The sequence below is a fragment of the Canis lupus genome, chromosome 1 (genome assembly GCF_003254725.2).
Source record: "Canis lupus dingo isolate Sandy chromosome 1, ASM325472v2, whole genome shotgun sequence".
In the NCBI taxonomy this organism is placed as follows: Eukaryota; Metazoa; Chordata; class Mammalia; order Carnivora; family Canidae; genus Canis; species Canis lupus.
In genome coordinates this window covers 44,455,133-44,527,221 of record NC_064243.1, presented here as the reverse complement: position 1 = coordinate 44,527,221, position 72,089 = coordinate 44,455,133, and the positions used below count along the sequence as shown (strand labels likewise).

Below are 72,089 nucleotides of genomic sequence, written 5' to 3'. Positions count from 1 at the left end.
TCTCTCAGTGAAATAGGAAGCTGTGTGGAGTGAGGATTTGGAAGGCAGTGTAAGAGGAGAAGGGGACTATGGTATTAAGGACAGAAAGCATTAAGGGACTATTCAAGGGTAGTCACTGAATTCTAAGTGAGAACCAGCAACATGATTGTGCTTCTTTCCCTAGCCAATTCAGCCATATGGGTAGAGGCACAGTAGAAACAAGAGCTGGACTTACTTGTGCTGTGATTTTTAACCAAGCAGGAATGACAAAGAAAGAGAAGGACAAGGCAGTTGAGGATGATATATTTGGGGATGATGATAGTGCCTATGAATTTCAGCTGGATATGGAGAGAAATGAGGGCAGAAGAGGGCTGGTTGCACCTACAGCTTCCATAAAACATGCAGAAGTCACTTGACTCTGTAAAGGATGAAATGTCTATATCTTGAGTATATCAAAAGAAATAAACGTAAAAGTAGTAACAAAAAAGTTAATATTTAGCAAAAAAGATAAACATTTAACATTTCTTTTAAAAAAAAGATTTTATTTATTTATTCATGAAAGACACACAGAGAGAGGCAGAGACATAGGCAGAGGGAGAAGCAATGTGGGACTCAGTCCCAGGACCCTGGGATTATGACCTGAGCTGAAGGCAGTCAACCACTGAATCACCCAGGTGCCCCACATTTAACATTTCTTGTGGAATGTCTCCTTGGGTCTTTTAAACTTGAATACCAGAATTATTTTCTAAAATTTATATAAAACCAGCTTTTTAGAGATTATTCCTCAAACTATCAATCAGTAAAGAAACCACTTAATTATTTTAATTAATTAAAAGAAACTAATTACTAGTATTCTTACAAACCTGAACATTTTTATATCCCTAGAAGTTATCAGGGATACTGAATGCCATGAATGCAGCAATGGTTAAAGACTCTCATTAAATTTCAACATCAATCATAAAAGAAGTTCAACCCTTGTAGAATTCATGTAATTCTTGATAATCTATGATATTAAAGACAGGAATGGCATGAATAATTTAAATTCACAGAAAATGGAGAAAGTTTAGCTAATAGCTAAGATAATTGTTCTATCAGAAGCCCAAGCCTCTTTGGTTTTTGTTATCCCAGAATAGCAAATCTGATTAATCACCATTTATATTCTCTTTCTTCCCTTGCAAAGGATATAAGAAGTAGAATGGTATGCTACAGGACATATCCTAGGCCTTGCTGAAATCAAAGCCACAATTTGCAGAGCACAGATTAATTCTCTGGTAATAACAAGTTGGCTTTTTTTTTTAGTTTATAACTTAATAAAGCATCAAACCCATATTTCCTTCCTCTTCACTCATATTTCATAAAATCTCAAGGTTGAAAGGAATATAAGCATATGCCAATGCTTATATTGACAAGGGGTCAGTTAGTTTTCTGCTTTTTGGGGTGCCAGTGACAGGGAAGTGCAATTTATCATTCAATTTATTTCAGCTCTGTTTGCCATTAAGTTCCATCTCAAAATGAGCCCTAATCTGTTTCTCTATTACTTTTGCCTGCTTATCCCAGTCCTGTAGCCCAGAGTCACTCCGTGTAGGTTTGGCTTCTCTTCCACAGTATAATCTTTCAAAGAACATTTTAAAAAAATGGTCATATATTTTTCTCAACATAAACAACCATATGTTTCTCCACTTCTTTTAGTTTTCCTTCCTATGATCATCTCACCAGCTAAACCACTCTCTTCAGATCTGCTTCACAGGAAAATTTTCCTCCTAAATAGTGGTGCCCCAAACTGAATATAAACCTACAAATAAAGACTGCCTGATGCATAGAGGACCAGACCTATGAAGAGCACAATTCTGTGTCTATTTGGATGACTTAAAATTCCATTTGCTATTTTTAACATCTATATCACATCACATTTGTGCTCATAAACTGTGCTCCTGTGTGGTTGGTTTCTTGGACAAAGTTCTGGATGTTACACTTGCCCATATTAATCTTTGTTCTTTTAGATTAAATCTATCATTCCGACCTACCACCTTTTAAAAAATTTTGTTTCTGGGGCACCTGGGTGACTCAGTCGGTGAAGCATCTGCCTTCAGCTTAGGTTATGATCTCCGGTCGAGGGATCAAGCCCTGTATCAGGCTTCCTGCTCAGCAGAGAGTCTGCTTCTCTCTCTCTCCCTCTCTTTTTCTCTCTCTCTCTCCCTCTGCCCCTCCCCACTGCTTGTTCTCTCTCTCTCAAATAAATAAAGTCTTAAAAAATTTCTGTTTCTGTCAAATCTGTTAGTCTTCTAGGTTTACCTCATTTGAAGAGGTAAAATTTGTCATTATATAAATTCTTATAAAAACAGTCTAATTACTAAGGACTCTGTTCTTCACCTGTAAAGCCCTCTCCCAGCTTAAATCAAACAGCACTATTTCAATCTTTTCTGATTACTCTATTGAATACAAATCCACCCCTGTCACATCATGCAATGCTTATACATTCCTTCGAAATGCTAGTATTCTTGTGAATCATCTTTAAGTGTGACTCTATGGTGGTATCACGGCTTTAAGACTGCAGCTAAAGATGCCCCCTTTATGATTTAAATATAGCACCACAAAATATCTTAAAGGCTTCTGGCACAAGATAATGGACCAAGTATATAGATTCACTTCATGTCCTTTCCAAGACTCCACTGATAGGACACTATGGAAATGTACAAAGTTATATAAACAGTCTAAGAGGGAAGATAAGGGGACTTCTCAGCAGGTAGAAGAGTTCAAACAAATTCTGGAAAATAAACTAGGTGACATGGAGCTCAAACTATAGTTCTGTGGAGTGGCAGTATAGTTGGGAGACCAGCAGAACCTACAAATCAGAAGGTGTGACATGCAAAGTAGAACTAAACATAAAGAAAAGCTATGCCAGTCGACTCCCTACTTTCCTATCTCACCCATCAGACAGGCTGCATCACAAAAAAGAAAAAAAAAATCTGATTCCTAAGGAAGATATTCAAAGATGTAAGTTTTCCAAGGGGAATCCTGAATTTGACTCCTTGGCAAATGATGAAGTACAGCATGCTCCTTAACATGTCCTATACAATGACTTCCCATTTAAGGAAAAAGGCCTATTGTTAATTTTTTTCTAAGAATTTATTTGTTTGTTTATTTATTTATTTGTTTATTTTAGAGAGTGTGGGCAGGGGGGATGGGCAGACGAAGCAGGAGAGAGAATCCTGAGCAGACAACACACTGACTGCGGACCCGCACTGGGGGTTGGGGGTTGGTGGTGGTGGCTGCTGGATCCCATGGCCCTGAGATCACAACCTGAGCAGAAACCAAGAGTCTTACACTCGTCCGACTGAGCCACCCAGGTGCTCCAGCTTATCATTCTTATGCAGCTGAAGGAGAAACCCATAGCAAATACATGAAATAAAACATCATATCTTTTTTCTTAAATATAAAGAAACTATCGAGGATCAACAGATGTATAAGGGAAAAAAACATGAAAGAGCTAGACCAGGATACCAGTCCTCCAAAAAAAAAAAAAAAAAAAAAAGACAAAACAAAACAAAAAACCCCAGAGAAAACAGATAATTCATGAAACACAAAACAGCTTAAAATAAAACTAATTTCAAGAAAATATTATATGCATAAAACAGAATAAAATACCTTGAAAAGGGAATGGTATCAGAAAGGGCTACCAGAAACAAAAAAATATATAAATGTCACAGCTAAAATATTTCAATAGAAATGGAGGGTAACAGTGGAAAAAAACAATCCCACAATACCTCTCAAATTTAAATGTGCATAAGAAACACCTGGGGATGTCATTAAAACGCAGAAAATAATTCAATGGTTTCGAGGTGAGACCTGAAGTTCTATATTTCTTTCTCTCTCTCTCTTTTTTTTTTTTGTATATTTTTTATTGGAGTTCGATTTGCCAACATATAGTATAACACCCAGTGCTCATCCTGTCAGGTGTCCCCTTCAGTGCCCATCACCCAGTCACCCCATTCCCCCCACCTCCCCTTCCACTACCCTTGTTCCTTTCCCAGAGTTAGGAGTCTCTCATGTTTTCTCACTCTCTCTGATTTTTCCCACTCATTTTCTCTCCTTTCCCCTATAATCCCTTTCACTATTTCTTATATTCCCCATATGAGTGAAACCATATAATGATTGTCCTTCTACGATTGACTTACTTCACTCAGCATAATACCCTCCAGTTCCGTCCATGTCAAAGCAAATGGTGGGTATTCATTTTTTCTAATGGCTGAGTAATATTCCATTGTATATATAGACCACATCTTCTTTATCCATTCATCTTTTGATGGACACCGAGGCTCCTTCCACAGTTTCACTATTGTGGACATTGCTGCTATAAAAGTTCTACATTTCTAATGAGCTCCCAGGTGAGGCCAGTGCTGCCAGGCCATGCACACACTTTGAGAGAAAAACCAGAGAAAAAGAAGGAAAAAAGAGAATCTAAAATTATAAAACAAAAAATAGGAGAGAAAGACAATCAAGGAGAGCTAAAGTATGCAAACTAATTGGATTCTCAATAAGAGAAAATATTGCTAAAGAAATAATAGAAGAAAACTTCTAGAATTAGAAAGGGATTATTTAAGTCTTTGGATTATAAGTGCTCACTGAGTGCTGAGTAGGAAGAATTTTATAAAGACCTACTCCTTGGGGCACTTGAATGGCTCGGTTGGTTAGGCATCCAACTCTTGACCTCCGTCTGCTCAGGTCTTGATCTCAGAGACCTGCATTGGGTTCCATGTTGAGCATGGAGCCTACTTAAAAAAAAAAAAAAAAGATCCGCTCCTAGGCTCATTCACACATAATTTCAGAACATTATACTAGAAATAAATATAAAGTTCCTAAAAGCTCAGCGAATAGTAATTAGAACTACAAAGAAACTTGGAAGAGACAGGTATAAAACTTGTCTTAGATGCATTGGATGCCAGCAGGCAATGCCTTTGACATTCTAAGCATAAAAACTTGGGATTTGAATTTTTTTAGATCCAGTTGCTCTTGATCATTTGAGTTAGGGCAGAATAATGATATAACCAAGACATGGTAGATACTAAAGGTTGGCTGACCCAATTCCATTCCCAACATCGTTCTTTCCTGCCTGCCTCTCCAATGGAGGCTAGTAAATCCCAATAATTGTTTACAAGCTTTGTGCAGCTGGCAGTGGCCATGAGGCACAGGTCTGGAGAGCAAGAGGCAGGCAAAAGTCTGCAGAGGGTGTTTTGGGGATTTTTTCTCCAGGTTTCATGTATCCTTCAAAAAGATTTTTTTTTTTTTTTGGTGGTTACATGGCTATTTATGTGAATTTATTAATCATGTTACTTACTGCACCTGTAATTCACTGTTTCTAGTATGCTTTATCAATAAATTTGTGACTGTCTTTTAAAAGCTGCATTTATCCACTTACCCATGTGATCTTTCTGGAATTCTACTAGTTGCGGTTTCTCTCTCTTAAGACATTAGAAATCGTATCTTGATTACTTTGTTAGTCTTAATGCTCCATTTTCCTTTAGCGTTGAAGGCAAAAAATATTATCAGTGTGGCCAAGCACATGGCTACTTGCCCTCAGAACTCTGAGGAAAATCAAAGCACAAAAAGGCAAATAAATCTTTCTCCCTCCTATCTTCAGTTATATAATAAAGGTGTTTGTTGTTCAAAAAAATATTATATTTTGTCATATTAAAATTCATCTCCTGGCTTTATTTTGTTCTATTAGTGTCTAATATATATCTGTATCCATCCTGTTATTGGCAAACATTTTGCATATTTTTTCTTATAGACAGTTATTTTTTTTGTATTTTGCTTTTTTATCCAGTTTTAGGAATCTTTTTGCTTTTTGAATTTATTTACATTAATTAAATGTAATAACATATGAGGACTTTATGCCTTTCCATTTATACTTTTTCCATTTTCTGTTGAATAGATCTGGATTTTGAGAGGGGATGTCAGGCTGAAAGACACATATGATAGTCTAATTTTTTAGGTGGTTACTACTAAATTGTTAAGATCAATACTTGTTTATTTTTCTCTATCAATTTCTTTTTCTTTAAGGATATTTTTTAAAATTCAAGTAACTGCAAATAGGAAACCAGATTTAGCAGGGGCAGGCTGAGACAAATAATGGTGGCCTCCTCCCCAGTGAAATAGGGGAAGAAGGTGGACCCCACAACCTCCATGGTCAATACAGGCCCCCTCCTCCACTATGTGGGCAGAACAGGAGGAGGCAATGAGGAGAACATTTGGCCTGATCACAGCACCAGTGACAGACATCTAAGAATGGAAACACTGAACAAAATCAACACAACTGTCCAGAGATAGTTTGTAACAGAGAAAAAGATGGAACTAGAACCTTGGGGCATGAGGAGGACCAGGAGTGTGGGAGTGGGCAAGGCTAGCTCCTTGTTATCAGCACCCTATGTGAGAAAAGGGGAAATTGAGGCATACGGTGGAAGCCCATGGGGTTGGGCAGTGGCTCCAGCCCACCTTAGGTGGTGGCCACAGGGAAACCTGGCCTTCTGAACCTCACCTGGATAAAGGCAGGACTGCATGTTCATGACTGCAATAGATTTGGAGGGGTTGGGGGAGAAGGGAAGTTGGCGGGATGTGGGCTGGAGCCCATTTAGAGAGGGTAGTGTGCTGCAACCCCTGCTGCTTTCCTTCCTGTGCCCTAAAGGCAGCTGTCCAATCTAGAGCAAGGTCTAGGCCAGGTGAGAAGGAAGAAAAGAGGGTGTGAGCCGCATCAGGTGAGCCACAGGCTGGTTGCGGGCACCTTGGGGCCGACCTCCCTCCCGGTTGGCCTCACACCTGCTGCTGCCAGTGCTGTGGAGTGAGTGGGGGCAGTTCAGAATGAGATGGGGCTTGGGTCCCTTGTAAGGCGGAGGAGCCCCCCAAAACCCCTTAGTGGGAAGCCAGAGGGAAGAGTGGGGAAGCAGAAGGGACCCCCAAACCCAGTTGGCTATGTCCCCACCGCTGAGTGTGGCGAGGCGGGAAGCCAGCATTGTCTGGGAGGGCAGGCACGTGTGGGAGAGGGGTCGCTGGAAGCCCAGACCAAAGGAAAACTGCTCCCCACTCGGCCTCAGGGCCCTGCAGCAGTGGGTGGCGGTGGGCCTGGGGGAAGGCACGTGGCGGCGGAGGCCCCCAGGAGCTGTGCAGTCACCTCTCCCCACCTCTCGGTGCCTGGACTTCCAGGTCGGCCAGCTCATCCTCCCTTCTCCCCGGAGCCGGTGGGGGAGCGATGGCTGGGAGGCGGGAGCTGGGCCGCAGGGGCTGGGAGCAACACGGGCGCCGGAATAGCCGGGCTCCGGCTCCCAGCTGGAGGACTCTGTCCATTTCCTGGACTTACCAACATCTCTGTCTTCTAGCATACTTTCACCTCTTTTTTCATCACCCCCCTTCTTCCCACATCATGCCGCTCCCTGCCCTCACCACTTTGATATTGACAATTTATAATTTGGATTATTATAGATGCACTTTTTTGTTCCTCTCTTAGACCACCGAAGATGTCACTAAGTCACTTCCATATATCCTATGTTATTCTCCGTACTTATTTTTTTTTCTTACTGAAATATTTCCACCAAGAGTGCTTTCAGAGAGACCTTCTACATCCCATACATACTTATATATCCATGAGTGTTTTAACTGAATGTAAAATTCTGTTTGAAATTCATCTCCTCTGATACTTTCAAAATGTTTGACCATCATCTTTTCTTCCTTCCTTCCTTCCTTCCTTCCTTCCTTCCTTCCTTCCTTCCTTCCTTTCTTTTCTTTCTTTCTTTCTTTCTTTCTTTCTTTCTTTCTTTCTTTCTTCTTCCTTCCTTCTTCCTTCCTTCCTTCCTTCCTTCCTTCCTTCCTTTCTTCTTTCTTTCTTTCTTTCTTTCTTTCTTTCCTTTCTTTCTTTTCTTCTTTCTTTCTTTCTTTCTTTCTTTCTTTCTTTCTTTCTTTCTTCTTTCTTTCTTTCTTTCTTTCTTTCTTTCTTTCTTTCTTTCTTTCTTTCTTTCTTTTCTTTCTTTCTCATCATCTTTTCTATACCCAATGTTGTTTTTGAGAAGTTTCATATTAATCTGATGCTTGTTCTCTTGTGGGTATTTTGCTCTCTTTCTGTGTACTTTATTATTTCCTCTCATGCTTAAAATAAACATGTCATCCTGTTTGACAGTTTGGAACCCTTCTGATCTTAGATTTTTCAACTTTCATTCTGGAAACTTTCTCAGTTATTAGTTCTTTATAATTAGAGAATTGCAATCTCTATTATACAAATGCTGACAGTTTTACTTGATAATGCTTAAAAAGAATTTCTAACTTTTATTTCTACCTGAAGTCTAAAAGATTTCTTGTCTTCTAGATAGGGGGCCAAGTCCTAGTTGGCTCAGGTCTTTTTGTTTTTAGTACTGACATTGAAACTCTTCAATGCTAAAAAAAAAAAAAAAAGAAAAAAGAAAAAATTAAACTCTTCAATGCTTGGCAAAACAGGATGGTCAGTCACTCTGCTTCCAGATAAGATGGGCTGAACCCATTTTTGTGACTTACTGACGCATATTGAGTTCCTTTTTTTCAATGATTGTTTTTCATGTCCTATATTTCTATTTGGTTCTTCCTTAATACTGTTTTCACTTCATGTTGCTAAAATCCTTTGTTCTTTCTTTGAGAGACGCTTAGTTTGAAATAGTAATCTATATATTCCATGAATTCTACTTTATGTGATAATGTTTCCTTAAATTGCTGGTGTGTCTTCCTCTCCTATGTTTGGTGTGATTCTGAGGACATCAGCTACTTTGATTGGGAATGTGATCTGGTGTAATGAGCAGAAACCCGAGTTTTGCTTCCTGCTCATCTGGGTTAGTTTAAGGTATAAAGGTGTGTATGTATGTGCGTGACGGTATCTCAGGATAAAGCCGCCGGTGTCATAGTCTATGCCTGACCATTCCCTTCTGCCTCTCCCCTTCTCTCCCCATCAAGGCAAGCATGTCCTGAGGAACTCTCTTTAGATCTCTGCCCAGGCACTGCTCTTTTCAGGAGTATTTCCCACCTGGATCACACCCCCATGCACCATATACACATGAGAGCACTAGCTCATAGTAGGGGAGAAGGAGAGAAACTCAGGGCCATAGATTGGCCACGACTGTTTTTGGACTTTTCCCAGACTCAAATGGCTGCCACTCTCATGTCATCCTACCAACCTGACCACTGCGATGTTTCTATTCCTTCTTTGCCTCATAGAGGATGTGGGCAGGAGAGTTCTAGGGTGATGTAGTGGAGAGAACAGAGTTCAGGTCAAATTCTCCCCCAATTATTCTCTGAGCTCCACACTCTCGCTTTCAGCCTATTTCTGCTCTAAACTGCTATTTCCTCTCAAAGTGCATCACAACTGCTTCCTGCCTCCCCAAGAGTTTCTTTAGTTTTGCTGTGTTTTTTCAGAACAGCCCAATTCTTTCCTCCTTCCAAGGCATTTTCTGGATTGGGCTTGGGAAAATGAACCAGTTTGTCATTTTTTTCTGGCTCTAGAAGCTGTGCCTACATACACAGTGAAAGTCTCTTTATGGACTAATACAGAAAATTATAAATAATATATTTTGATAATATATCAATTTAAAGAACAATTCTCACACTTGGATGTCCTGCTTTGAGAGCACCTTGTTTAATATTAATATAGTGATAACAGCTTTATCTCATCTAATGTTTTTTCTATGTCTTAGGACTTTTAATCATATTCTGTCATTTCATCTTATGTATTTATCAATCAATAGCATACATTTAGAATCCATATTTCAGCCCAATGTGACTTTTTTATTAACATGGGCATTTGACCCAAAGACACTTCTTAAAATAAATGATTTACCAAATCTTTTTGTCATTCTGTGCCATTCTCTGTAACTTTGCATGCAAGCTACACTTTCTCTGCTGTCTCTTCTCTAATGTTTTGGAAGGCAGGAGGATATAGCTTGAATCATAATGAGCACATGCTCTAGAATAAGGCAAATCTGGCTTTTAAATCCTGTCCTACAAAATGATTTGCTGCATTGACTTTAAGAGAGTCACACACTAAAAAAAAAAGAGAGAGAGAGAGAGAGAAAGAGAGAGAGAGTCACACACTCTAAGGTGTAGTTTTCCCATCTGTAAAATGGGGTAACAATAGTTCCTACTTAATAAAGCAATTATGGAGACTTAGAAAAGATGATGCATGTCAAGAAATTTGTATAGTGCTTTGCAAAAGATCATGATCAATTTTTAGCAGTTATTATTGAAATATTACTGTATCATGTTTTGAAATTTACTGGTGTTGATCATTATTTTCTTCAAAGTCATCTTTAGTCTAGACTTCTTGTAATAGCATCAACAGTGACACAAAATCTTAGGTCTTCTCATTTTTGGCAAGCAGTTTTAGTGTGTTATTCTATCTTCCCTCCTTTTTTCCCCTATTTTTCTTTCTCTAACATAATCTTAAATGAATTCAGATACATGTTAATTTTAATATTATCTAATCTCATTTTGAGAACAATCTTTAACATTTGCTTTGTTTTATAATGAATTTAAAGTTTATATTTTTGTGTATTTTAACTGGTTCTTACCACTCATTATTAAATGCTTCGATCAGCCTTGTCTGGCATGAAGCAAAAAAACTGCTTTAAGCCTTACTGAAATATGAGGGTATGCCTACAGGCTATGAACAGAGGGATTTAGTATAGCTTTGTGTATTTCATGTGCATTCTCTTTGACCCCAATTAATGAAGAGCAAAATTAGGAGCTTTCCCCTTGCTTGCCCTGGGCTATTTTTATACCCTTACCATAGGAGAGGAGAGTTCACTGCCTACAGTGCTGATTTTATTTGTGATCTTTGGCAAAGGATTCCAACTAATTTCAATTATAGATGCTATAATTTCTGACTCACTATACCTGAAATCTCAGGGGCGAAGTTCTAAGGCCCAACTTTGGGTGCATGTAATGATCTCCATGGTCCTAGTGTCAAAAAACTATTGATGTGCCATATGTGCCCCCATCTCATTTAATGAAAAATAGCCTCCCCAATTATAAAATAGATATTAGGAAATCCATTACAAATCTGGCATTTCTCACAGTTACTTCGATAAAGATTTCAAAACCGAGTCACATGTTTTGATGGCTCTGTTTTCAGAGAAGCTTCAACACATGCTTCATTAGCCCATTGGGTTATTTAGCACAGGTCACATTTCCCTTCAAAACCCAGTCAGCTAGAGTGGCAAAAATCAAATAAGTGCCTACGGGGCAGGAGGTAACACAAAAGGATTTATGATCATGTGTATGATCATAAAGGGTTGGGCATTGTGGCAACTATGAGAAGATACCCTTTCTAAGAGCACCAGGAGCTGTTTGGCTCCAGTCAAGTGTTGCCAAGAATTAATGTAGAATAAATATTGCTGATTTTGCAATAGAAGCTCAAAATGCAAATTTTACATGAATGCCTCCCACATTAATTCTGGCAACTATGCAGAAAATGATTCATAGTTACACATTTTTATTTATTTGTAATATATACTTTGTGGGTCAATAGGACACACCAACAAGCTCAATTCAGGCTGATGGGTACCACCTCTCGACCTCTCACATACATGGCCTTAATGTTTTCTGATACATAACAGGGAAGACAATTCAGAATAACTTTCCCATCATTTGGTGGGATGGGGTTTGTCAAAAGAGGTTTCAGTTGATTTAAAGGAGATGGAAAATGTTGCTAATTTCTTACAGGTTGGAATGTGTGATATTCACAATAACTCTTAACACAAATAATGGTGTGGAATCTGTGCCTCTTCTTACTAAGAGTTCAAAAGTCCAGCAGTAAAGTATATGACATATACCAGTCACCACCCCAGAGACCAAGCTTCCAATCAGGATGTAACAAAGCATACTTCTAAATTTAAATCTTATGGGATGCTTGGATGGCTCAGCAGTTAAGCTCTGCTTTTGGCTCAGAGCCTGATCCTGGAGTTAAGAGATCGAGTCCCACGTCGGGCTCCCTGAGTGGAGTCTGCCTCTCTCTTCCTCTGTCTCTCTCATGAATAAATAAATAAAATCTTTAAAAAATAAATAAATTTAAATCTTTTTCAGTCATCATTATTACATATACTTATGGATTCCTCTCTGTTCTGATAAATGCATTCCCATTAAACCAGTTTCCTTAACTCTGTACTTTAAGCTCTGGCTACCTATCAATATGGCTTTAATTTTTTTCCCCCTCTCAGAGTCTTTTAAGTATATTTTGGATGAAACAAAATTGTTTTTCATCTCACAGAGTAGTTTTCTAACAACCACGGAGAACATTTTAATTGCAAATGCAGTGACTCCAAATAGCTAGGCAAATTAGCATAAATACAGAACTGAAAGCTGTTAGGGCAGTCCTAAATTAAGTCAGGCTACAAGAAGAAATTTTAGTGAACAGAAAAGCTTAAACAGAGACAACTCACAGACTTGGTGCTTTCGATCTGGCCGTTGGTACTTAAAGCTATGCATTCTTCTTACTTAGCACAGTGCATTCACATAATTTGGGTGTTCAATATATACTTATTCAGTGAATGAATAAATATGTAGACTATGTCTCCTAGCTTTCACCACACATTTATCCTAAACGCCTCTGCTGGATTAATATTGCTAAAAAGCTGATTTCATCATGTGATTCTTCAGCTCAAAATACTGTTGCATTGTCTACAAAGCAAACATATTCTTGGCCTGAATAAAATCTTGTTTTACTTTTAATTCTTGTTACTTCTAAAGTAAGTCTTCTTGCCCCGTCAAACACATCAGTTAGCATACCTCTTTTTTTAAATTTATTCATGAGAGACACACAGAGAGAGAGGCAGAGACATTAGGCAGAGAGAAAGCAGGCTCCACGCAGGGAGCCCAATGTGGGACTTAATCCTGGGACTCCAGGATCACACCCTGGGCCAAAGGCAGGAGCTTAACTGCTAAGCCACCCAGGCATCCCGCATACCTCTTAAAATATACACATATAACCTTCGTCTACCTCTGAAACCTAATTAAATCCTCTCCATCCTGTTAGGTTTAGGTGGTTGCTCATTTCCTTAATGAAATACTCCTTGGGCACACCGGCTTACTTTGCTTTTATTCATAATAAACGACACCTGGCCCTTGTAAATTCAGATTCCTTGGCTCCTCCCCAAATCTAATCAATAAGCTCTAAAGAGGGATGGCTGGGAATCTTCTCCAGGGGCATTTTCTCTCTCTCTCTTTTTTTAAAGGTTTATTTATTTTAGAGACAGGTGTGCATGAGCAGGGGAGGGGCAGAGGCAGAGGGAATCTCAAACAGACTGTCCAGTGAGCGTGGAGTCCAGTGGGGCTCATCTCACAACCCTGAGATCCTGACCTGAACCGAAATCATGAGTCTGTCACTTAACTGACTGAGACACCCAAGTGCCCCAACCTCCAGGGGTACTTTTGATAGAAAAGTATAGAAGATTGTGATATTGCACACCCTTTTTGGTCATGCAATCACTGGTAGCCTTTTATTGTTACTTTTTCTTCTGTATTTCTCCTTGGTAAAGTAATGTGCTCCTGATATATGGGGACTGTATTTATAGCTACTCTATGCCTAACGTTATTCTGATAGTAAGTGATTTACAAATTCCATCTACATAAATGGATTACCTGGTAAAAATTTTGCCTAGGCAAACCTTTTTTAAAATTGTGATTTGCAACACTGGTCCCTAATAGGAATTTATGTGAAGAGCGAATGTTTCTAGTTTAAAATGTTCCTTCTTATTTGGTCAGGGAAAAGAATTAAAAAATACATTATACAGCTTCAATGTTAAAAGGGAAAAGGGGTGTATGGGATTGTTTAGGAGTAAACTCTGGTTAAGTGCTTATTCATCATAGATTCTATATTTAAGCACTAATGTTGGAATGAATTCAAGAATAGACAATTCTCCATGAATATTTAAGTAAGTCATAAATGTGAAATGAAAAAGCGAGACCTGTGAAAACAAACATCTTAAAGTCCATTTTCAATTTTGATTTTTTAAAAAAAGGTTAGTGGATGGGACATTGATTTGACACTAATGTGTCCTCTTCAATTTGAGTTCTAAAGTGAATAATCCATTTTATTTTGAAAGTCTTTACTATTGGGCGTCTCAGTGAATTTTTTAACCTTCACAATCCATATGATAGTTGTATGAGGTAATAAGAAAATAGAAGCACCTTCTGGTTTCTTAAACTGAGAAAGGAGTATTTTCCAACTTGAAACTCCTATTTTTCCAACTCAAAATAGGATAAATGAAGTTTTCTGTTCAAACACTTTCTATTCCATTGCTCTAATTGAAATAAGATAAATGGCTGTTTAGAGATTTACAGGAACATATCTGTGACTGATAAAGGATGGATGTATGAAAAGTTCATTTTAGCTTCAATGTGTTTTCTCAGGGAAGGAGAAAGAGCCATTTCTGGAGGAAGAAAACCTGACCTGACCAAAGTAATTTGTTAGAAGAAGCTAAGAGATAATCAAACGAGATTTAGAGAAGCTGAAATATGAGTTTGGCTTAAAAGGAAATGCCAAAGTTTCTGTACTATTTTCAAAGTATTTTTGCAATTTGATAACAACCTTCTTTATATTTTTGTGACAGTAATGGTCTGTGTCACACTGATTTGCATTTGCTCTATGTGGTGCCAACTTAGAATTCTTCTCTTATTACACTTCATGCTCCAGAAATATCGAAACACTTGTCAGTCTCCGAGTGTACCATGTTCTCTGAACACTTTGTGTTTCTCAAATGCTGTTTGGAATGTCCTTCCCGGATAACACATTGCAGACTTCTAATCTTCTGAGTATGGGCTAAAACATCATTGCTTCCATGGTAATTCCCCTGTCTCAAATTTAGAAGCTCCTTCCTCCTTGGTCCCATGGTGTCTCCTGGGTTCCCTGTGTCCATTTACCTCTCCATTTCACCATGAGGCTGTAAACAATTTGAGGTCTAGAATGTGAGGGTTTTAGGTGTTTTTTTTTTAAATTTTTTTGTCTTATTCTTTCCAGTGACTATAACAGTTGTCCTTGCCCTACAGTAAGAAGTCACCTATAAATATAGTGCAAATGAATAGAAACTAGGCAATCAGTAGTGATCAATAAATCTGCTAGTAACCGAGGAACTCTATAACATTTTTCGTATTAAAAAAAGAAAAACCGGGATCCCTGGGTGGCGCAGCGGTTTAGCGTCTGCCTTTGGCCCAGGGCGCGATCCTGGAGACCCGGGATCGAATCCCACGTCGGGCTCCTGGTGCATGGAGCCTGCTTCTCCCTCTGCCTCTCTCTCTCTCTCTCTCTCTCTGTGTGACTATCATAAATAAAAAACCAAATTAAAAAAAAAAAAAAAGAAAAACCCTCCCAAATCTTGTAAAACCGATTTTTCCTTCGTGTGTTCTTGTAACAAGATTGAAAACAGTGAGGCCAAATCTAAGGGAGTTGTTTGATAATTTGTCTTCTTTCCAACCCTGATTTTCTTTTCTTTTTTTTTTTAAGATTTTATTTACTTGAGAGAGAGAGAGACCATGAGCAGGGGGAGGGGCAGAGGGAGAGGGAGAAACTGAGCAGAAAGTGCCATGCAAGCTCTATCCAGTCATGAGAGTCCATGCCGACTCCCTGCGGACACCAGGTATGGTGGATTATGCTAAAACCTAGAAATTAATGTGAAGAATAATAGAAGGCCCTTTTTTCTTCTAAACACATTAAATAAAGTGGACAAAATCTAGAGAGTTAGGATGAACTCTGGGTGGAACCAGAGCAGCTTTGGCATTCTGGCACATGGGGGTTACTCTCTGTATGTGCATCCTGAAACAGTGCCTGCTAGTTGACAAACTTACCCACAGATACAAACTTCCAATCCATCTTTCCAATTCTTCAGTCATAAATATGGTGAACAAAACTCACAGAAATTAATGAAGAACAAAATAGAAGCAGGGAAATTGATCTGAGAGGAAACCGATTACTCCAGCAGTAGGAGAGAACACAATTCTGTTTTTCTCTAAATAGTAGCCTCTTTATAACTCTATGTGTGTAACACAGAACAAAGATACCCCGAAAAGAGACCACTCAGGTAAGAAGAGATGTTCCTAACCATAATGCTATGAAATATCTGGAGGGGGAAAGCAGAAGAGAGATCTCAGGAAGTTGGGCAAAAAGAGATAGACACAAAAGAATTAGAATCAGAGAGGGTCATTTTAGTGGGGCTAAGAGCAGGTGGGTTGTTTGTCATTATGTGGTTGTACAATTCACAATTTGTAATAGTCAAATAAGACTGGTCTGGAGAGAGAGAGAGAGAGAGAGAGAGAGAGATCAGAAATAATTGAGAAGAGGAAATGAGAATCTTCTGGAGTTGAAAGATGTGTCTTCATATATGAATACCAGAACCCTGAGGCTCAAGAGATTATTTTCATTTCCATTGTTCAGTCAATGTGTTTTGCTTTCCAGATATAAAAGTCTAAAGATACAAGTGACCCCGTGAAGAAATGGAAACTACAATGCACTGTTGGTGGAAATATAAACCAGAGTGATTACTTTGAAGAACATTTTGTCACTACCTAGTAAAGCTGAAGCAGACAAACTATGACAAAAATTCTACTTATGGATATATTCTTAGGAGAAACTGGGACCTTTCCCTAAGGAAACCTAAACAAGATTATTCTTTGCAACACTGTTTATAATAGAAAAAAAAAGATTATTGTATAATAATTAAAATTATTATGTAGCAACATAGGTAACGCTCAAAAACCATATGTTGAAGGGAAAAGAAAAAGCAGGTTGCAAAATGATACATTCAGAAGATACGAATTAAGCATATTTAATAATGCAAAACAAAACATGATACTATATATTTTTTGATAATGAACATAGAAAAAACTTCCAGAGATTAAAAGAAGCAAAGAAACAATCCAGGTCATTCAGAAAGAACATGAATCAGACTGACATAGGCTTCTGACAGCAATATTGAATATTAGAAAATATAGAGTGATACATTAAAAATTCTGAAGCTATATGATTTTACTGCTTTATTGAGCCCTATTGAGGTAGAATTTACATACCATAAAATGCACTTGTATTAAGTGAACTTGTCAATGATTTTTAGTAAATCTGTAAAGTTGTGATGCTATGTTCAAAATCTAGTTCTAGAATATTTCTAATACTCCAAAAAGATTCCCCATAACCCTAATCCATTCTCAGTTACACCCCAGCTCCAAGTAACCACTAATCAGCCTGTTTCTTCTAGATTTGCCTTTTCTATAGATTTTATATAAATGGAATCATACAATATATAATCTTTTGCATCTGGTTTCTTTCATTTAGCTTAATGTGTTTGAGGGTTACCCATATTGTAACAAGTATTAGGAACAAGTTGCTGTTTATGTTTATATTTAACTTCTAAAGAAACTTTCAAACTGTTTTCCAAAGTTGCTGTATCAGTTGACATTTACTCTGGCAGCGTACAAGGGTTTCAGCTTTTCCACATCCTCACCAACACTTGTTATTGTGTCTTTTTTATTATAGTTATATGATGTAGTTTTTTTTTTTTTTTTTTTTTTTTATGATAGTCACAGAGAGAGAGAGAGAGGCAGAGACATAGGCAGAGGGAGAAGCAGGCTCCATGCACCGGGAGCCTGATGTGGGATTCGATCCCGGGTCTCCAGGATCGCGCCCTGGGCCAAAGGCAGGCGCCAAACCGCTGCGCCACCCAGGGATCCCTATATGATGTAGTTTTAATTGCATTTCCCTAATGACTAATGAGGTTGAGTATCTTTGCGTGTGTATAGCCATTTCTATAGCCTCTTTGATAAAAATGTCTAATAAAATAATCCATTTTTAAAAATTGAGTTGTCTATTTATTACTGAGTTGTGTCTTTTATGTGTTATGGATACTAGTCCTTTAGCAGATACATTGATTTACAAACATTTTCTTCTAATCTGTGGCTTATCTTTTCATTTTCTTAAGGGTATCTTTTTTTTTTTTTAATTTTTATTCATGAGAGACACACAGAGAGAAGCAGAGACATAGGCAGAGGGAGAAGCAGGCTTCCTGTGGGGAGGCTGATGTGGGACTCCCTCCCAGGATCCTGGGATCATGACCAGAGCCAAAGGCAATCACTCAATCACTGAACCACCCAGGCACTCCCTTTTTTTTTTTTTTAAATTATTTATTGAGGCACAACAGTTTTTAATTTTGATAAAGTTCACTTTATCAATTTTATCCCTAAGGATCATATTTTTCCTATTATATTCAAGAACTCTTTAGATAACCAAGGGGTGTCCCATTGGCTCAGGAGGCTGAGTGTCTGACTCAATTTAGGCTTGGGTCAAGATCTCCGGGTTGTGGGAGCCTTGCATCAGGTTCTCTGCTCAGTGGGAATGCTGCTTAAGATTCTTTCCTTCTGCCCCTCCCCCTGCTCACTTGCTCTTCATCTCTAAAATAAATGAATAAATCTTAAAAAAAAAAAAAACTCTTTGTGTAACCAAGTCATGAAGGTTTTCTCCTGTGTATTCTAAGTTTTTATAGTTATAGCTCTTATAGTTATAGCTCTTACATTTAGGTGTTGGATCCATTTAGAGTTTATTTTTGTATATGCTGTGAGCTAAGGATCTAAATTCTAAATTAAAATTTTTTTTGGATATGGCAATTGTTCCAGCATAACTTGTTAAAAAGTCTGTGTTATGGGTTAAAGTATGCTCCGCGCTCCCCACCCACCCAATTCATATGTTGCCATTTTCACCCCCAGTGCCTTAGAATGTGGCTGTATTTGATGCAGGGTCATTGAAAAGAGGGAGAAGGTCATTGAAGGTGTAATTTGTTAAGATGAGGTCATAACAGAATAGGATAAACCCTTGATCCAGGGCAATTGGCTTCCTGATAACAAGAGGAAATTCGGACACAAATATGCACACAGGGAGAATACCATGTGAAGATGAAGGCAAAAATTGGGATGATGTTTCTACAGCCGAAGAACCCACAGATCATCATTAAACACCCTAGAAGCTAAGCGAGAGGCATGAAACAATTCCTCCCTCACGGCCTCAGAAGAAGGTATACCCCTCCCAATATCATAATTTCGGACTCCCAGCCTCCAGAACTCTGAGAAAATGAATATCTCTTGGTGAAGCCACCCATTTGGTGATATTTTGTTATAGCAGCCCTAGCAAACAGTTACAGACAGGCTGTATGATTTTTAACCTAAAATTAGATGTCCTTTCAAACATGAAACATTTTAAGTAAAACTTCAGCTCTTGCCATGAGAAGAAAATAAAGGTATTTCAGATGATATCTAAAAATTTATGGATTATTATAACACTACAACTTACATTTATTAAGTGTAATGTGTACTTAATATTATATTAAAAATTCTTAGCGACTTATTACTCTTCTGTAAAAGGACTATATAAAATAGAATTCTGCCTCATTTTGATGCAAAACATTAAATTATAGTAATTCTAGGTATTTTCAGTAAGTCATGCCCCATGTATGTCTGGTTAACATTTTTGGAAAGTTGATCTTAAAATTGTATCCGCTGCATCAGGCTGCTCATTTGGCAAGAAGTTATAGGGTAGTTTTAAGTTAACCTTTGCATGTACTTGCACCTTCACAGCCTTCAGTTTGTCACGGCTACAACTATTTGAACCTTATCTACAAGCTCATAGGACTATCTTTAGGACCAGTGCTGTCCTTAAGTAGGATATATTAAACATATCAGGCAGTCTGTCTAGAATTCAGCTAATCTTGCTAATTTAATGATCCATCTTTGACATTATCTCTAGTTCTAATTTAGGCATTTATCTTTTCTCTCATATTTTTTTCTATAACACACATGTATGACATTCATAAAAGAGTGCACAAACCATAAGTCCTCAATAATCTCAAAGTGAACACAACCAATTACCATCACCTGGTTAAGAAACAGAACATTAACAACACCCCAGAAGCCCTGTGTTCTCCATCTGTTACTGTCAATGTTACCCTCTTCCCAAAGTTTATACTAGTCTGCCTTCTAATGCCTGGTTTTGAATTTTACGTAGAGAGAATCATACGGTATATATTCACTCAGTGACTGGTTTCTTAACACTCCATGTTGTGTTTGTGAGATCTGACCAAGATACATATAGCAGTTCATTCCTTTGCATTGCTGTATAAAATTCCAGTATAAATGTACTATAATTTATTTAGCTAATCTACTAATGTTGCACAATTCCTCCCCAGATTTTTGCTCTTTTGAATAATGCTGTTCCGGAAATTCTTGTATATATCTTTTGGAGTATATAGCATGCATTTGTGTTGAGTATACATGTAGAAGTCAAGTTGTGGGGTTATAGAGTATGTGTACATGCTCAACCTTAGTAGATGATACCAATGTTTTCCAATATAGTTGTGGCCATTTACACTCACAGTGTAGGAGATTTCTCATTTGTTCTTGGCCTCACCAAAGATCTGCCTTTTAAATTTTATCTCTTGGGAATGTTGTCCTATTTCATTGCCATTAGAGTTTGCATTGCCTTGGTGATTGATGAATTTGGGACGCTTTTCAAATGTGTGTTGGCCATTAAATTATTCTCTTATAAAGTGTTGATTCAAGTCTCGTGTCCACTTTTCTATTAAGTTGTCTGTTTTTACTAATTTGTAGTTCTACAAATTTAATGGATGGAAATCTTGAGTTAATTATATTGGTTGAAAATATCCTTTCCTACTTTTTGGTTTGCCTTTTCATAGCTTCAATCGTGTTTTGTTGAAAAGCAGAAAGTTAATGAAGTTTAATTTTTCTATCGCTTTCTTTACTGAGAGTGCTTTTTGTATCCTTTTAAAGAAAAATTTCCCCATCTCAAAGTTTGAATACTTTCCTATGTTATCTTCCAGAAGCTTTATTGCTTTATTTTTCACAGTTAGATCTATAATTAACCTGGAATTAATTTTTGTGAACGGAGTGAGGTATGGAAAAGTTAGATTTTTTTTCTGTATGGCTACCTAAGTGACCTACCACCATTTATTGGAAAGATTAAACTTTCCCCTTTGCTGTCCCCCCCCCCCCCCCCCCCCCCCCCCGTGTGTGTTTAAAGACTACTATTGCAAGTGGACATGTTTTTTCGTAAGATACTCTGAGACTTGGTCATTATAAGTCGCAGGTAGATGCAAACCCATTTGAAGTTTATTTGTAAATAATAAGTCATATCTCATAAGAAATGCTGAGAAATGGGGGACCTGGGTGGCTCAGTGGTTGAGCATTTGCCTTTGGCTCAGGGCATGATCAAGTCCCACATCAGGCTGCCTGCAGGGAGCCTGCTTCTCCCTTTGCCTATGTCTCTGCCTCTTTCTCTGTGTCACTCATGAATAAATAAATAAAATCTTAAAAAAAAGATGCTGAGAAAAAAAGAAGAGGCAGAGAGGGTTAAAGAAACCAGAAATGGGAGGAGAAGAAGGAAACACATATAAGAGATTCTAGCAATAAGGAGGTGAGTCAGAGCCCCCACAGATCTGTTCTCAGAAAATTAAAAGGAAAGTATATGGTCTATGTGAAAGCCTACGTCATGGTGGCAGGAAGAATATTCCAAGTTTGCACACACCCATATTTCAAGATTGGTGAGGTGTGTGGCAGAAATTTAAGTACAATTTAAGTGTGAGACTGAATGAAGAACCCATGGTCTCTAGAAGGGAGTAGAGGGAGGCTTCCTCTAGTTATAAGTTACTGAAGGAAGTGGGAACAACAATGTGCAATGGAGGTGGTTTAATTTTGAACAAAATGATTCATTGCTGAGTAATTGTATCACCCTCTCTCTGCTCCTACTTGTGGAATCCCTCCCTATAATAACTAAAGAGAAGTTGTGGCTGTCAGAAATTTAGATTCCAGAAGCTTACACCTGGAAAGAAAACAGAAAGATGTTAAAGATTGAGAGTATCAGGAGTTTCACTTGTTGCTTTTCACTTTCAAAAGGGGAAGTTTCAGTTTCTGCCTGTGGCTGGTGATTATGTAGAGAGAATGAAGAAGTTTGCAAAAAGGCACATACAAGAATAGGCCAGGGAGATGGTACAGGGCTCAGGGTTGAGGGTGAAAGAGCATTGGCTTTTACTCTATTGCAGATAATAGCCATTATCATGTGATAGATCTAGTTCTGTTTATTAGGAATAATTTTTGACTCGGTTCATTTGCAGTCATCTGACTTACTCATGAAGATCACTTGGTGGACATATATATGACTGGCTATTACTAGAGCTTTAAGATGAGGAGGGGGGAGAAAAAGCTATGGCCTTTGGTGTTCCCCTTGAAAATGTGTTTCTGGGCTCATAATAAATGGTGTTTGATTTGAGATGCTCTAAAATGCCCTCAGTGTTAAGCCAAAGAAACAGCAGTGTAAGCACAAAGTACCAAACATATCATCTCGGGCTGCTCCAGCTCTGAGCTAATAGTTGAACCATTTTGTATTTGAGCTATTGGAATTATGAGCCACTTGAGAACTTGTATCATGTATGTAATCCAATCTCCAGTGCATCTCGTACAGTGCTCTGAGTATATGGGACTTAATAAATGCTTTTTGATTGATTGCAACTAAAATCTTCAGCAAAATTCTATAATACTCACTGAAACTGAGCTATATTGAATTGGGGATAGTCAGGTGAAAGAACACTAAAAAATAACAAAGTGTTTGAAAATGTTGTCTCCTCTGTGGTTACGCTAGTCATTGCAAAGAAGAGGACCTAATAATAGCTTCTCAATTCAGCAGTCCAAATCTGCGTCTTTTCGATTTGCACAATTCCTAGCGCCTAGCCTTTTTGAAGAATGTAAAAATTCCCCTGTGATAGTTCTAACAACCTCTAAATTCCTGAGAGAAAACTCCCGTTTACTTTGTTTTCAGGTCCTAAAATCTACATCCTTCGTCTTTCCATCATCTTTGATGGTTCAGCATTATTCTGTCAAACTAGCTCAGTGTTATTAGCTACAGTGCATCTTGGTGCAGTATGTTCTGCTTCTTCAAAGCACTGCCAATCCTGTTACAAGAAGCAGGGAATGAGGAATAAATAGTCTTTTAAGATTGGACAATGCTCTTTAATATGTTGAAGATGAGGGTTTTACTCACCTTACAGTTGTTGATATTCCATCAGTATGAATTCTGGGTCTCCATGAGAAACTACGCCGACCAGCATTTTTCTACCATCCCTTGTTCCCCAAATGTCCTTGATGCCCTCTGGTAAGCCTTCTACTCCTGGGTATGGGGGGTGTAATCTTGGGCAATAGCTATACCTAAAACCATCTTTAGATCTTGGAAAGTGCTTTGAAGATTTGCTTTGATTTTATGTCCTGCTGGATCTTCTCACATCAGTTCAGTTCAACAAATATAATTAAATTCTCCCATATGTGTGACATTAGCCCAAATGCTGAGGTTACAAAGACAAGTATTTCCTTTGTCAAAGGGATAAAAATCTAATGCAATGGTCCTCAACTCTAGATCATTCACCTTACTTGAGGAGCCTTAAAGCATATTAATACATAAGGAACCACATCTAGAATCTTCTAAAATAGGTCTTGGGTGGGTCCTGGGCACGGCAATTAAAAAAAAAATTTCCCCACGTGATTCTAATATACAGTGAAGAACAACCAGTCTAATAGGTAAGTTAATAAAAGTTAACATTTATTAAGGACTGCTTTATGCCAGGCATTATTCTTTTTTCATATTTTATATTCTTTATTTCTTCTAATAACCCAGTAAGATATTGTGTTACAAGATAATGTATTGTTACCTCCATTTAAAAAAAAAGAGAATGACTTTATTTATGTATTTATGTATTTATTTTTAAGGCTCTACACCCAATGTGGGGCTTGAACTCATGACCCTGAGATTGGGAGTTGCATGCTTTAGACTGAGCTAGCCAGACACCCCTATTACCTCCGTTGTATGGATGAGGAAATGAGTCAGGGTAGTTTAATGACATATCTAAGGCCACACAGTTAGTACATGGAAGAATGAAGAATCAATGCCACAGTCTGCTCTGGAGATATATATATTGTCTCAAGTTACTTGCCTGATAGTGATTTAACTTGATAAGCTCTTCAATGGAGGCAGTTTATAAGATGTACTAAGGGAAGAGAGTTCGGAGCTGTTGATTCTGACCATGATTGAGGAGGCTAGAGAATGTTTTACAATGAAGGAACCATTTGAACATAACTTTAATTGATGAATAAGACTTAAAAGGAGATAAGACGGTTCAAACAGAAAAGATGTTCTCTGCAAAGGCATTCAAGAGTTCTGTGTGGAAAATTTCAGAAACGGGTTCTGTCTTTTGAGTTCTCTGGTCACTTTAAACCCTTTGTCTACAGATGATCTATCTTCAGTATTCCTGCTTGCCTAAAAAGTACTCTTTTCCTCAGTGCTTTTAACATTCTCATTTTATATTTCAGGATATAAAGATGTTTTAATATATTTAGACATTTTGAACTGAAATGAATAAAAGTACAAGTAGAAGTCATGTCATTCGAACATGTGACTGTTGTTCTTAGCACGTGGTTCTTCTAAGCAAGTGCCACTTCTCAAAACTTTCTACAGCATTGATAAAGTGGGGTAGGTTTTTACCATAGATAAGTAGTATTTTCCTAACTGGAACTATGAATTTTTGTTATTTCAGCTGAATCATAATGATAAAAATGTTTATTTTATAAATGTTTTTAAAATACATTTTATAAATTTTTTAATAAAAAATATAAAAAAAATATAAAAATGTTAATGTTTATCTCTACACTTATTAGCTAGCCTTTTGCTCTTGGAATGTTGTATTTATGAAATAGGCAGTAAATAGAATTGGATGATATACACCAGACTGTGAGGGTTGTTGATGAGAGAATGTTTCATAGAGACTGTGTCTGTCTGTGAAGTGATAAATTAATACAGTTTTCCTGATAAATCAAGCAATATCCTAGAGGTTAGGTATGGGTATGGGTAGGATTGCTATAGGTATGCCAACAACATAGGAAATAAAACTCTAAAGTAAGTGGTATAACAATAAATTCATTATAAGGTGGATCCTCAGGAGCTGATATGGTCTCCTAGGCCTAACATGGTATAAAAGGCCATGAACCTGTGTTTTGGGTTCCTCTGACACAGACAAATCCTCACATAAGGCTGTATTGATTGCCCCTATTGATTACTAAACTTGATGCTAAGGACTAAATAGTGTCTGCCTTCCCCTGGCCCCTAATCCCCAGTGTGATGGTATTTGGAGATAGGGCTTTTGGGAGATAATTTGGCTTGGATGAGGGCATGAGGGTAAGGACCTCTTGATGGGATTACTGCCCTTGTATGAAGAGACTCCAGACCAGCTTGTTTCCTCTCTTTCCATCACCTGAGAATACATTGAGAAGGTGGCTCTCTGTAAGCCAGGAAGAGAGTCCTCACCAGGGAGCCGTTGGCCGACATCTTGATCTTGGACTCCCAGCTACCACAACAGTGAGAAATAAACTCTGTTGTCTAAAAAGCACCCCCACTCTTTGACATTTGGTTATGGTAGCCCAGTAGGTTAGCCTACTTGGAAGTACTTGGTTAGACACTTGGAAGTACTTTGACAAGGAACAACTGAAGCATTGGAAGCTACGTGCACTCATTTGTATCCCTGATCTTAGGCATAGTATGATTTTTGATGAAAGCTGTTGAGAAAACATACTCCAACCCAGTCTGAGTTGTCATTCCTGTCAAGTAACCCTCTTGTTTTTCCCTCAGTTACCTTGTTATTTCAAGCAAGGTAATTTATTTTATTTTCTTTCCCCAGAAGATACGTGGATCATGTGTGTTTTACATAGACTATCTTGACAACCAAATAGTTTTATATTTTAAAATCTATTAAAATAACAAACTTAGCATAACATGCCTTGACAGAGTGAGATGCTTATGTTAGTGAAGTGTAGGTGTTTAGCTAAGAATCAACCTCAGGATCCATGGGATTCTAGTGACATCTGCTGGACACATGAATGGCAGCCATCATCTGTTGCCTAATTCTGCCCTCTTGCCTGTGAGAAAAGACCAACCAGACCCCATAGTTAGGAGAGCGACCTCTAGTGAACAAGTTTTATAAAGTCTCTTTTTATTTGAATAAAGATTAGAAAGTCTTTATTTATTTGAATTTATAAAAGCTCAGAATGCCATTGAGACAATTGATAATTAGGGGGAAGAAAGGTAGGCGTGTAAGTATTGAGCGTATCCAAACTTGGTGGTGGTGTTCAATTCTTTTCCCTATGAAGAGAGATCATCTAGATGTAACAATTATATTTTGATGACTGTAACCTGTTTTATGGATTTACCATTTTGCATTCATGTATCATTTTATACCGAAAGGCTTTCTAATTTAGTACTTTAGAGCACAGGCTCTGGAGTTAGAGTCAGGATTAAAACACAGGCTTTGCCACTTAGACAATTTTTGCCCCAAGCAGGTTACTTAGCTTTCCTGTGCCTGTTCCCTTGGCTTAAAATGGGTGAAAATAGTATCTACATCATAGAGATTAGAACAGCATCTGATACAAAGTAAAACACAAAGTTAGCTATTTTTATTAAAAGAAAATAAATACAATTCTTGTAATTTCTATCATTCTGGGATAAGATTAGTCTCTTGGCCATCTTTTTGTTGGTAGTAAGCTGCAGACAAATGACTCATCCCAAGGATAGGGGAGAGATTCTACAGAAGAGAGGAAACAAATCTGTGCCCATGGCCTCATAAAATCTGGAGAGAGAATCCATGAAGACAAAGATATTCTAGTGGTACGAATGGGGGTGGTTGTGGCTATCGTAGGAAGTATTATTTTTTTGAGCGGATATATAGTCATGAGGATGGCATTGGATTAATGCCATGGGGTAGTGGGGGGGGGGTAGGAAACTCAGTGAGGAAACTCAGTTTTTATCACTGAGTGATAAAAACTCAGTGATATCCATGTAGTTGTTGGATATTGAAGGGGGCTGGGGAGGTCTTCAGGCTGTTGAACTCGGTCCTTGGATTGAGCACAGGCTCTCAAGGTCCACAGATATTGTCATTGTTCTCCTGAGCCACCAGCAGGAATTATATATAGGGTATGCACAAAGAATAAGATCTCAGGCAAACCCATATGGGAGACGAAGGTACAGATACAGAAGTTGGGCACAGAGCTTGATGAACCCGTGCAGAGCTAGCATTTGTGCAAAGCTACTGGAGCTGCTGTTACGGCCTTGGTGTATCAAGCAGTAGTGTTTAGTCAGTTGCTTCATTTCTGACAGAAATCTATTTTCTAGCCAGGGAAGTCAAATCAGAGTTGGAATTTTGTCAAGGGATTTAAAAGTTCCTCTTTATTTAAAAAAATTTTTTTATCAGAGTAACAAGGCCATAAATTTAAAAGCCAAAATAGTATAGAGTAATAAAAACTGGTCCTTCTTATGTTGTTCTAAGGACAGTTTAGACTCCCAGAACTGGAGTTAGCTTTTTTATTCTCCTAGTTACCTTAGGAGGTCTAAATAATGCACTAAAATCACTATTCATATGTATATCCATTTAAGAAAATATTTAATGACTTTCTGCTCTGGTCCACGAGGTTTTGGTTCATTATTTTAGTGCCTTGCTAGCGGGTACAGACTGGCTGTCTATATTTGGCCTATACAATGTTTGAAAAAAAAATCGTGCCAAAATGTAAAGGATCAAGTATAATTATAACACAAAAACATAGATTTTCCTGCTTCTCTTGAAAAATCATCAAATATTCAAAACTGGGTTTGCATTCTTTTAGGGAAATAGTTGGCCTGAACTGAATCATGACTGTTGATCATTCAGATTTCCAGTGTCCCCCAGATTCTAGCATTCCTTATTGGTCTTTAGTACTGAGGCCAAGTAGCTATTGCCATTAGCATCATTTGGCTATATATTTTTTTCTTATAGTAGTAAAATATTTCTTCATGTGAAGACATGTGGGACAATTAAAAATGGACAAAGCAGGCCATATAATCTTTCTTATCTCAGGCCTTTTTTGCTCATTTGCTTTAGCTCTGCCCCTACATGCACCTGTATCTGTGATCATTGACTATTTGCCATCCTTATTATGTTAAATACTGTACTAGAAACAGTATATGAAAATAGGATGTGTCTTGTCTTCATTTTGACCGAAGTTCTAATAGGATATCTACTATAACAGATGTGAAACAAACTCTGTTATGCAGAACTATAAAGGAAGTGGTCAAGAGCCAGCTTACTGACTCTTGATCTTTTCTTTACCTACTACTATTCAAAAATGTAAAAATGCTGATGCGTAGATAGAGAGCATTGTGTGAGGAAGATTTTTTTGGTGAAGATTCCGCTGTGAGCCTCATCCACATATCCCAGCAGGGCTTAGGGCAGAGATCACCTACCTATCTTACTGAGCATGAGGGGGCTTTATGTGGACCAAGTGAGGCGTCCAATACATACTCCTCGGATGTGGATACAGAGTGGACTGGTGTCTAATTCTCATTCTAGGAAATCTTGGCGACAAAAAATGTGAGACTGTTGGATACTAGGCAGCTTAGATGATAGAATACAAGGGAACTGCTGTTACAAATGGGGAATAACTGAACTCCTGCCCAGTGGCCAGTCCAAAGGGGCATGAATATTTCCAATGGACCAAATGGGAACCATATAGGAATGTATAGGATGCTCTGGAACCATTGAAAGTCCTGCAGAAGGGTGATGGGATGCAGGCAGCCAGCATTATTCTCAGTGGATTGCTGGGGAACCAATGGGGAAGGTGTGAGGCCAACCAAAAGGGATGCATCACTCATGTCACAGGTACTTCAGCCAGAGCAACCCAGTAGGTAAGCCTCCTCCAGTCCTCATGAAAGAAAGACACAGTTCTAGACATGTAGGACAGAGAGAGTGAACCTAACTTACAGTGTTATCAGTTTAAGTAAGCAACCTCCCTGACCCCATTCCCCTCCTGTGCTCCAATGCTGGGGAGGCAAGAAGTCCTAGTTTAGACAAGAAAAGCAGCCAGAGAAAGACCACACATTCCTCTCCTTTAGCAACACTCAGGCCTCAATGGGTATGGCAAGTGGAGAAAGGAGGATCTGATGTTAAGTCAATCGAAAATTTTGATGATTTTTGAGGATTGGATTTTAGATTTCTGATTTAAGACTGCAATGTTGAAGTAACAGGGGTATACCTATTACCTGGCACTTGGCAGAAATATCATGGGATCTGGCCAAGACTTTATCCAGGGCCAGAGAAAGGTGAGCATCACTGACTACATCTGTGAGGACCAATGGAAAACTAAAGTAAAGCTGCATTTTGATCATATGCCATGAGTTCTGCTGGTTCACACAATGGTATATCTATCTATCTATCTATCTATCTATCTATCTATCTATCTATCTATCTATCTATCATCTATCTATCATCTATCTATCTATCATCTATCTTTTTTTAAAGATTTTATTTATTCATGAGTGACACTCAGAGAGAGGCAGAGACACAGGCAGAGGGAGAAGCAGGCTCCATGCCGGGAGCCCGATGTGGGATTCAATCCCGGGTCTCCAGGATCAAGCCCTGGGCCGAAGGCAGGCACTAAACTGCCAAGCCACCCAGGGATCCTCTATCTTTATTTCTGGAACCACCTTGACCACTGCATAAGATAAGGCTGTTAATGCCTTTTTCCTTCCTTTCAATACTCTTCTCACCCTCTCAACTGCTGCCATCTGCACTTAACTCTTGAAATGCCAATGTTAAAAACACAACTTCTAGGGACACCTGGGTGGTTCAGTCGGTTGAGCATCTAACTCTAGATTTCCTCTCGGGTCATGATCTCAGAGTTGTGAGGGTGCTGTGCTGAGTGTGGAGCCTGCTTGGGATTTTCTCTCTCTCTCTTCCTCTGCCCCTCCCTCCCCACCCCGCTTGTACACACATGCATTCTCTCTCTCAAAAAAACCACGCAGCTTCTAAAATGATTACTATGTCTTTAATGCTTGATCATGCTTTAATACACAGATTTATAATTTCAGTTAGAAGAGTATAGCTTGTAGTAGACCAATGCTCCCATTAAGAAAACCTGGAAAAGCTGAATATTGAAAACATGTTTGAAGACATCTAAGGTAGTATGGACTTGAGGTACTGATATATTGGAGGAAAAGACACCTTACTGAGAAGGAGCCCCCATTCTGCCTGCAGTTTCATCCCTTGGGGCACTTGCAAAGTCTGGGCATGGGGACAGACTGAGAAGTAAATCCTCTCTGATGGAAGATAATGTCATCCAGAGCCTCTGCAGTTTTTCATATATAATGTCTAGTAGTCCATAAAAAGTTACTACTTTGTTCAAGAAACAGGAGTAAGAGGGAATCCCTGGGTGGCTCAGCAGTTTAGCGCTTGCCTTTGGCCCAGGGCGTGATCCTGGAGACCCAGGATCAAGTCCCACATGGGGCTCCCTGCATGGAGCCTGCTTCTCCCTCTGCCTGTGTCTCTGTCTCTCACTTTCTCTCTCTCTCTCTCTCTGTGTCTCTCATGAATAAATAAAATCTTAAAAAAAAAAAAAAAGAAGAAACAGGATTAAGAGAGAGAATAGACGTGCAATGACTCAGATGTCAGGATTACCAGACTGCAAGCTTTAAACCAATTATTTGGATTTTCCCTGTTTTCATGAACTAATTTTGGTAAGGCCTATTTTCTGGAATTTTGTCCATTTTTATCAAAATGCTCAACCTTGTGGGCACAAAGTTGTTCATAACATCTTCTGATTATGTTTTAAATGTTGGTAGAGTCTGTAGTTAACATCTTCCTTGCATCCTTTGCATTGACCTGTGCCTTCTTTGTGTTCCTCCTTATCAGTTTCCCCAAGTGTTTCTCAATTTTCTTAATCTTTTCCCAGAATTACCTCTTGATTCTCTATTATATATTATTTATCAGTCTTTTGTCTTTTTTATTAACTTTTTTTACTTTTTAAAGATTTTTCTTCTGTTCTTTTCCCAGTTTCTTTTTTTTGCTTTTTGAAAAATTTATTTTTTATTTTTTTAAATAAATTTATTTTTTATTGGTGTTCAATTTGCCAACATAAGGAATAACACCCAGTGCTCATCCCATCAAGTGCCCCCCTCAGTGCCCATCACCCAGTCACCTCCCCGCCCCCTGCCCACCTCCCTTTCTACCATCCCTAGTTCATTTCCCAGAGGTAGGAGTCTCTCATGTTCTGTCTCCCTTTCTGATATTTCCCACTCATTTTTTCTCCTTTCCCCTTTATTCCTTTTCACTATTTTTTATATTCCCCAAATGAATGAGACCATATAATGTTTTGTCCTTCTCCGATTGACTTATTTCACTCAGCATAATACCCTCCAGTTCCATCCACGTCGAAGCAAATGGTGGGTATTTGTCGTTTCTAATGGCTGAGGAATATTCCTTTGTATACATAGACCACATCTTCTTTATCCATTCATCTTTCGATGGACACGGAGGCTCCTTCCACAGTTTGGCTATTGTGGACATTGCTGCTAGAAACATCCGGGTGCAGGTGTCCCGGTGTTTCACTGCATCTGTATCTTTGGGGTAAATCCTCAGCAGTGCAATTGCTGGGTCATATTTTCCCAGTTTCTTGAGATTGATGTTTATTTAGCTCATTGCTTTTCAATTTAATTCCTTTCTAATATAATAAAGACTATAAGTGTCCCTTTAAATACTGAACATTTTTGTTGTATATTTGTTATGTTTTTATTATCACACAGTTAAAGATAATTTCTCGTTTCCTTTATCATTTATTTTTGGAGTCATAGGTTATTTTGAAACATATTTCTTAACTTTAAATAGATGGTAAATTTTCACATAGGGCTTGTTATTAATTTTCATCTTAATTTCATTTTGGTCAGAGAACAGTCTATATGACTTCAGTCTTTTGGAATATGGACTTGCCTTAGGGTTAGATATATGACCCTTCTTTTGTTGATAAATATTTTGTATATGCTATGTGATTTGTTGATTAGACCCACACATACACACAGCACTACCACTTTTAGTGGATTACATTGATGCAGTGAATTTCATTGATAGGCTTTGCTATGAAGAACTTGCAAATCTTGTGTCATCCCCCTCTGGCTTTCCTTCCTTATCAGTGCTGTATGGTGGCCTGACCCCATAATCTACATCAGGATCCCTACTATATTGTTCTAATTTTCCACGAATTTATATGCTCCCAGAGGTGGGGACGGGCCTGGGGGGAGGGTGTGTGGAATTACTTCTTATAAGACACCAGTCGTCTAGACATCAATCATCAGGCATGGCTTCATTTTAACTTGATTACATCTGCAAAGACCCTATCTCTAACTAAGGTACTTTGGGTTAGGACTTTAACATACCTTTTTTTTGGGGGGTGGGGTGGGGACATAATTCAATCTACACCAGGGAAGTGACATTCTGTGTTCACACAGGGGAGTCCAAACAGAGGGCAAAATTTTCTTCAAAATGCAGAGCAAGCAGTTAACTGCCCTCATAGCCTCCTACATAGCCCTGTGATTTAAGGTCCACCCTCAGACTCATCCTGGACTAACAACAAATTAGTTTTGTTTAACCTTTGCTTCTATCTCCCCTCTCCATAAAGGGACAATCAGCGGCTATTTAACTCCCTCCAGATTGTCTTTCAATTTCCACACTATTCTCTTTTGTTCTCTCTTCAGCATCTTTGTTAATTTGGCTTTTCACATAATGCACCGAAGGCTATCAATAAAGCAGTTTACTAAAATCATTACTGAAACCCTAACGTTTTCCTTTAAACTGTCCTGAGTGGGCAGTATAAGTTTTGTGGTATTGAGAAGACATCTTTCTGTCTTCTCTTCCTGTCTTCCTTCACTTCCTCCCATTTCCTTGGTATCTGAAATTGATTTGAGGGGTAACAAATCTTTTTTTTTTTTTTTCTCATTAAACTTTTGTTTTAATGGGTCTCAAAATTCTGTGACAGATTTTTGGTCAAGTTGTTTCCATTAAAAAGTACTGATTTTAAAAACTAATAACTTAAAACTGCCACACACGCACAAAAATAAAAAAACAAAAAACAAATGGTCCACAAAACATTCTCCTTCTGAAGGTTTTACGATGCATTGTTATCATTAACCAGTCTTTTACTATTAAACTTAAATGGCCAATTGACACAAACAGTTCTGAGACCGTTCTTCCACCACTGATTAAGACTGGGGTGGCAGGTATTGGGGATAATATTCATTTAGCCTTCTGAGCTTTCTGGGCAGACTTGGTGACTTTGCCAGCTCCAGCTGCCTTCTTGTCCACTGCTTTGATGACACCCACAGCAACCGTCTGTCTCATGTCACGAACAGCAAAACGGCCCAGAGGAGGATAGTCAGAGAAGCTCTCAACACACATAGGTTTGCCAGGAACCATATCAACAATGGCAGCATCCCCAGATTTCAAGAACTTGGGACCATCTTCCAGCTTCTTTCCAGAACGACGATCTATCTTTTCCTTCAGCTCAGCAAACTTGCAAGCAATGTGAGCTGTGTGACAATCCAGCACAGGTGCATATCCAGCACTGATTTGGCCTGGATGGTTCAGGATAATCACCTGAGCTGTGAAGCCAGCTGCTTCCATTGGTGCGTCATTTTTGCTGTCACCAGCCACGTTGCCATGACGAACATCTTTGACAGATACATTCTTGACATTGAAGCCCACATTGTCCCCAGGAAGAGCCTCACTCAAAGCTTCATGGTGCATTTCAACAGACTTTACTTCAGTTGTAACATTGACTGGAGCAAAGGTGACCACCATACCAGGCTTAAGAACACCAGTCTCCACTCGACCCACTGGGACAGTACCAATACCACCAATTTTGTAGACGTCTTGGAGAGGCAGACGCAAGGGCTTATCAGTTGGACGAGTTGGTGGCAGAATGCAATCCAGGGCTTCAAGCAGTGTGATTCCGCTGGCATTCCCATCTTTACGGGTGACTTTCCATCCCTTGAACCAAGGCATGTTAGCACTTGGCTCCAGCATGTTGTCACCATTCCAACCAGAAATTGGCACAAATGCTACTGTGTTGGGGTTGTAGCCAATTTTCTTAATGTAGGTGCTGACTTCCTTAACGATTTCCTCGTATCTCTTCTGGCTGTAGGGTGGTTCAGTGGAATCCATTTTGTTAACACCAACAATTAGTTGTTTTACACCCAGTGTGTAAGCCAGAAGGGCATGCTCACGGGTCTGCCCATTCTTGGAGATACCTGCTTCAAATTCACCAACACCAGCAGCAGCAATCAGGACAGCACAGTCAGCCTGCGATGTGCCTGTAATCATGTTTTTGATAAAGTCTCTGTGTCCTGGGGCATCAGTGATGGTCACATAATACTTGCTGGTCTCGAATTTCCACAGGGAGATATCAATGGTGATACCACGTTCACGTTCAGCTTTCAGTTTATCCAAGACCCAGGCATACTTGAAGGAGCCTTTTCCCATCTCAGCAGCCTCCTTCTCAAATTTTTCGATAGTTCTTTTGTCGATCCCACCACATTTGTAGATCAGATGGCCAGTAGTGGTAGACTTGCCCGAATCTACGTGTCCAATGACGACGATGTTGATGTGAGTCTTCTCCTTTCCCATTTTGGTTTAGGTTTAGCGGTGGTTTTTACGACACCTGTGTTCTGGCGGCAAACCCGTTGCGAAAAAGTGAGGGGTAACAAATCTTATTTTGCAATCAGAGAAAAGGCAAATGCCCCTGGGAGGGATAGCACATTGAGTTTATTCACATGCGTGTAAGTGATGGATACTGAGATCCTCTCCTAAGGATGCGGTTGATGGAATCAGAAGCAAATACCACCAGCCAGAACTCTAAAATGAGAGGAAAGATCATGGATAGAATAGAATTGTAATATGAAATATAAAATTTCCCTATTGAAGAATTTTCCCTGGGATGCCTGGGTGGCTCAGTGGTTGAGGATCTGCCTTTGGCTCAGGCGTGATCAAGGGGTCCTGGGATTGAGTCTTGCCTCAGGCTCCCTGCAGGGAGCCTGCTTCTCCCTCTGTCTTTGTCTCTCATGAATAAATAAATAAAATTAAAAAAACCTTTTTTTCCCTGCCCATTATTACTCACTTAAAATTCTCCACATTGTAAAGGGAATTCAAATCGACTTCTAGAGATGCACACAATTTAGCAAGATCAACTAAAAATAAGTATGGAAAATGAGGCAAATGGAAAATGCCCCACGATGTCCAGGCTGTGTCCATGTGTGACGCACATGCTGTCCCACCTGCTTCTATTCACTTGACACACATAGGTCCCAAACCTGGCCCAAGTGTTCTGATTGCCTCTGTGAAAAAGAAACATGGGCCCGCTAATAAGATTTGCAATGACCTAGAATCTCAGAGGATGGGACTCAGGTATATTTAAAAATAGCTCTTCATGTTGTTCTAATGTGTGTTCCTCATCTAAACCCAGGTTCTTACAGGCTTATATTTTTTCTTTCTTCAACCCTTCCTCATCAGTGTCTTGCCTGCCAGTCATTCCTACTTTGTTCGGATCATGATGTAAATTCCGGGTAAAGTACAACAAAAGGATTTTGAACAGGATAAAATGTTAATAGGAAATTACTTTCTTTGAGAGCAATCAGGTGATTGAAGGAATATAAAGGGAAAAAACAAAGTTCAGTGAATCCAAGTTAGAATAATATTGTTTCCCTTACTTCTAAGAGTTAAATAATTTAAAATTTAATTGTTTAACATAATAGAGGGGCCCATGAATTTTAATGGTTGAGTAATAAAATAATTCTGTACCATTATGAAGTTCTCAGCTCTTAAGGAAAAAGTGATTTGTTAATTACTTAGGACAAATCTCAGTGAAGTCATTCTGACTCGCATGATTTAGGAATGCTAATTTGGTGACTCAAATTTCATAATTGCTTAATGAAAGCTGATGTTTTCTTCCCTACACCATATGTATTTGCTGGTGCTCTCAAAATGTAGCATTTTTTAAATAAATTTATTTTTTATTGGTGTTCAATTTGCCAACATATAGAATAACACCCAGTGCTCATCCCATCAAGTGCCCACCTCAGTGCCCATCACCCAGTCACCTCCACCCCCCGCCCACCTCCCCTTCCACCACCCCTAGTTCGTTTCCCAGAGTTAGGAGCCTTTCATGTTCTGTCTCCCTTTCTGATATAGAAAATGAGATACCGTGTGTATATGCTTTCTCTCTGTGTGGGGTCTGTGCATGTGATTTCTGAGTGTGTCTGAATGTGAGGTATGCATTAATTTTCATGCGTTGATTCACATGAATAGGAATACATTTGAATTTATAGGAAATGCTTTTGGCTGCTGTCTCTGATGTTACTGTAACTGAAGTAGCTCAAAAGCACAAAAGGTCATGTCAGGCTTTATGTAAAATTTACTAGAGCTGTTTATAAAGGCACCTCGTGTAATATTGCTTTGTTCATGTACTTTACAGGAAATCCTGTCATCCTGTTACTTCCTTCCATATTTCAACTGTTTCTCATTATAAATAAAAGCATTTATTGCTAATGTCCCCTGAACCACATGGGGTGTGTGTGTGTGTGTGTCATGGACTTCTGTTAAGTCTCACTTGCTATTCAAAGTGATAGCTTCACTCCATCATGAGTATGAAGGTGTGTGCTAAATTTTACTTTTTTTTTTGTGCCGTGTCTAAAATGTAAAGCATCATCCAGAGACAGTCTCCCAAAGAAAAGATTTTATGCAGAGTCAATGTATCCAGTCACCCATTGGTAGTCTGACTTTTCCTTACTTACCAAATCTAATTCTATCCCTTGTGTAATAATGGCCACTTATACAGAAATTTTTCTACATAGACCTTTAACCAAGGCCTCACTTAGGAAAAATTTAAAAAGCCTCCTACTTGTCATCGGAGTTACCTTTACCCCCACTTCCTATTACCAACCTGCAGATGTGGTCATACTTTAGACTTGGCCATCTCATGGATCTGCCCCATGTGCAAGATCTGGAGCTCTTGCTCTTCTCTCTGGTCATCACTTCACTTATAATACCCAAGTGGTAGGAGGCAGGACCGGAAGACTGCTTTGGAGTCAAATAAACTCCGAAATCTGGAGACTTCAATGCAACAAAAGTCTATTTCTCACTTCTCTATTTCTCATCAGTCCTACTCTGATGCCACACAGCTCTCTTCCAAGCAGTGAGTCAGACATATATATTCTATGCAAATGAATGGTTTGAATTCATTCCACATCCACATCCACTCTTCCACAAACAATTCTGCATTTTACAATTGGAGAAGGGGGCAATAGGAGAGGAAGAGGAAAATGCAAGTCAAGTGTTCTTGAGTAATTATTTGAAACCACAGCTGGCAGTCTTTTAAGAGGTTGGGAATGGTTAGTTCCAGAGAAGTTCTATTCCTTGAAGATTTTTTAAAAAGATTTTATTTATTTATTTATGACAGAGAGAGAGAGAGAGAGAGAGAGAGAGAGAGAGAGAGGCAGAGACACAGGCAGAGGGAGAAGCAGGCTCCATCCAGGGAGCCTGATGTGGGACTCGATCCCGGGTCTCCAGGATCACACCCCAAGCCAAAGGTGGTGCCAAACCGCTGAGCCACCGGGGCTGACTGAAGATTTTTAAGATTTTATTTATTTATTCACGAGAGACACAGAGACACAGGCAGAGACAGAAGCAGGCTCCCTGTAGGGACTCGATCCTAGGACCCCGGGATCATGCCTGAGCTGCAGGCAGAGGCTCAACCACTGAGCCACCCAGATGTCCCTCCTTGAAGCTTCTAAAGAATAAACAAAGAGGGGCACCTGGGTGGCTCAGTCAGTTAAGGCTCTGAATCTTGATTTCCTTCCAGGTCATGATCTCAAGGTCGTGGGATTGAGCCCTGAGTTGGACTCTGTGCTGGGTGTGGAGCCTGCTGGGAAATTCTCTCCCTCTGCCTCTGTCCTTACCTCCCTCACTCTCCTTCTCCAAAACAAACATATCAGAGGAATAAGCTTATACTTATTTTATTTATCTTAGGTTTAGAGCTGTGTTAATGATGGTCAATTAAACACGAATTGGAACATGGATTGCATCTTGCTGGATAATAAACTAAATAGTAATGAAGAATGTTAAGGTTCCTAAGCACTTTCAAACTTCAGTCGCCATCCTCACAACAATCCTGTGAAGAGTAGCAGTCATTTTTTCATCTCTGTTTTACAGATAAGGAAACTGAGGCTCTGAAACTTAAGTGAGTTATATAAAGTTCTCTTTTCTTTTTCTTTCTTTCTTTCTTTCTTTCTTTCTTTCTTTCTTTCTTTCTTTCTTCTTTCTTTCTTTCTTTCTTTCTTTCTTTCTTCTTTCTTTCTTTTCTTTTCTTTCTTTCTTTCTTTCTTTCTTTCTTTCTTTCTTTCTTTCTTTCTTTCTTTCTCTTTCTCTTTCTTTCTTTCTTTCTTTCTTTCTTCTTTCCCTTCCTTCCTTCCTTCCTTCCTTCCTTCCTTCCTTCCTTCCTTCCTTCCTTCCTTCCGATTTTTATTCATTTACTTGAGAGAGAGAGAGTGAGAGAGAGACCACAAATTGGGAGTGGGCAGAAGCAGACTCCCTGTGGAGCAGGGAGCTGGATGCAGGGCTCAATCCCAGGACCCTGAAATGATGACCTGAGCTAAGGGAGATGCTTAACCAACTGAGCCACCCAGGCACCCCAAAGTTAACAGTTTCTAAGTGGAAGCATTGGGATTAGAGTTTACTCCTTTAGCTTCTACAACTGGATCTCTTTTCCTACATTTATTTCACTACATGGATTCATGGCTGGAGTAGAGATAGAATGCGGGAAATGGTGCTTTTTTTTTTTATCATACACAATCAGAGGAATGGCAAGGATAATACCCTTTAAACAAACAAACAAACAAACAAACAGAATTAGGCATGGGATAGAGGGGGAGATAGTTCATCTGTCTTTGTCATTCATGTTTAGGTATGTGCACTCTTCAAACCCTCGGTGTCCCCGAATACTTGCAAAATTCTGTCATTTCTCTTGCATCTCTTCAATCTATGAGAGAATTGTGGTGGATTTTTTGCATGTAATATTGATTCTTCCTACTTGTGAACATGGTCTGCCTTTCTGTCTTCAGTCTTTCTTTTAATTTCTTGTAGTGTTTTAAGATTTCTTCATATAGAATTTCTTGCACATATCATTAATTCCTAAGTATTTTATTGTTTGTTATCTTAATGGAATCATTTATTCTATTACTACTTCTAAAGGACGGTTTGTAAAGACTATTGATTTCTGTATATATATTTTTATCTAGTCAACCTAATGCCTTCTCTTATTTTAAATAGCTTTATAGTTGACTCACACAGGTTTTATGGATCAAAAATCACATAATCTTCAAATAATGATAATCCTTTTAAGGTTTTATTATGTTTTCCTCTTGTCTAATTGGACTGTTTAGCACTTCCAGTACTGTGTTAAATAATTATTGTGATAAAGGACACCCTTGTTCTTTTCCTGTTTTTAATGGAAGTGTTTTTAGTGTTTTTCTATTAAGGTAAATTTTGGCTTTGGGGTTCAGCTACAAAAGTATCATGTTAGGGAAGCATCCATATAGTCACATGTATTTCCTACTTTATTATAGTTATGTGTTTTGATCAGATGGTGTATGTCAGTGCAAGAGCTCATTAGATTACTTTGACCAGAAATTTGGACATGGTCTATGTAATGGGGTATATAGATTTTTTAAATCGAGAGCTGTTCTAATATGGTAGCTAGTAACTATGTGAGGTTCTTGAACATTTAATGTGGCTGGTCTGAATTGAGATGTGCTATAAGTGTAAAACATATGTTGGATTCTAAAGACAGTGTGAAAAAAATAATGTAAAAGATCTTGATAATTTTTATATTGGTTGTATGTTGAGATACTAATGCATTGGAAATCTGTATTAAATAAATAATTAAAACCCATTCTACCTTTTCCTTTTTACTTATTCAAACATGGCTACTAGAAAATTTGAAATTACATGCAGGGTTTCATTTGTGGTTTGCATTATATTTCACATACATTTGCAGTATTATATATATTTGCTAGTGCTTGTCTAGGGTGTCTACCAACTATTTTCTATACATTCAGGAAGAAAAGGCTATTACAAGCAGAACTTTTTTGTCCATTGGTCTTGGAAAGGTCCTCTTATCATTGCCTCTGTAACACTGTGGTTATACCATAGTGTGTAATGAGGTACCTTTAGATACTCTCTTGGGGCTTAGCAAAACCTGCCTTTCCTCTTGGTGTGTAGTCCTCTGGGAAGAGGTTAGGCTTATTTGCAAAAAGAGTTCAGACACTCCCCACCCACCCAATCCCCTCCCTAAAATTAAAAAAAAAACATTTAAAAAAGATTTTATTTATTTATTCATGACACACACACACACAGGCAGAGACACAGGCAGAGGGAGAAGCAGGCTCCATGCAGGGAGCCTGACGTGGGACTCGATCCCAGGTCTCCAGGATCAGGCCCTGGGCTAAAGGCAGCGTTAAACCGCTGAGCCACCCAGGCTACCCTTAAAATTTAAAATCAAGACACTGTGGATGAACCAGTGTAGGTTCAAGGTAGGGCAAGAAGGTGACTGAAATAAAATTATTTCCAGGAGAGAAAGCTGGTGTTTAGCACAGAGAATGGATAGTGCTAAGTCCTCCAGGTTCACCTCTTATGGTACAATGATTCTGTTTTGGGATGTAATGTCTGGGTGTGGGAATTATTGTTACAAATAAAATGAGGTGCTGGCACTCAGTGTCTGGTGCAACTCAGTTTGTGTAGGTGCCTGCACCAGCGCAAGTTTTTAGGAGCAGTGGGTAAGTTCAAGAAGCCTGAGACATACTCTTCATGTCCCCCTCAGTCCCCAGTCGGCTGTATTTGCATTAAAGTAGGTCAGACCTGATACATACTTAGTGTAGTTAAAATAATGAAAAAGAAGTGTCATTACCTTCCTAAAAGCAGGAGAAAAATAGCTGCAAAAATTGCCAAAGCCATTTTAAGAAAAGGTGGTTTTCTAATCCTTTTCTACAGGATTGTTATAGCAACACCAGTAGCTGTGTCTTGCATGTGATTGTCAGGGAGGGGAGCTGGAGGAATAACATATCTACTCCCTAATGCAGCAGCAGTTCTGATCCTAGATAAAGCTAAAAAGGAGGCAAAAAGATGGTTTGTTTTGTTCTGAGGCTCTCCTTCCCTTCTGAGTCCTGGACATGTTTCCCTTCTAGCCAACCTTGCCTTCTTGTTCTCTTTTCCCTAGAAAATTTGTTAATTCATTTATTCATTCATCCATCAGACTTCTATAGAGCACCTTCTGTGCCAGGCATCAGGAATACAAAAATGAGTAAGAAATAGTTCTTGCTGTCTAGGATGGTCTAGCGAAGTGAGAAGATTATGAGAATAAGGGGGAAAAAAATCACAAGGGAGAAATCTTTGCCAAAGGCATTGCATTCTTGAGTGGGTATAGCAACAATATTCTGGATAAGAGCAGAAGGTGGTAACTAATTTCCCTAGAGTGGCATTCAATTGATCATAAGAATTTAGGATTTTGCTCAACTCTATAGTATTTATACCACGAGATTTTGAAAAGAAAGTAAGGAAATAACATGTACTGAGTTCCTATTATTTCACTGCTTTCACATACATTATCCCCATTTAAAAATGTGGAATTGGGAGTTTACAAAACAAGTGACTTGCTGAGGGCCCATTGGATGCACAAGGGCTGAGATTTGAATTCAGATCTGCCTGACATACAAGTCCAAGCTCCTTCTACTTTCCCACATTGTCTACACAGGAAAAATTCTCTAATTACAGAACCTCAGATTCTGTAAGAAGTGAGGGGCCTATATTTTTGGATAGAGAACTCTCTGACATCCATTTTGTCACCTAAACAGGTCAATGCATGTAAGGCTGGCCTTGTGTAGTTGACAGCTGGACTACATAGATGGCCTTCTCTGCTAGGAAAGCAAACCAGAGAATCAGCAAACAGAGTGGACAGATTCAGGGGGTCTGGCTTTGTCAGACTTGTCATTCCATGGAGGCTGCAAAGAGCAAGTTACATCCAATGCCTTTCATTAGGGTTCTCTGCCCATTTCCCACACCACTCTTTTCAGATCCCACACTTACCAGAGGTCTTCCAAAAGCTCTTTCAGGGCAGTGGACATGCATTGTATCAATTTTGTACCTCCTTCTGTGCCTGACACAACTGCATTTGTATAACAGGTCTACAACAGGTTAAAAAGCAGCTTTGTCTTGACAAAGCAAATCATTTGATGGGACACCTGGGTGGCTCAGCAGTTGAGCATCTACCTTTGGCTCAGGACGTGATCCCCGAGTCCAGGGACCCGACCGCATTGGGATTCCTGCATGGAGCCTACTTCTCCCTCTGCCTGTGTCTCTGCCTCTCTCTCTCTCTATATATATAAATAAAATCTTTAAAACAAAACAAAACAAAAACACAAATCATTTGAGTATCAAAATTCAAAACTTCTTCAAAAAATCTTTTGGTAAACTCTGTACATAGTAATCTTCCAGAATGTTGCTTGACTGTACTAAACGGTTGAAAACTGGTATTTCATGGCTAAGACAGGTTTTCTGACGAACCCCACCCTGATTGCACTCTTGACTCCGACAGGAAGTGCTGTTGTGATCACAGAGAAACACATGACTCACGGGAAAGTCGGCCTTGATCCCTTCTCTGCCTCCGCGTGTTTTGAGATGCTTGGACATTTAGGGGAGTTTCCAGTCTTGTTTTGATTCCCCTTCCGCGAATCCCCCTCCTATCCAGGCTCTCCTCCCTGAAAATGTCACGTTTTCCACGTAGTTAAAAACAAAACAAAACAAAACAAAAAACCCGACAAGGCAACCCATCATCACAAAACCAGAAACTCTTCAGGAGTCCGCAGTGAACTTCTGTGTGTATGTGTTCAATTCAGATTTTACTCTTTAAAGTGAGACCACGTTGAATGTTCTTAGCCCATCCATGCCTCCCAACTTGAGTTAACTGCAGCCTGCAGGCCCCCTGCGTGGCCTTGTCTCCCGGGCCCACGCGTCCCCAGGGCTCAAGCGCAGGGCACGAAGGTGCAACAGCGCCAACGAGTCACGTGCAAGGCTATTTGTCTTCCAGCGCACGCAGGCCTGCACCGCTGGCCTCAACTTCTCAGCCCGCAGCTTCATTCTGGAGCCCCGGAGCCCACAGGTCACGGTCTGAGGGCTTCTCCCGGTTCTGCGGCCCAGCACGTCCTCCCAAGTCAGCCTGTGCGCGCCCCTGGGGGTGACCCCGCTGCCGGAAGGCTGCCGCCCCGCGCAGGGCCAGTGGTGGCTCGGGGGTGGGGGGCGGGCTCCCGCCGTTGCACGCGCAGCACTCGCGGCGCGCGGTGCACCCAGGGGTCGGCGGAGCTCGGCCGCGCGCTGCGGCGCTTGCGCATCAGGTCCCACCCGCGCAGCGGCTTCCCGGCCCCGCAGCCTGAGCCTGCGCGCGACGGCTGCTCCGGGTTCCCGGCCCGGATCTTAGGAGTTGGCCGCGGCGTCCAGGAGCCCGGCCCGGCAGCGCCTTGTCCTCGTCCTTGCTTGCGGGGCCTGCGGTGGTCCTGGTGGGGCATCCTCTGGGCCATTTCCTGAAGCGGCCGGGGGGGCGGGGGGTGCAGAAGGCGTCGTGGGCGCCGGCCCCGGCCCGGGATGACTGCCTCCTCCTCCGGGAAGCCGGCACCGTCACCGCGCTGTGGCTGCCGCAGCTGTTCCTGCTGCTCAGGCCCGGGCACCCGCCTGCTCGCCGTCTGCCTTCTCCGCGCGGCCGAAGCGTATCAGGATCGCCTCGTGCTCCTCCAGGTAGTGCGTGCAGACCACGGGGCCGCCGCAGGCTGCAGTCGGAGGAGCCGGCAGTGGGCGTCCATGAGGCCATCCCGGGGCCTGTAGCCTGAGGCCCTGCGGTAGCTCCCGGCGGGTGTAGACGCCCCGCCTTGCGGTGCTTGCCCGAGTGTGTCATCCGCGCAAACAAGCCCTCGTGTCCTGGTGGCTTCTTCAGCTCTGCTCCGACGCACATGCCCCCCTGCCCCCCTGTAGCACGTTCCCTTCGTTGCCTTCAACAGGGTTGAAGCTCAAGGCTACCAACATAAATTTCAAAAGTTATCTTGGGTAGGCAGACGTCAAACCTATATTTTCCAGCTGTTGTAGAAAAAAAAAAAAACACTTTTTTTCCTTTTGTTGAGAGTTATTGGGGTTATTCTCGTTTTCACTAGTAATTGCTGCAGAATTTTATCTCAGCCCTACTTCATGGACAGGGTCTGTAGTCTTCAGTTTATGAGCTGCGAAGGCAGTGGTTTGCAGAATGTGATTAAAGTCTGCTTTTCCTGGGGTGCCTGGGTGGCTCAGTGGTTGAGTATCTGCTTTCCGCCCCGGGCCTGATCCCCAGGTCCTGGGTTCGAGTCTTGCATCAGGCTCCTGGTAGGGGGCCTGTTTCTCCCTCTGCCTGTGTCTCTCTTTTTGTGTATCTCTCATGAATAAATAAATAAAACCTTAAAAAAGGTTTGCTTTTCCCAAAATGGCGTTCTCCCTTTTTATCTGCTCAAAAACCTGTACTATAGAATTTCTTTTCTGTTTAGTGATGTAGGTGGGGACAGAAAGCCACCATGGTGGGCAATATAGGCCCTTAATTTGTGCCCACACACAGTTGACTGGCAAGTTGGTTAATACAGAAAGCCATATCCTAAGGTGTAAAGATAATGGACAATAGTAGGAGAAACAACAAATTTCAGGTGACCACAGGCACTTGAAATTGAATTAGGAAAAGGAAGGCATCCAGAAGAAGAGGGAAGTGTTTAGGGTTGAGCAGAAGAGGCTTACAGCTTGGCTTTGGCTTGGCTTTTTCTATTTTGTGACATAAACTTGAGTCTCTGGTCTGTAAATGGAGATGAGAAAAATTAGAAAGGGGAAATAAAAACTAGAAACTGTAGAGCAGTATCAAAAGTAATTTATCTATGAGATACTTGTGCGGCTTAGTGGTTGTGTGCCTGCTGTGGCTTGGGGCATGATCCCCGGGGTCCTGGGATGGAGTTCCACATCTGGCTCCTCACAGGGAACCTGCTTCTCCCTCTGCCTATGTCTCTGTTTCTCTCTCTGTCTCTCATGAATAAATAAATAAAATCTAACAAATGTTATCTAAAAATGTTATGAGAAGGCAGTAAATCAATGTTGATTTGTAAATATCCATAAACAGATTGTCCTCCCAATAATGGAACTCTGATGTTGAATCGTTTTTAGATGTCATGTCTCTTTAGAACTGAAAGCCTCAGAGAGGCAAGGCCACTACTATTCTCAATTTGCAGGGGAGGAAACAGATGCTGACACAGGTTAACTACTTGCCCAGTCATATGACTGGTTGGTGACAGAGGTGTGACTTGAACACAGAGGTTTTAAGTTCAGTTCTGATGCAGTGAACCACTTGCCTCCTATGTCTGAGAGAGGCTTTTGGGAATAGCTCAGAGTAGATCTTTTGTGTTCTACTGGGGTGAAAATATCATAGTCACTTGGGAGGAAAATAAAACAGTATGAGAACATATTTGGACACTATTGCCTTATGAAATATAGATGGGGTCTGGGGGGAGGAATTGATTATACCAGATTAATTCTCCTTTGACTTAAAGTGAAATTAAGGAAAAATTGGAAGAATAACTGGTTCTGCCAGTCTCACCAGCTATCAACTTAAAAGGTGAGGTCTCAAGATGGAAAATTCTAAGTCAAGGTGGAAGAGAACAATTTTCTGCTTTTTGCCCTCTGAGTGGACCAACATGGCACCTAATAGCAAAGACTCTGAAATTTCAAAGGCTGAAATTCCTTCTACTTATTCCAGTAGAACCAATTTGTCTCATGGGGGAATTTATTAATAGAGAGCTTCCTGTAGTTTTCATTTTAAGGCTGGATTTCTTGTGATATACAAAAACTTATTAGCCAAAACTTTGAGTTATGACTTGTGGGGTTTTGAGTGGAATTTCAATTATTCCTCAGAATGTCATTTGGAGCAGACCAGATCATGCTCTGGTAACAACCAACCCCTAAATCTCAGTGTCTTAAAACAACAAAGATGTATTTCTTAGTCATGCTTTGGGACCTAACAAGTTGGCAGAGGAGCTTTACTCATAATGATCAATCAGATATTCAGGCTGACTGGGAACCTGGTCACCAGGCTAGAGAAGAAAAGGGAGAACCCTGGTAGATCTTACACTAACAATCAGGTGTTCCAGAAAAGAAGTGACATTGCTCAAAATCCACTGGCTGGATTAGTCATATGGCTCCACCCTTACTAGGATGTATAGTCCTACCTTGAGAAAGCAGAGAACTGGAAGCATTTTGTGAATTGCACTACTGCCTATCAAAATTCATGTATAAATAGCTGAGACTCTGGTAAATAAAATCCTGTAAATCAAATCCTTTTTCCTAGTAGTGTTGATGAATACAATTATTTAAAGAATGAGGTATTCCAAAGTGTCTATTCATAGTAATTGGTACTAAATGAGAAGTATGGTTCAAGGTTGAGCAAAAAACAATTATAGTCATTATTATATTGGTCATGAATATAAGAGTAAGGAAGCTCTTCTTTTTGACTGGGAAGTATCGTAGTAAATCAAGTATTTTTTGTTCATTTGTTTTGAGTGGAAGATGCAGTATATAAGAAAAATTCTCGAATACTGATAGCGATCAGATTTTATCTCCTATAGCAATTCCAATTTTTTGTATAATAGCAGACTCTAAACTTCTTTGATTTCTTCTACTGGTAAAAGATATAGTGTATTTGCTTTCATCCCCACTTATATATATTTATTTGATTATCAATTATTATCATAATTTATTGCATATACTAGAAAACTTTTACAAAAATAGACATTAAAACTAGAAATAAGCAATCTCTATTTTCTTCCCACTCCACAGAGAACTGCCTTATTTGTCCCCTTTGAAGACAAATGTTCTTGAGCACTGGTTGAACTGGATTTTCAGGCCAGGTCAAGGCCCAGTTCTTGGTAAGTAGCAATATCTGCCAAGCAAAGAGAGAAAAGGATGTCATATGTTTCAGATGGTTGAAGTCTCAGACTGAAGTTGGCAAGGGTTGGATCCATTTTTACTTCTTTTCTATTTGCTTTAAGAGATCCTACCCGAAGTTTCCATTTTTAGATCATGGGAAGTTACACCCCTGACACGTCTTCCAATAACTCTTTCAAATGAGTCCTTCCTAAGCTGAACTAAGTGGATAATTGAGCAGAGGAAATGATGATGCATATGAAAATTCACAACTGCATGCAATTAGGCAATGGTTTGCAAGCTGGGTCCAGAAACTATAGATAGCATCTCAGGAAATTTCATATGGTGTATTTTTTTAATATGAAAGATGCCTGAACTTTCTTGTAGCATATGAACTTTGTCCCACAAGATTAAAAAAACTAATTATAAATTTAGTGCTCAAAAAATTGAAGGATGGGAATGACTGGTTTTAGAAATAGTCTGTGCTAGACATATTTTTAAAAATACCTTTTGTTTTTTTTAATAAAGATTTTATTTATTTATTCATGAGAGATACACACACACACACACACAGACACACACACACACAGAGGTAGAGACACAGGCAGAGGGAGAAACAGGTTCCATGCAGGGAGCCCGATGTGGGAATTGATCCCAGGACCCAGGGATCACGCCATGAGCCAAAGGCAGATGCTCAACTGCTGAGCTACCCAGGTGTCCCCAAAATACCTTCTTTTGAGTGAATGATAGGTGGTATCCTCCAGGAAAGGACTGGAGAACTTTCTGTGCTAGTGGTTGGAACTACCTGTGTTTTATCTGTGTTAGCACAGAGAATGATTTTAGAAGCATTGAGTTTTTAGGAAACTTGAGAGATTGAGGAAGAATACTTTATTGAACTCAAGTAGGAGTACCAGATATTCTGGTGCTTAGATGTTTATGCATTGTAATAGGCCAGGAGTTTTATTCAGAATACGAAATAAATATAACATTCTTTCTTCCCAAGAATCGGTATTATAATAGGAATGTCTGTTTATTTGTTTTGGACAGGGCATTTTAATATGCTGTACAAAATTTATTGACAGTTCTTTCAAACCTGGCAGTGGTCTGTAGGAGTCTAATAATTATGAAGATCAGAAACTTCCAGGAAGTCATAAGAACAGATTCTGTGTGGCTATGTATAGTTGTTTCAGAGTTTAAAGTAGTGGAAGAAAATAAAAAGGTGGTGACATTTCAAAGACATCTACAGGGATGCAAACATTAATGTAGATTTTTGTATCTTGTATATAATATGTAATTATATCTATGAAATAAAATAAATTTCTCGTGTGTGTGTGTGTGTGTAACAGCCCAACCTATACAAAAAAAGTCTGTGGAGATATGATGTATAAACACAATTTGGTACTTATTCCATTGAACTTGAAGCTTCTAATTCTAACAAGATTCTTTAACAAGCACTTTGGTAAGACTTAAACATTTTTTTCCCCCTGAATCAGAAATGCTTTATTGGTGATTGACATTTCTTCTTTCCAACAGATGGTGCTATCTTACTGCTACCTATTCCATGGCACACCCTCCAGATAAGTCCCTTTCTCCAGTTACCAGCTACTGGTTTAGGTACATCTGTCCCATGAATTAGTTGGGTATTACAGTATCTTAAAGTCTCCTAAAAACTCTCTAATAATGTGTTTAATTTCTCAGTAATTTTCTTTCACTGGCCTCTTTTTATTAAAAGCTAGACATATAATGGATGCATAACTTACTTCTGGCTTCCTAATATTCATTGTTTGACGTGGCCATCAACATATTGAAGGAAGATATTAATTAAAACAGCCAGATTGTGTTGACCTAAAATACCAAAAGGATTTTGAATAACTTTCTGGTGTCCATCTCTAAATAATTGAGAAGGAAAAGATAGCTTTATTGTGTGAAACCCTTTCAGAAGCAGAGGTCATCTGGTGACCTCTTTTAGCTATATGACCTCTTGACACCATGATTTTTGAGTTGTATTGGGTCTATTTAAGTTGTTGGATGTAACATATAAATACGTATCTAGCTAATACATCAGTCATTTGCATCCTCTGGGCCAATTTTCTGTTGAATACTGCCACATTTAACGTAATGACTTGAAAATTAAATGTAGATATAATAATTGAGTTATATCAAATACTTAGTAGAGTGGCTTTATAAAATGATTTTAATTTAATCTCTCATTACCTTATTAAAACTTTTTATTGTGAAAAATTTCAAACATACATAAAAGTAGAAGAAATGGCATAATGAAATCCATTGTTCAGCTTCAATAATTATCAGCATATTGTTATACTTGTTTTATCTGTATATCCCCACCTGATCCCATGGTGGTTTTTTTTATTATACTTTTATTTAGGTATAGTTTTTACATACAATAAAAATCACCCATTGTAAGTGAATGCACACTTCCACTGATTTGTAATTTAGTGATTTTTAATTTATAGAGTAGTGGAACTATCACTATGATCTAGTTTTAGAATATTTCCCTCATTTCAGATTTCCCTGTGCCTGAATGCAATCAGTTCTCCCTCATACTCTTGACTCCAGGTAACTGCTATTCTGCAAATCTATAGATTTCTACTTTCTGGATGTTTCATATAGATAGAATCATAATAATATGCAATCTTTTGCATCTCACTTTCTTTACTTACAGTGTTTTGATATAGTGTTCATCAGTGCAGTAGCATGTAGTAGTAGTTCATTCGTTTTTATTGCTGGATTGTATTTCATTGTATAGATATATTACAATTTTATATATATATTTTTTTATTTATTTATGATAGTCATACAGAGAGAGAGAGAGAGGCAGAGACACAGGTAGAGGGAGAAGCAGGCTCCATGCACTGGGAGTCCGACGTGGGATTCGATACTGGGTCTCCAGGATCGCGCCCTGGGCCAAAGGCAGGCGCCAAACCGCTGCGCCACCCAGGGATCCCGATATATTACAATTTTAATTACCATTCATCAGTTGATCAATTTTAAGATTGCTTCTAGTTTTGGGCCATTATGTATAATGCTGTTACGAACATTCATGTAACAGTCTTTGTGTGAGCATGTGTTTTGACGTTTTCTGGGTAGGTACCTACTTGTGGAATTGCCGGGTTGTTTAATATTTATCTTTTAAGAAACTGCCAAGCTGTTTCCTAAATGGCTATACCATTTTATATTCCCACCAGCAATTTGAGGGCTCTTGATTCTCCACCTCCTCACCAACACTTGGTATTGTCTTTTTCATGATAGCCATTGTAATGAATGCATAGTGTTGTCCTTTTTTTTTTTTTTTTTTAAAGATTTTATTTATTTGAGAGAGAGAGTGCGGGTACTCCTTTTTAAAGGCTCTATCTCCAAATATGGTCACATTCTGAGGTTGAGATTAGGACTTCAGCATATGAATTTTGGAAGGACATAATTCAGGTTCATTCATTCATAATTCATGATTATTTAAAAGGAGGAAACAAAGCCCTTGTTATTTATGGATGATGTGCTTATTTACATAGCTGATCAAAAGGCTCTGTGGTTAAACTATTGGAGTTAATAAACGAATTTGTTAAGTTGCTAGATAAAAGGCCAATATACAAAAATCATGTTTCTATAAAACAGTAGAAAACAACTAGAAAATAAATATGAAAAATATGACTTACATTAGCATCAAAACCACCAAATGCCTGATAACAAATCTAATGAGTGATGTACAAGACCTTCTCCCCAAAAGAAAAAAAAAAGCTACAAAATAGTATTTAGAAAGTTGAAAGAAATGAAAGAAGACCCAGCTATACCATGTAAATGGATTAGAGGACTAAATATTGTAGAAATATAAATTTTCTCAAAAAGATTCATAGAGCAAATAAAATCCCAATAAAAATTCAACTGCAGATTGAGTTTTGTGAACATTGAGTTGATCTTAAGACTTATATGAACATTTAAAGGGTAAAAAGGGCAGGAATAGCAAATTTGACAAACTTCTATTATCAAATATCATGACTATAAAGTTGGAATAATTAAGACAATATGATATTCATGCTGTATCAAGGGTCCTCAAGACCATCCTCAGGTTTGATGATTTAGAAGGCCTCCCAGGACTCAGGTATAGTCATATTCATGGACATGATTTATTACAGTGAAATGATACAAAGCAAAATCAGGGAAGGGAAAAGACATGTGAGGTGAACTCTGGAGGAAACCAAGTGCAAACTTCCAATAGTCTCCCGGTGGAAACACATTTAATTACCCCAGCAAGTTATGACAACACATGTGAAATGTCCATCCGAGAAGCTCATTAGAAACTCCATGCCCAGAGTTTTTATTGGGGGTTTGTCATGTGCACATATTCTGTCAAGTACACATGCAGGTTCCAAACTCTAAAAGGAAAACAAGTGTTCAGCATAATCTACGTTGCTTGTACAGTTTAGGCACAGTGAGACATTCCTATCAGTTCTGGGAATGGTAGGAACCCTCCATGGATCTAAGTTCTGCATTCTAGCCACGGGCTGCTCTTATGTGCAAGCCTATCAAAGGATAGCATTCTCAGGCCTGCTTTGCTAACTCTTTTCTAAACAGGTACAAAAATGGGTAAATTGATAAATAGACTAGAAAACAAGTCCAGAAGTAGATCTACACATATTACAGTTACCTGATATATGATGAAGATGTCATTACAGTATAGTAGAGGAAAAAAAGGCATTTTTAATAAACGATGCTGGATCACTTGGTTATCTAAGTGGAAAAAAGTAGATCTTGACACCTACTTTACATAATATCCAAATAATTCCAGATGCGTCAAAATAATAAAGCTTTTAGGAGATATCCTGGAGAATGTCTTCATGACCTTGTAAGCAAGATGTTCTCAAAAGCTCACAAAAAGCACCAACTGTAAAGAAAAAAGATACATTGGACATGATTAAAATTGGGAGATTTGTTTTTTCAAAAAATAGCACTGGAGTGCCTGGATGCCTCAGTCAGTTAAGTAGCTTCCTTCTGCTCAGGTCCTGACCCCAGAGTTCTGGGATGGAGCCCTTATCAGGCTCCCTGCTCAGCAGGAGGGAGCCTGGTTCTCCTTTTGCCCCTCCTCCTGCTCGTGTGCATTCACGCTCTCTCTTTGTCTCAAATAAATAAAATCTTTAAAAAAAAAAAAAGGCACTGAGTAAAATAAGCCATGGAGTGGGACAATGCATGATAAATATTATCTTCAAAGGACTTGAATGCAGAGGATATAAGGAAATCCACCTCCAGCCCTGGAGACAATATGATATTAAAAGTACCAGACAGGGGGATCCCTGGGTGGCTCAGTGGATTGGTGCCTGCCTTCGGCCCAGGGTGTGATCCTGGGGACCCGGGATCGAGTCCCGTGTTGGGCTTCCTGTGTGGAGCCTGCTTCTCCCTCTGCCTGTGTCTCTGCCTCTCTCTCTGTATCTCTTATGAATAAATAAAATCTTAAAAAAAAAAAAGTACCAGACAGGCACTTCATGAAAAGGGATATCCCTATGATCAATAAACATACGAAGAGGGAGATATATGAGTTTCCTATTACTGCTGTAACAAGTTACCACAGACTTAGTGACCTATGACTGACTCCTTGGAATATACTCAACAGAAATGTGTACCAGTAGTCATCAAGAGACATATTATTAGAATTCACACAGTCACACTTTTTGTAATAGTTCCAAACTGGAAAGTATGCAAATTTCCAATAGCAGTAAAATGAATAAATAAATTGTGGCATATCATGCAGTGGAATACTGAACAGCAATAAGAATGAAGAAACCTCCACTATTACTATGTGTAACCACATGGATGAAACTCCCAAATGTAACCAGAGTAAAAGCATCCAAGCACAAAAAAGTACATATGGTATAATTGTACTTACATAAAGCCCAGAGTTAGGCAAAATTAGTGCATGGTGTTAGGAGTCAGAATAGTGGTCTTTTTGGTGATGAGATCGCAGAGGAGGAGGCAATGGGAAGTTTTATCAGTATTGGCAATGTTCAGTTTGGCTGGCTACACAGATGTATCCATTCTAAAATAATTCACTTACAATTTACGCACTTTCCTACATGTATGCTAAATTTAGTAAGAAGCTAACTTACAAAGTAAGTAAATAAATGTGCATGAAGTCTTTTTGAGAAATCTTTGAAAAATTATTATCTTATAAACTTTTCCCCTTCCCACTCCACTTGAAATCTGTACTTCAAAACATTTGTTTCCTTTTTGGAATCCTCACACTCTCCAGTTGAAGGCTGGGTCCGATTTTAAGTTAGCAGAGTCTGGAAAGTTGAGAATATCCTTTCAGGAAATGGGTCCTTAATTGTGTGAATATGTTTCACAGGTTACAAAAACAGGCTTGGTGGGAATTTTAGTTTCAACATTTCATCCAGTGCCAACTACACTTGACATTGAAACTCCAGTGACCCATCATCTCAGGTTGTGACAGTGAGATTAAGGGGAGTTTGGAAGTTCAGGCACAAAAGAGATCAGTTACTAGTAAGCCAGTTTCTGTGTTTTGTCTTTTCAACAATGCACATTTTCTTAGTTTGAACCCTGTGTGTGACTGAATATACTCTGAGTATAAGATTTCATACTGTCCTTTAAAAGTTCCTTTTATCTCACTGAACTTATTTGTTTGTCTGTTTATTTATTTATAAACTCACTTTAAGAAATGCTGTAGTGAAAGATACAGAAGAAATGGACGACTGAACTCCTTTCCTTTGGAATTATTTGAATCTGGATTTATGGAACCCTTAAGGATCCAAGTATCAGTCAGCCAAGTATCCAGTGTGTTGGGGGAGACTATATTTCAGAATCTGCATGTTTTCATAAAAGAAGACCTCTACTCAATTTCCTTAGTGGAGTTTCTGCCCTTCTCTCATCTACCTCAGCTTGGTGACTTATCTGCTTGATGAGATTAGTAGTACTGAGTGTGCAGTGGCTCAATTCCCTATCTTTCCTAGAGCAGTGAGTAGGCTTTTATCTGTTGTCCAGTGGAGTATTTCTTGAAAAGGATGCTGTCTCTGCAGTGAGTTGGGCTTTTGGATGCTGAACTCACAGTCATAGGTAATACAAGGTTGGTTGTACTTACAGATCTAAGCCACCTTCTTTTTTTTTTTTTTTTTTTAAGCCACCTTCTTTAAAATACCTTTGTCAGTAATAAATCTTTTATTTTGATTTTTTTCTGTCTCTCCCTTTTAAAAAATATTTTATTTTTTATTTGAGAGAAAGAGTGAGAGAGAGCATGAGCATAGGGAAGGACAGAGGCAGAGGGAGAAGCAGACTCCCTGCTAAGCAGGGGGCCCCATTTGGGGCTTGATCTCAGGACCTGGAATCATGATCTGAGACGAAGGCAGATGTTCAACCTACTGAGCCACTTAGGTGCCCCTATGTTTTTCTTTCTTGATTGGGCTCATTCCACTTTGATTTCAGTTGGCCACGTGTCTTAGTCTGTTTAGGCTGCTGTAATAAATTACATAGATTGGGTGACTTACAAACAACAAAAATGTATTATAGTTCTGGAGGCTGGGAAATCCAAGGTCAAGTTTTGGGCAGATTTAATGTCTGGTAAGGACTGTCTTTCCATATGGAAGAAAGGGCAAGGTAACTTTTTGGGGTCTCTGTTATGGGGGCACTAATTTCAATCATAAAGGTTCTGCCCTTACGACCTAATTATCTCCCAAGGTCTCCACCTCCAAGTGCTGTTATGTTGGGCATGAGAAGTTAACACACAAATTTTGGAGGACACGAACACTCGATCTGTAGCACCATACAATGCCCAGGAGTATGCCCTTCTTCCCATAAGGTTCAGATAACATGGACATACTGTCTTGGACAGTTGAAAAGATTAAACTGTTAGATAGAAAAGAAAGCTTTGGTAAGTTTTAAGGAGGGGATAAAAAAGGAAAGTAAGAAATATACAAAGAAAAATAAGAACAATAAGAGAATTAATTGTACATAAATGCTAAAATCAGGAGTTTGGTACCTCAAGTCCTTTTCCTTGAGATTGGCTCATTAGTACCTCTATGCTTAATAGGTCAACAAGGAAAATGACATCCTTATTTTTCTGACCATATAGGTAAAACTAATGTAGAAAACTCTAGCAACAGAATAGGCCACACTTTTTTATTGTGGCTTTTCCAGCTCTTGTCTGAATACTTAAGGTTTTATAAACGAAACAAATGCTGCTATAGATTAGCTTGCAAGAATGAACTTTAGACATATTTGACAATTCAAACTTTCAAAATAAGAATGTCAGTGATTCGCCAATACTAAAACCATTCTAGGAAGTTGTTTTGAATTCTGTATGTATATATACACTTTCTGACCTTTAGATATACCAAAAGAATTAAAATAAACACTAAGAAATAAAAAAGAAGAAGAATCACCTAAAATCTCTCCAGTAGGGTACACACTGAATGTTTTAGGAACCATTCTTTAGAGAAGGGGTGTGAGGGAACCTTTTGGAGTCCTAGAACCACATATTTTTATGTGGTTGGTAGCCACATGGTTATATACAAAATAAAAATTCAAGCTGTACAAGATTTATGCATTGTACTGTATATATATTATATATCAGTTTAAAAATCTTCCAGATATTTCTTTCTCTCTACAATTTTACAGAAAAAGAATTATTATCCATGCTGTGTTGATAGGATAGTCTTTCCTCCAGGAATCATATATTCTAAACTTTTTCCATAGCATTGTACTTACCTGTATGTCTTTGTTTTAGGGAGTGTTGTGGCAAGATTTAGAATCTTATGAAAGCTGGCTTAGGGAAAATATGAGAAAGTTATAGGTATTCTCACAGCATCCCAGAACAATTATATTTCTTATTTTTTAACTTCTTCATTATCTTTAAGCCAGTCTTCTGAGCCTTCCCAATTTATCTTACTTTCTATAAATTTGGTGATCTTAGAATTTCATCAGTCTTAGAGAGTAGCTTCGTGGTTTCTATCAGTTTTCTCACTTAAAGGGCCATTTCATGAGGTCTGTGTCTTAGGATATAGATGATCCATGGAATTTGCTGTGTGAGTATTCTGTACTACCCAACGTAGCTATGCATGCAAACCTATGCCTGCAAACCAGGAAAATAAGTATCAGAGAAAGTGATATATATGTTGTTAACAAATCAAAATATTGGTTTAACTATGTGGGAAAATGGGCAGAAATAGCTTTCATTACCATCTTAGAAATTCATTCAGTGGACGTTTCTTGATTGGGAATCTAATGTGTGATTGGGAATAAGTGACATTGTAATGGATGCTGGGGACACAGCAGTGAATATGACATACATACTGGACCTCAGTGAACACAGTCCAATGTAAAGTGGATGGTAGAGTATGGCTGTTGAAGCAAGTTTCCAAGATGGATGTTTCCTGATTCTGTGATTGCCCAAGGATGAGAGCTATACTAGGGCACCGCGGGCAGTGACGGACGCCAAAAATGAAGAATTCGTATTGTTAGAATGATAAAAAAAAAAAAAAAAAGCAGAGGTCTAAAAACCTGGAGAAGCATTTGGAGATTGGTAAAAGATAAAGCAAGTCAGTAGAAGATATTGAAGCCAAGGTTTGAAGCTAGAAATTTGAGGCCTGGTTTACAAAAAGAAGAGAATCTGGAGTAGAAGGTAACGGGTGAATTAAAATCATGAAAGAGAGTAAGGAATGTAAAGCGAAGCCCAGGTAACTGCTAGTGTTTGAGGTGAGTGCATTGGGCTAAATGGCCAGTGGAAGAAAAGAGAATACTCAGGATGAAAAGAACATGTACAATAAATGTGATATAACTCTGGAACCCACAAGAACCAGTGATTAGGTGTAGTTTTATCATAACAGCAGACAGATTCTGTTTTAAGTACCAGATTTATTGAAAAGATTATAAAAGATTTGCCTACTAGATACATAAACAAGGTTGGTGATCTTCTCCAAAGAACATACATCTTTTGGTATTTTCTTGGGTTCCCACTCCTGTCTACTTATGTTACATACGGAATAGAAACAACTACATGGGTCTTTTCATTAACAGGATATAAATGCTTCTGAAGATGGATTAAGAACACAACATAAAATATAACAAAATATTGCCAGTTGGCAGCTGGTGGGTTGGTCTGGTTTGTTAATTGTTCCAGAATAAGCCTCTTACTGTCCAAGCTAGAAAAATGTGAAAACCAAACAAAATTATGGCCCAAGATAGGATACTTAATATGATCATTAAGAATGAGAAAGGACATTTGAAGAAGTAAAACACAAGTTAATGACTTTTTGGTGAATGTTCATGTTTAATATAATGGCTAATGGACTCACCTCTACTAACCCCTAACCTGATGTCTAAGCCAGATATTTAGCATGAAAGAAATGCTAATCAGCTGTGTTGAATTTGGTCCCAGTGGAAATTTCATTTCTATTGTTTCTTAGAATAAGTGGATTTATGTTGGCTTCCATTATTTAAGGAAATGCTTTGATTCCTTCGTGCTTTCCAGCCAAAGACACAGGGAAGACTTCCAGGGTAGGAAGCAAGCTGTGTGTGTGTCTCTGTCGCAGACTTGGACAATTATTAAGAGTTTTCAAATCAGAACTGATGTGGGAAAATGGAAGAAACGTTCTGATGAAAGAAGCAATTAAAACCCAGAAATCTGCTACTGTAATTTGTTGAAATTTTAATTCTATCACTTTGCATTCCATGTATAAAATACATGTATTTTTAATTGATTTTCTTGTTTATAATAGCTTAGTAGAGAGAGATAAAGATAGAGAAATAGAAAGCTCCTATTGTGCTTATATGCCAGGGAAGTAATTTTGGTGTTATCAAATATAGGCATTTCCTTATATTTGCTTTATAATCAATTTGTAACATCATGTACATACAACAGTTTGCCATATCCACTGCTTTAGGTATATAAGTGTGGAGATGGAGAGAGAAAGAAAGAGGGAAAGAAAGGAAAACAGTTGACTCCTACTAATCAAATTCCTGGTGCAGGTGGGCTGGGCCTACACACCTTTGTACTCTTACCTCTACCTGGAATACTGAGACTCCAAACCAGCTCAGAAGTGTTTCTGTTCTGTTTCCAGCTCCTCTGTGTGTTAGTTGCGTTTATGATTAGGGCCAATCAATATAACACATGGTGGATCTCTAATGTATCATATCTGCTAGCTTTCTCATTCTAGTAGGCTATATCTTCATAATGGCAGATCCCGTGTCACAGTGCCTGCCTGTACTATGTGAGCAACAAGTGCTCAACTGATCCACAATTTTTGAAAAGTTTCATTTTACTTGTGTTGTTCCCCAACTTAGTTTCCCTCTATTTTTATCTTATTTTTAAAGAATATTTATTTATTAATTTTAGAGAGAGGGAGGGAGAGCTTGCATGCATGGAGCAGGCTTAGGAAGGAGCAGAAGGAGAGGGAAAGAGAGAATCTCAAGCAGAGCCCAACCAACATAGAGCTCAACCTTGTAACCCTGAGATCATGACCTGACCTGAAACCAAGAGTTGGATGCTCAGCCAACCCAGGTGCTCCCACCCCCTCCCAGTTACCCTCTTTAGAGGCAGTCATTACTAATTTCATGAATGTCCTTCTAGAGATGATCTCTGCATATTTAAGTGATTACATGTATGTTTTCCTTACCCCTATTTTTACCCAAATGATATTCTGCACTTTGTTTCTTTTTTAATTTGAAAATATATCTTGATTTTTGTTGCATAGCAGAACATAAGGAGCTTCCTCATCCTTTCTTTAGAAAGCTCTTTAGCATTCTATTCCAATGTATGGAGTGTCATAATTTTTTAAATCAGGTAACTCTTGATGACTTTTAAGCTACTCTTGTTATTTTGCTACTTTGAATTTTACTGTAGTTAATGAATAGACTTAAAAATATATCATTTTATAGAGACATGAGTATGTATGTAGAGTGTGTGTGTGTGTGTGTAATTGGCTAGGTTAAAGATATGCATATTTTATGTAAGTTGTTATTACTAAATTCCCTCTCTAGAGGCATCAACTACATTCCAATCAGTAATGTATGAGAATGCACAAACATGTCATGTCATTAAATTTTTCATCTTTACAAATCAGATCTTTGGAAAAAAGTATCTCAGTAAAATTTGAAATAGCGTTTCCTTTATTTCAAGTGTAGTAGAATATCCTGTCATATGTTAAAAAGCTATTTGTATTTCCTACTGTGATCTGTCTGGTAATATCTTTACCCATTTTTTTTCTACTTTTTTGTTCTTTTACTTATTGGTTCTAGGGGATCTCTATATGTGAGGGAAATGAGCCCTTTGTCGGTGTTAAGAATTGCAAGTATTTTCCCATTTAATATTGCTTTTATGTAGCTGAGTTCAGCAATTCTTTATTTCATGGTTTCTATATTTTGAGTTGTATTATAAAACGCTTTCTTTACTGTAAAGTTTTTTTTTTTTAAGGCGTTCTCTGTTCCTTCTCTTCATTTACCTTTAACTCTTTGATCCACCTGGAATTTATTTTGGTATAATTTATGGGATCATTTAATTTAAATATGTTACAGTATTAGATGATTGCTCTGCATTGTCATAAAGTGAGTTACCCTATAAGTGATGGCTATAGAAACAAAATGGCTGTTAAAAGGAGCAAAACTTATATCTAATAATAAATCAGGGTGCCCAAGAAGGTCATTAAACACTTAAAGCACTACCAAAGAGACTGTTAACTGTATAAACATTGTTTTACATGGTATAAGATCTCTATTATATCATTAGAAGAGATCTTAATATTACCGCTTGAAATATTCATTTTGCATAATTTGAGTCTGAATTTAATTACACCTCTTAAAAACAAACGCTTTTCTTGGAGGAGACTCTGTGTTTAATATATTTGGTAAAGTAATTATTATTGATGTTATTTCAGGATTTTTTTTCTATGTGAAAGAGGCCATTTTGTAAGTTCAGACCATACAAAAGCTTTCTGTAGATTTTACCTTCACCAGCGTGAGAACACCAAAAGGATATTGCAGAGGAAAGGTAGGGAAGCTCAACATGCAGATTTCAGGGCGAGACACAGAAGGAAAACTAACTTTATCCGTTTGGCAACTTTTACGGAACCTAATTAAGGAATAGTAAATAAAAACAGATAATTCAACTGAATAAAATATTTTGGATTTATGTCCACTTACAAGTGACCTTGATGTTGATTGTGTTTTCGTTGAGGTGTAGAGCAGAACTGAAGTGGAGTTCAGACTGTGACCTTTCGTCCAAAGTTCAGCTTAACTGTAAAAAGTTAGTTGAGAGATTATCTCTCTCCAGTCTTCTCATTTTGCTGATTAAGAAATCAAGGATCGGGAATCCCTGGGTGGCTCAGAGGTTTAGTGCCTGCCTTTGGCCCAGGGTGTGATCTTGGAGTCCCGGGATCGAATCCCACAACAGGCTCCCTGCATGGGGCCTGCTTCTCCCTCTGCCTGTGTCTCTGCCTCTCTCTCTCTCTCTCTCTCTGTGTCTGTCATGAATAAATAAATAAAATCTTAAAAAAAAAATCAAGGATCAATAAGACCTGATAGCATGTCTACAGACTTAATATTCCTAGTAAATATCTTTAAAATGAAGAACAGTTAACCTTGAACAACATGGAATTGAAGTATGCAAGTCCACTTATATGTAGATATCTTACATACTGTGAATGTATTTTTTCTTATGATTTTCTTTAATAACATTTTCTTTTCTGTAGCTTATTTTATAGTAAGAATACAGTATATAATACATCTAAGATACAAAATATATGTTAATCAGCTGTTTATGTCTTTGACAACACTTCTAGTCATTAGTAGGTTATTAGTAGTTAAGTTTTGGGGCCTTAAAAGTTATATGTGAATTTTCAACTGGACAGGGGTTTGGTGCTCCTGATCGCCCATGTTGTTCAAGGTTCAACTGTATTTATGGATTTATAGAAGTACATAAAAATAGAGAAAGTAAGGAGAGAAAATAAAGATCATTTAATCCATCGCTCTTTCTAACAGAAGGGAAAGGTGTTCCTTACAAAGAAAATATTTGAAATAAGTTTTCAAATATTAGAAAGATTTAGAGGCAGCCTTGAATGTTCAACTACCTCATTTTGGGACAAACAAGAATGATCTTACTAGGCGAAAAGTAAGTGCATGTGGAACATAATTCCTCAGAAAGTTATCCCTGTTGGACAAACATTATATGGTCTCATTCATTTGGGGAATATAAAAAATAGTGAAAGGGAATAAAGGGGAAAGGAGAAAAAATGAGTGAGAAATATCAGAAAGGGAGACAGAACATGAGGGACTCCTAACTGGGAAACGAACAAGAGGTGGTAGAAAGGGAGGTGGGTGGGGGGGGCGGTGACTGGGTGATGGGCACTGAGGGGGGCACTTGATGGGATGAGCACTGGGTGTTATGCTATATGTTGGCAAATTGAACTCCAATAAAAAAAAAAAGAAAGTTCTCCCTGTTAAACTACAAAGAGATTGAGTTTATGGATGATTATAATTATTAAGAAAAACTAGAGTTTTTCTGAGTACATTTTTGGCCTTTTGATTTTAACTTCATGGAAAGTGATCATGGCTTTCCGGAATACATCCCTGTCAGGGACAGGATAATAGACTGGTTTAACTCAGTATGAAGTTTTCTTAATGAAAGTTAGTTTAAATAGAAATAACATTGTGTCTCTTCCAGTCACCAAAAACTTCCTTTCAGCATATTTATCCTTACAAATGAAAAACAAGTATTAGTCAGAGATGAATGAGATTCCTTTGCCCTAACTGCCCATGTTATTAGAAAAACAATAAAGTCATTTGGCCATTTTGGCTATTGGAAAGCTGTCAAGAAGCAAATTCAGGAAAATTTATATTTGTGGAATTATAAAAGAAATTATATTTTGAGAGTCAGAGTCCCATGGTGAAAACTAAACCAGTAGAAATGTATAAACACAGAAAGGTTTATGTTTAGAACTAGCTTCAAGTTCTTATCATTCATATGGTTGTATGAAGAAAGAAAACAGGAAACTTCTCGAAAAGTCATTGACTTTAGGCTTTATTTTTTTTTTTTTTTTTATTTTTTTTTTTTTTATTTTTTTTTTTTATTTTTTTTTTTTTATTGGTGTTCAATTTACTAACATACAGAATAACACCCAGTGCCCGTCACCCATTCACTCCCACCCCCCGCCCTCCTCCCCTTCTACCACCCCTAGTTCGTTTCCCAGAGTTAGCAGTCTTTATGTTCTGTCTCCCTTTCTGATATTTCCCACACATTTCTTCTCCCTTCCCTTATTTTCCCTTTCACTATTATTTATATTCCCCAAATGAATGAGAACATATAATGTTTGTCCTTCTCTGACTGACTTACTTCACTCAGCATAATACCCTCCAGTTCCATCCACGTTGAAGCAAATGGTGGGTATTTGACTTTAGGCTTTAAATCAAAATGGCCTTTGGAGCTAACTGTGGGGTTTAAAAACAAATCAAATGAAGATTGTTGTGCCACTGATTTCATGACTTGAGCTTTCTTTATCATTTGTTTATTAAATGGAGAGTGATGACATTTCAGGAAATTGAGGATAGATTGTGTGCAAAATATGAAAAAGGAAATATGAGAGCAGAATTTGTCTCTGAGATGTGTCCTTAGTTTTACTCTCTTGTTCCTAACTTAGCTGAGCCAGCTCCAGTGGTATGTGTCCTTTAAAATTCACATTCTGAATTTTATCAAGCCAGGATTTTCTTCCGAAGCAAAAATACTGGATATTTATATACTTTAGGTACCTAGTTATATACTTTTGTCAAAGAAGACACTAGAATTTCCTTCGAAATTTTGTTTTTATGATTTGAAGTCCACAGTGAATAGAATAGGGCTCTTTTTTCTAAGGAGTTTAAAATTTCCCTTTACCCCACTTTTGTTTCCATCTCTGTAATCAAAATACATCATTGTATATATTGTATTGGTTATTGGATATGGGTTACCCAAATCCAAGAGGTAATTTGGCAATAGCACGATTTCTTTTTCTCTATATTTGAGAGCAAAACAATAAATTCTATTCACTTTTCCTTAGAGTGGATCATTGTGAACATTAACCATAGGGTTTTCTCTGTTCTAGTATTGGAGTATAAAGCGAGGTAAGACCATATATTTGGAGCAGAATGCTAAGGGGAGATACAAAGATGGGTCTAGGCACAACTGTTTATCTGTATCCCTTAGAAAGAAATAAGGTCTCAGTTTGGCTAGCTTAACTTTGCATCCATAAAATGATTGTATTTTTACTTCTATCCCATACCCAAGTTCTTTTGTTTTAGTCTGGTTTGGTTTTCCTTCTTTTGTGTTTAATAAAACCCTCGCTGAGTTCATGCTTAAGTATATGATTTCCTGAAAATCATGTAGATATTGAGAAATAGGAAGAAGTAAGGACATTTTTATCTCCAGTGATCTGAAGACTGACATTAGATAAGCTATCTTTTATCAGAGTTGTCTTGGCATAATTTAAAGACAGCAAAAGGGGAAACTTAACACTTGACCTTAATTTATCTTTCCATAAACTATAACAAAATATTGAGTTTTTACTAGGCTGAAACAAACATTCAGGATATAGCTGAGTATAGGAAATTATACCTTGAGCATAATTAGGATGTTTCTTTCCAAGTTTTGAGGGTATAGTTAATCTACTTTTTCCTCTCTCTCTTTGTAGTCTTTGAAGTGTTACTTGTAAATTTTTCCTTGTCAGTGTTTGATCTATCTTCCCATGTTAGAGAATTGGCTATCTGTGAGTTTTGGAAGTTAAAAAGGTTGTATATATGCTTTGCTTGGTGGTTGTGATTATAGGCCACTGGCTTAGGAACTCAGAGACTCCTACCTAGACTTTGAGAGGCAGATAATGTGGTAGAGCCAGTTGCTTGGGTTTGAGTGCCAGTCTCTCACTTACCAGCTCTTTAACCGTAGGCCCTGTAAGCCTCAGTATTTTCACCTGTAAAGTGGGACAGTTAACTTTCTTTAGGGTGTCATCCTGAGGATTAAATGAGATAGAGTTAACTTGGCTTAGAACAGGGCTTCACAGGTCATGAACTCACAGTAGGTATGAACAGGGGGCCAGATGTACAATGAAAAGACAATTAAGAATTCGTCTGGCAGGGACTGTATCTTATACCTGGAGTCCAGTAGTGGTTTCACAGTTAAGGAGTTCCTCTTAGGTGACCCTGGTTGTGGATTCCTTTGATTTTCTCCAGTTTCCAGTCTTAGTACTCCAACATTTGAGTCAGTTTTATGAGCCACTAAATAACTGTCCAGAAAATTCTTTTTCAGCTTTCACTTTGCCCATAGGAGTTCATACCCAGATGGATATAGTCTGTGACAATCTACTGACTGCCTGTCATGTCAGACTGTTATACTTCGGTTTCGTTTGTATAGGCCTTTTCTCGATAAAGAGGGAGTTAGCATCCTAACTACAAGGACCTTACCTGGCATTTTGTTTGTATCAGCCATAAAGCCTTGCATGGTACTGGCCCCAGGATGAGCATGTACATGTGCTGGCATAGAGGAGGCCAGTGGAATGTATAAAGGCATGTTGAGGAAAAGAGTGAGTGGATGGATGGATGGAGTGTTCATATTGACCATAGTTCTGGCATTGTTGAGCTGTGCTATCAGCCTGTTGACAGGCTTCTGATTTAAGAGAAATAGAAATTCTTATGTGTTATTTTTAAATTTTTGATTAGGTATTCTATAATGGTAGCCAAATACATCCTAACAATAAGATTAAATGTTTTTTTTTTTTCTCCTAGACACTTCAATTTTTTGTTGTTGTTATCCATCAACTGCCAAAGAAGTGCTTCTTGCCACCTTTTTGGAGAAATGATTTACTAAGTGTGCTGTACAAAGTTCTGCTGGAAACAAATATTACTTTGGGAAGATTTTGTATAGTTCTATCAAAACCAGCATCATTTCCTTCTTTAATTCAGGAAAATCTCTTTCGTAGAGCATTAGAACAGATGGGATGCGAGCAGATGAAATACAAGATGGAGGCAAATGCTTTTATTTCAAAACAGAACTTTTTATAAGGTTTTTGCATAAATTTGGTAGAGTTTGCATTAATTAGTCATTAAGGGATAATGAAGTTATTTGGATTATACATGTTTGGAAAATGAAAAACAAATGAAATGATTATTTTTCTGTTTAGTTTTGAACTGCCTCAGTGTCCTGTCTTTACAGAGGTATTTTATAAAACAGCTTGAGTCAACACAGAACAAAGAATTTGAGCATGTACAACAAATCCTTGGAAAGAGTTCTGTCAGAGCTTTCATCTGACCACCAACCTGAAATGCTGATCACCAGCCAGAAAAATCTCTACACATTGTCTCTCTTGAAGAGGTGTTAAATTGCAGTGCAGTCAGGATGAAAAAAACAAGTCAGATTTTAATAATATCGAGTCTTAGATGTCATCAGCAAGAAGACATTTCCTGGAAAGAACTATGTTATTACAGTATTATTATTTGTAATGATTTGCTTGATATGATCAACAAAGAAAAAGTAAATGATCCAAATGGGACCTCTGGCAGGGAACTGCATTCTCATTAAAAGAAGTATTAGTGGGCCAAACACATTTGAGTAAACACTGAAGATGAACTTAATTTAGAAAGGAGGAGCTGTTTGTGGAGACCACAAAGAATTTGTAAGGCCAAAAAATTCTGGTTTCACCCACCAAGGGAGAATAAAACCAGGTTGACCTTTGCCAAACCTCTTGGCAGCCTTAGCCAGGATTTATATTTAAGGAAAACTTAAAAGTCAAAATAACATAGTTTACATGAGATCATGTGCTTTATCACTGCCATCTCTTAGATACTCAGACAGTGGCAGACTTGGAGATCTGGCATCTCAGAGAAATACCAAGAAGAGTGGGGGTGGTGGGGAAGACTTCAGATCCATTGCTACGAGGTCATCAGCTTGAAAGATAATCAGTAAATCAGAGGCAACTGGCTATGTTGCCAACTCAGTTTGCCAGCGAGAAAAATGCAATACAAAAATGTTAATAATGACATCGATGGTTTAGTTATGCAAGATTCTAGAGACAATTCAACCAAACATGTTCATTTCTACGTTTTGGGCAGTTGCCTTTTAAAAATGTATAAGATGGAGGCTCCTGGGGTGGCTCAGTCAGTTGGATATCTGACTCTTGATTTTGACTCAGGTCATGATTTCAGGGTTGTGAGATTGAGCCCCATGTTGGTCTCTGAGGGGAGTCTGCTTGAGATTCTGTCTCTCCCTCTGCCTCTCCCCCTGCTTGCATGTTCTCTCTCTCTCTCTCTCTGTTACTCTCTCTCAAATAAATAAATAACTCTTAAATAAAAATATATAAGATGAGAAAACAAGAAAAGTTTGAGTTAGGTAAATGATGTCTCATAGATCCCTGCCAATTCCTGCCATAATATCTGCCAATCCTAGTTTCTCAAAATCCTTGTATAAATGTAACATTTTCAAGTCCCAGATGTTCAGTGATCTCATTCAAGTAACATTTGATCCATATCATAAATGGAAGGCATTAAACAAGTTAGAATTACTTGTAATAGGGTATGAGCAATATTATTATTAAATAACTGTGAAAGTACTGAAATATAACTTGACTGTTAATCGTTCTAATAAGAAGTTATTTTTTTAATGGATAAAAGTAAGATATATTTGTTCCTGCCCTAATTTTAAATATAAGGATAAATCATACTTCTGCTTATCTTCCAGGTTTTATGCTAGGAGATGAGTCAGACTTGAATGATACTCCATTTATCTGCAAAAAAGCAATAGTCTCACTGAGAGGCTTGCTCCAGCGCTTAAACTTTATGAAACAATGCCTCCAAATCAGTGGAGGAGGTAGATTCAAAAGTCATATTCTTATATAGGGAACATGGTATGGATTCACAAATTAGACCCAGAGGCTGGTGGGGTTAGAGAGAGTGTGAGATGCAAAGAAACAGGACCACTTTTTCAGTGTCTTTCAAGTTTATGATTGATGGATTATAGTGGATTACCAGAAGGTGGGCTTCCCTACACTTCTGCATAAATTCTTTGTAGGGCAATCCAAGACACTCAGGAAATTAGACTGATTTACAGATATAAACCTCCTTCCACTCTCTTTCCCACTCCTCCCCTCCCAGTTCATATTCTCTTCATGTCCTGCACAGAATGGAGTTCCGAGTGAATTCCAGATTTGAGTAGCTTTCTCATCCCTTAGAGCAAAACACTCCACATGTAGTCCCATTTTAACTTTTTTTTAAATTTTTTTTTATTTATTTATGATAGAGAGAGAGAGAGAGAGAGGCAGAGACATAGGCAGAGGGAGAAGCAGGCTCCATGCACCGGGAGCCCGATGTGGGATTCGATCCCGGGTCTCCAGGATCGCGCCCTGGGCCAAAGGCAGGCGCCAAACCGCTGCGCCACCCAGGGATCCCTGTAGTCCCATTTTAAACAATACCTTGCACCTAATCCAGATTCTTTGACTAATATTTGTTGAATATTGGAATATAAATTACAAAGGGGCCTTTGAGACCTACTGACCCATTTCATTTATTAATGCTATTTGTGAAGTATTTTGGCTCTGGTATTATTAGATGAAGACCAGGCGGCCCAGGTGAGGGTAATTATGGTTGCAGTCCAACCTGGAGCTACCAGAAACCCAAAGAGCAACATGGAGAGAGAAGTTTGGGATTTCTTCCCTCTTGGGTGGTTGTTTCTCTTTTGACAGGAACAATGTACTCTTTCCACAGATGGAAAAATACTTCTGCATTTCAGAATTCACTTGGGTAGCTTTTTAACACCTGCATTAGGAACTCAAAACTTTCCACATTTTTCTGCATTTTCTTTACCTCTTATAAAACATGGTCTTCCCTTGGGGGCTTTCTCCTTCTCACTATGCTAAACTCAAAGGTCATTTGTCACCTTTGTCATACTTCATTGTGGGAAGATTTCCCTTTTCAGGGTTGGGACTCCACCTGGAAGAGGACAGCTAGATTTCCTCTTAGAAACTTCTGTTACCAGGGCAGCCCGGGTGGCTCAGTGGTTTAGCGCCACCTTCAACCCAGGGCGTGATCCTGGAGATCCGGGATGGAGTCCCACGTTAGGTTCCCTGCATGGAGCCTGCTTCTGCCTCTGTCTCTCTCTGTGTGTCTCTCATGAATAAATAAATAAAATCTTAAAAAAAAAAAAAAAAAAAAAAGGGGCAGCTCCGGTGGCTCAGCAGTTTAGTGCCACCTTCAGTCCAGGGCATGATCCTGGAATTAAGTCCCACGTCAGGCTCCCTGCGTGGAGCCTGCTTCTCCCTCTGCCTGTGTCTCTGCCTCTCTCTCTCTCTCTCTCTCTCTCTCTCTCTCTCTCACGAATAAATAAATAAAAAAAAAAAAGAAAGAAACTTCTGTTACCATGTTTCATTGATTCTCAGGCATGCTTTTTTTTTTTTTTCATGTTAGTATCTCTGAAACAGATCCTTGTTTCAGTTTGGTGGCATTTTATATTCAATAAAATACAGCGTAACAGCCAGCACTTTCTGGTAATAGCAATAACACTGTGTCTTGGGAGGTTCCTAAAATTACTTTGGGATCTATAGTTATGGTACTCTAAAATGCCTCTCAAGGACTGTCTGTGTCCTGTAAATTCAAGAGCCCTTTGAATCATTGTATGGCTTTTGATCCTTTAAAGGTTCTTTGACTTAGATTAGGACAGAGTGGCTGAATCAATAAAAGGTTGTTTTTTGTTTTGCTTTGTTTTTGTTGTTAAAGGCTAACTTCTCATTCTTTGCCATTTATAGCTACCACACAAAATAATTATAGCTAATATTTATTTAGTGTTGTCTATGCAGCAGGCATTGTTCTAAGAACTGGAAATGTGTTAAATTACTTAATCTGCACAACAACTGTATGAGGAAGGTACAGTTTATTTAGCAGATGATGATGTTGAAGCCCAAGGAGGTTATTAACTAGCTTTAATAGTAAGTATTGGAGCAGGGACTTAAACTCAAGCAGCCTGGCTCCAAGGTCCATTCTCTTATCATTCATCACTGCCACAAAAAGATTTATGATAATATAATTGATAAGCAGATGGGCTACAAAGAGTCACTGAGAGATTACTGCTGAGAATACTGTTATGTGATTCAATTTATGTCCTGAGATCTGAACTTCAGGGCTATCAGATAGGCTCAACAGATTTTAGTGTCCATCTGAAAAACATACCATGGTGACTGACAACCAGAGAGACAGTTGGGCCAGTGCGGGGAAAACCAGAATATAGCAGCTGCCTTCATTTTAACTTATTTTATGCTTGAGTGTTCTTGTCATCTACCACACATCTGTAATTGCCTTAACAATACAATCCTATTATTCAGTTTTCCTCAGGTTTGTTTGAGAATAGGTGCTGGCTGTTTTGAAGGTCAAATCCAACCTCAAAGGGCAAAGATTTTTTCACCACTGAAAAATTTCAAAAGAAAATGCTGTATTCTGTGAAGGTAATTCTAAAAGAAGCTCTCTTGAATTGTTTAAACAACAACAACCTCACTGGAAAAAATATATATTCCCTTGGACTGAACATTTAAATGTAGACATGCTCTTCAGATGTTCAAGTCATGGATAATTATTTTAAAATATAATTTGTCTTATGGTTAGAGCTCATAGAATACTTAAAATAGGATTAACCTCTTTATATATTACAGACATGATTAAACTACATTTCTATCATTTGCTTGAATTCTTCACAGAAAGTGACGTAGTATAGTTTTTGTTTTTCAGCATTATTATTCTGAAGCCACCGTCGGTAAGGATATAATTTGTTTTTATATCTTAAAATTCTGTTTGAATGTAATTATTCTGGATAAAGTTCATGCTATAAGACAGTTTCTTCTATAAAAAGGGAAATTCCAATTTACCCTATGAATTACAAATAGATTCTATTTGAATAATTGCCCAGCATGCCAGTTTTTTTCACTTTATTTTTTGTTTTACTTTATTAATCTATTAACCTATCAGCTAAGATTTCAAAAGCTCCATTAAAACATTAATACATTCTTTGTTGTATTTTTATTACTATTTCATATAGCTGTTAGTCCTGCCTTCCAGGTGCATTCAGAAATACAAAGGATTCTTTTGGAACCCACAGGCTCCACCCTTTCCTCTGGGCTGTGGGACAGGATAATGGAGTCAGGATCACATGGGAATTTGCAATGGCTAGTTGAACATTGGAGTGTGGCCTAAATTCCCTTTTTCTATACCCCTCAAATTGCATAGTTACCCCTATATGTTAAGTGGGTTTTCTGAGATCTAAAACAATTACATAAAAGTCTCAAGAACATTTTTACAAGCATTTGGTTGTCAATTTCATACTTGAATTGGGCATTATTTCCAATCAAGTAAATTTTGGCAAAAAATCCTTCAGTTGTCAACTGTGATTAGACCCTCACCACTGACTCTGCACTGGATGTGAAACCTGCTCAAGATTCTCTCTCCCTCTGCCCTCCCCCATCCCTCATGCACAGGCACACACTCTCTCTCAAACAACGACAACAGCAAAACCCCACCTTGTATGAGACACATAATAATTGCATTTTATTCTGATTTCTGTGCTTTGGAGCATTGGATCTCACTCTTAATCTGAACAACATTTTGGATTTTATCATACCTGAATATGGGGAGTGGTGAGCTGGTTGTTTCTTTGTTAATAATTTGTAAGAGATGTAGGTCTTAGTCAACTAATAACGATGTGAAATTTATATGAAATCATTATATAAATTATATAAATTTATATATCAACTATAAATGTATTTATAATTATATAAATATTCCTTATTAAAGTCTCCCAAAGCACTGTTTTAGGCCTGAAATTAGAATGATGTACTTATCCAGTGCAAGTAACTTACTGAGAGAGTAATCTATAAGGAAGTGAGGAAGTGGCAAGAAAATCGCAAAGACATGCCTTTCAATGGAGCCCAAGGGTAGCTCTGGAGCATGGGTTCATTCCAGGGTTATCTCACCTGGAAGCAAGGGGACTATGCTTTTTTTTAGCTCAGTCAGTGGCTGTGCCCTGCCCCCTGGGGAGGGGTGAGAGGCACTTAACCCCCGAGGCAGTTCTCAGTGAGGACAGTTCTCCAGAGAAGGGGGCATCTGTGAGCCACCAGCAGCCAACACTCACTCACCGCGGGTACCTGCCTTGTAAAGGGACAGGACAAGGTACGAACACTGTCCACTATAGGCTCCAAGGAAGCTCTATAGGGAGCAATCAACAGTAATCTCAAAAAAATGAGAAACTTTGATTTGGCTGCCCTTTTGAGATGTGGAATTATTTTTCAGTTTACTCAATCATTAATCAACTATTGGTCAGAGAAAGTGAATCTGCACATAGTTATATCTCTAAATCAAAAGAAAAGGGGGAACTGAATAGTCTTACCATCAGACTTTTGAGAACTTGAAGTTTATTGCTTACATAGTAAATCTGAGATACAACTGTGCCCCCATCTCCTACACTGGTTTTGGTTTTCAGGAGGTAAAGGCTACTTGGGAATGAAAATAACAACAATAACTGACACTCATTTTATTAAAAACTAAATGGCATGCATTAAAAAAAGAATTGTTTATTTTATAAAATGGAGAAACAGCTACATGCTCATTGGTACAAATGGAAACATGAGAGGTATTTAGAGAATGAGACAGTCATTTCACCTCTGCCCATTGCTGCACCCAGCCTTCTGAGGTTTCCATTGTGAAAGGTTTAGTATTCCACTCAGTTAACTGTGTGAATATAAATAAACACACAAAACAAGCAACATACTTAGGGCTTCCTTTTCTGTTTTATAATACAAAAAGAGTCCTTTTTCTAAAAAGTAGATATATGACATACTCTGGCCCTGGTTCAGTGAGCAGGCTTTGTGCTTAGCTTTGCTTTGGAATGATAAAAAGTTGAATTCCATGCATAGGGGCCCAGAGGTAAGGGTTACAGGATATCATATCTGGTCAAGAAGGAAATGTGGCCTTTGGACAGGGTAAGAGGATGAAAATAGCTGCATTGGGAGGTTGATGCCCTTGACCATAAGGTCAGGCTTTAGAGTTTTGAACTCTTCAAGAATATTTTGAAGTCATTTTGGCAGAGAGCTAAAGTTTTTAATTTTTGTGCTTTGGACTAGATCTTTGGAAGGCTATCTGTTGTTTTTCCTTATGACTCTG

General features: G+C 38.6%; 2 long non-coding RNA genes across 4 annotated transcripts; one reads left to right on the top strand and one right to left on the bottom strand.

Annotated features, from left to right (window-relative positions):
* Window positions 1–43,589: 43,589 nt before the first annotated feature.
* LOC112644332 (uncharacterized) lies at window positions 43,590–67,142 on the top strand. 2 transcript variants are annotated; one of them, XR_003126294.3, is made up of 4 exons: window positions 43,590–43,745; window positions 46,842–46,930; window positions 48,462–48,542; window positions 64,686–67,142. It is a non-coding gene; the product is annotated as an uncharacterized LOC112644332 (long non-coding RNA). The 2 variants fall into 2 exon arrangements; XR_004810655.2 differs by lacking the exon at window positions 64,686–67,142 and adding an exon at window positions 49,455–49,507.
* LOC112644333 (uncharacterized) lies at window positions 46,812–56,010 on the bottom strand. 2 transcript variants are annotated; one of them, XR_007412789.1, is made up of 3 exons: window positions 55,653–56,010; window positions 51,704–51,825; window positions 46,812–46,944 (listed from the first exon to the last, which is right to left on the bottom strand). It is a non-coding gene; the product is annotated as an uncharacterized LOC112644333 (long non-coding RNA). The 2 variants fall into 2 exon arrangements; XR_003126295.3 differs by having other exon boundaries at window positions 46,825–46,944; window positions 51,589–51,825.
* Window positions 67,143–72,089: the final 4,947 nt, after the last annotated feature.